Raw genomic sequence first — 72089 nt, forward strand, 5'->3', positions numbered from 1 at the left:
TAGAACTAGAATATCTTAGACAAGTTTTAAAAAAACCTGTCTTGACTCTTAAGGAAAACAAGAATGTTAATCGTCTCTCTAGATTTTAAATTCCCAGCTCTAAGATTTAACTAGAATATTTTAGGCTATAGCACCTTTGACTTGCTCTGTAATAAGGCAGAAACAAGGTTTAAGGCCTCATTCCATTCCCAAACTATATAATCTTTCAAATGTGTCCTAGACTTCTTAATATTAAAAGTATAGGAATTGAAACAATCAGCCTTTTCTGGTGAGGTAAGAAGGGGGTAGAGGTCACTTGACTAGGGAAATTTATGAAAATTTACATATTCTTTGACTTTATGAAAAGATAACACTTGAAGGACACTGCCAATGCCAATACATGACATTTAGTTTAAGTAGGGAATTTGCCTCTCTCTGGCTTTAGCTTTGATCTGAGTTGATACTAACTAAAATTCCTCCTATAAGATAAATGTACTCAACTTGGTGATATAAGTGAATCATCCCAGACAAGTTTTGAGTAGGATGCATGGAATCAACCAACAGTGGCATGTTAGAAGGAATAAAAGGCTGGGCTCTGGAATCATTAATGCTAGATATGAGTACAAACCCTACTGGCACTGGACATGATCACTTCGGTAGATTCAGTTTCTTCACCTGTAAAACATTAAGCATTGAAATATCTACTGCTTAGGATAATTAGAAATATTAAATTAAATATATGCCTGGTCTATAACAAACACAGAAAATGTTAACTATTATTAGCCTAGCATTTGAGGAAGTACATAGTACATGAGAAACTCAATGCAACTACAACACAAAGAAAGTTATCTAACATTTATTGAATACTTACTGTGAGCCAGACACTATTCTAAGCATTTTATATGTAATAACTCATTTAATTGATTAAATGAATTAAATAAAAATATATTAATTTATATTAACAAAGTATTCTTCTTACATGTGAACTGTTCTTAAGGTCTCTATGATGCTCCAGGAATCCATGGATGGTTTTCAAGAAAAATATCAACTCCTTGAAATTTATGTAGTTTTTCAACTATTGGTGCCTGTCCTCATTTTCTAGAAAATAAGGAGGTAATACAGTCAGATTTTCCAAGAGGTTTTTCAAATCTCAAAGTGGGTAAGAATCACTGATACATATTATTGCTTTGATGGCCTCTCCCAACTGTGTGGGACAAGATGCATGAAGTTCAGAAAATGGTTAATAACTCTTAAACATTATTAGTTTCCTGGTTTCTGTAACACCACAGAACACAAAAACTCATCTCTGAAGATTTTTCTCTCATTATAAATGGGTTAGTATTCACCTAAGAGTTTTTTTCACATATCTACCTCAATGTCTGTATAAAGTGGGTGCTGTTGGGAAGAAAAGAAAAAGAAATATTTCATTTTCCTTAGCATTTGCACTAAGAATGGAAAGTTGTATGAAAAGTTATGACATGTCAATTCAATGTTTTCCAATCTAGTTCTTCATTTTTGACCCTTTTTACAAGGGCCATTTGGGGGAAGAACCTAGTGGTTGCCCATACTGTTTTTTATCTCACACAGTTCTTGTCACATAGTAGCTGCTCAATTATTATTATTATTATTTTTAAATTTCTTGATCACACAGAGCAGCATGCAGAATCTTACTTCCCTGACCAGGAATTGAACTCCCATCCCCTGCAGTGGAAGCGTGAAGTCTTAACCACTGGACCACCAGGGAAGTCCCCAAGAATTTTTTATTGAAAAAATGAATGACTAAATAAGCCCTTAAATTTTAGTAACCCCATATAAATCTCAATATAGCATATACCATTCCATATGGGGGCAGATCTAGGATTAAACAACTTTCTACTTTGTTGTTAATAAGAACCAATGCCAACTAAAAAGAATTGAAATAGGGTTTTAAAGTTTTTACTTTTTGAGGCCATGTATGACATTGGTCAGATACGTATATATGAATTTCTAAGTGACCTGGTTTTAGCTGTTATTTTCCATCTTCTAAGGAAACCTGCCTTACCATTCATTTCTGATTTTGTTCATTGTAAAAATAATCTATACAGAAATGTAAAAAGTAAAAATCATTTGAAATTCAATTAAGTAGCCTCCATTAACACTTTAAAAATTGAGATATAATTCACATACTATAAAATTAATCCCTTTAAAGTATGTAATTCATTGGTTTTTAGTATATTTATAAGGCTGTACAACAATCACCACTATATAATTCCAGAATATTTTCATCACCCCCACAAAATTCTATACTCATTAATCTTCACCCCTCCCATCTCCTTACCCCCAGACTCTAGCAAACACTAATTTACTTTCTGTCTCTATGGGTTTACCTATTTTAGACACTTCATATAAGGGAGATCATACTATAATGTGGTCTTTGGGTCTGGCTTCTTTCTCTTAACATAATTTTTTCAAGGTTCATCCGTGTAGTAGCACTTCATTAACATTTAAGTGACGTATTTTAAAGGCATCTCTCTGAGCCTAGATGCATCCTCTGTTTTAATTGGCCTTTGCAATAGACAAAACAAAATAGGACATTGTAAGTGTGAATTAATGAAAAGACCATCACTGACTATTCTACCTGACAGTTCAACAGAACAAAGATCGATAGTGTTAAACATACTGAATGGTGTGTATTGTCTGCTTAAGTGAATTTACCAGTCTTTTTGGCTCAGAAACCTAATATGACCTTCTCATGAAAAGTGTACCCATTTCTCAGGCAAAGGCTCAATTGAACTCATAAAAATTATCTATTGAGACATAATGAAAATGTATTCATTTATAATGAGAAAAAACTGTCAAACGGTCAGAATAATTTTGATTTGTATGATTCACACATTTTCTCACTGTGAACACACCTATATGTAAAACTAAATTATGACCAGAATCCTGATTAAAGAGAATCAGAGTAAAAGGAATTAGATACATTGATTGTTTAGTAGCTTAATACAACCATCTCACTAAAAAGATGGTCTTGTAAAATTTGCTAGCTAACTTTTTGTCTTCTCCTGGATGGATTTGGGGTAGACACTGAGATCTTAATTTATCTGTGGATTTCTTTGAGGTAAGCTAGCCTCCTCTTCTGACTGACACATTTGAAGAACAAATGATTAAAGTCATCATACTATTGAGGAGTCTCTGACTTGTGATTCCTTTTGTCTCTTTAAGCTGTTTTTTGCATATCTTTATCTTTGCTCACTGCCCATTTCTTGACAGAGTGCAATCTGAGTTTTAAGTACTTAAGAGGGCATCTCCCTGTCCCTTCAAAGTGTCATGTCTACAACAGATATCTGTCACAGAGGTGAACAACTCAAACCTGTAATTGCAAAGCATTTTTCTTCCAATTATAGCATCTCTGTGGCTGCTGGGGGAAAATATTGTACATGTCTAAGAAGTATTGTAAAAGATCTGAAATAAACATCTCTGGTGGTGCTGGCGTCATTGTTGTAGTTAGACATTCTAAAAAAACTCATTTTGATTCTAAAATGTGTTAAATTACACTAAAGTTATGTCAAAAGTTAGTTGATACAAAGTAGACTTTTTAAATTGAATTTTTTAAAGTAATAAATGATATTTTTTTTTACTAGGGCCATCTTTAACTCCACTAGCTTCCACTAACAATTCTCTGATCTTATGTGATTTGTTAGCTGTCTGCCAGCAAGGATTAGGTCTCAGTCAAATCTATATCTGCAGCACTAAACCCAGTGCCTGAAATACTATACATTCATATATGAATAAATTAAACTATAAACAGTCTTACATGCTTGAGATGTCATCAAGTAAAGGAACCCCATTGATTCTTTTTTTTATGAAGAAATGTTGTTTATCTGTTTATGAATCTAGATTTTTGTAAAGAAACTCTTTTACCCACTCTGATGTAGGAAAGAGTAGTTCCCCAGTACTTAGGTAAAAGAAGAATTAGTATATATTCTACAATAAATTTGCTAATTTTCAAAATAAGAATAAGAAAGAATTTAATGTAGAAGTTATACAAAATAATCATGCTTTGATCTCCAAGAGGACATTTTATGATTTTGCAGTCATTAATATCAGCACCTATTATGATTATATTATGGACACCCCTATTCAATGGTAGTTCTAAAAACTAGAATGCTGATCAAAAGAACATTAAAAGCATAACCAATAAAATAAACAAATGATTCCCCAATGTGGATTACATCAGAATCTCTTAAAGAAAATTTATCTGTCTTGTTCTTCTGAAATGGAATGTTCAGGATGGAGAGCACATTCACTTTTTGAAATGTTCATCAAGTGGACTTATGAAGCATGTCAGTTAACAAATATTTCCAAAAGAAAAGACAGACCCAATTTATAGCATTTATATCTCTCTTATTCAATGATAAATGGTGAATCATTTGATTTTCAGAAGAATACCACAAACTAGTATGATCAAAGATTCATATAGAATGTTTCTGTAACTGTGGGGAGTAATAACAAGTGATGAGGAGGATGGCCTTGTAGGAAAAGAAGAGATTGTCACTTCTATGGAACTAGAAAAATCCAACTGGGGAAAAGAAAACAACCACAAAACAAACATTACTCCCTTCATGCCCACTGAGGGCTGAAATTCATTTTCTAAAGAACATTAAGTTGCATTCTACAATTAGAAATAACCCTTAAATTCCTCTTCAAGCTATGATAGTGTAGGAAAACACATTTACATTTCCTGATCTAACAATTAAAAAACTAGAAAAAATATATGAAATTGTTTTCAGACATTGAGCCACAGGCATTGCAGGATACAGATCCTTGAAAGAAGGGATACAAAGGTGAGCCCTGTTATCATCCCAACTTACTACCTGGAGTTTTCCAAGGCACAGCACAGGGAAGAGGGAAGCTGAATAAAGCCTGGTGGTCTGGCTGAGTTAAGAAAACAGAATTTGGACTTTTGGCAGGCCAAGGCTTCTAGAATTTGTAGACAAAATCACCAGAGAAGAAAGCTCTGGAGAGCTTCACAGAGAGAAATAGAGAGTGCTGGAGATATGCAGAGGTTTGCCCTTGAGTCTCTGAGAACCAATGTGCACATGCAAGTGGAACAACTGCCAGAGCTCACACTGGGCTCAGAAGAGTTCCTAATTTCATCGTCCAGAATAGAAAGAACTCCTTTTACACTGGGCATTCGACTCCTCAGAAGAGTGTTGCTTAGTAAAGGACCAAATTAACCGTGGACTAAAATCTGCTCTGGACCAGTTCTAGCAGAGCTGAAAAACAAGCCTTAACATGATCCAAATGATATGAAACATATGTCCCTCCCACCATAAAACGGCCAATAATATTTTTAAAAATCCAACACCCAAACATGTAAAATTAATAATGTGTGTATCCAATCAAATTTACCAGGCTTTCAGAGAAGCAGAAAATATGATCCATAACCAGAAAAAAAAAGTTAGAAACTGATCCAGAAGGTACAGAGATGATAGAATTAACAGACAAGAGCATTAAAATAGCTGCCATCTCAGGCATCTAATTATACTTGGCCTTAATGAATTGTAGAGATAACAAATCATAGATGAGACCAACTATAGACTTAAGAGAAGTTGCCAGCATCAGCAGGGCAAGCAGTACCAAGGTAGATAAGAGCAATTATTTCTAGACCAGAAGATATAGAAGATATCAAACCTGAGGATTTTGACTCTTCTTTACTACTGTACATTATTCAAGAAAACATATCCTTCTTTCCACTTCCTGGGAATATTTATATTCCAGAGACTGAACACTACCTGAAAGGGACTATTACAATTTGAGGTCTTAATGGAGTGTTTTATTTTTTTAATAGCAATTTATTTCTACTTTTTATTTTATATTGGAGTATAGTTGATTAACAGTGTTGTGACAGTTTCAGGTGTACAGCAAAGTGATTCAGTTATACATATACATGTATCTATTATTTTTCAAATTCTTTTCCCATTTAGGTTGTTGCATAATATTGAACAGAGTTCCCTGTGCTATACAATAGGTCCTTGTTGGTTATATAGCAGTATGTACATGTCAATCCCAAACTCCCTAACTATCCCTTCCCTCCACACTTCCCCTTTGGTTTCTGTTTTGCAAATAAGTTCATTTGTATCATTTCTTTTTAGATTCCTCATATAAGTGGTATCATTTATTTCTTTTCTCTGTTTGACTTATTTCACTCAGTAAGGCAATCTCTAGGTCCATCCATTTTTGCTGCAAATGGCATTATTTAATTGTTTTTAAAGAGTGAGTAATATTCCATTGTATATATGTACCACACCTTCTTTATCCATTCCTCTGCTGATGGACATTTAGGTTGCTTCCATGTCTTGGCTATTGCAAACAGTGCTGCAATTAACATTGTGATACAGGTATCCTTTCAGACAGTGTTTTTCTCCAGATATGTGCCCAGGAGCGGGATTGCAGGATAATATGTTAACTCTATTTTTAGTTTTTTAAGGAACCTCCACACTGTTCTCCAGAGTGGCTGTAGCAATTTACATTCCTACCATCACCATAGGAGGGTTCCCTTCTCTCCACACCCTCTCCAGAGTTTATTGTTTGTGGATATTTTGATGATAGACATTTTGACTGGTGTGAGGTGATATCTCATTGTAGTTTTGATTTGCATTTCTCTAATAATTAGCAATGTTGAGCATCTTTTCCTGTGCCCCTTCGCCATCTGTATATCTTCCTTAGAGAAATGTCTATTTAGGTTTTCTGCCCATTTTTTATTGGATTTTTTTTTTAATGATATTAAGCCACATGAGCTGTTTCTAAATTTTGAGGACTAATCCCTTGTTGGTCACATCATTTGCAAATATTTCTACCATTCTGTGGGTTGACTTTTCATTTTGTTTGTGGTTTCTTTTGCTATGCAAAAGCTTTTGTTTTTAATCAGGTCCCATTTTTAAATTTTTTTTTTTATTACCATTACTCTGGGAGATGGATTGAAAAAGATATTGCTGTGATTTGTGTCTATGTTTTCATCTAAGAGTTTTATAGTGTCTGGTCTCACATTTAGGTCTTTAATCCATTTTGAGCTTATTTTTGTGTATGGTGTTAAAGAATGTTCTAACTTCATTTTTTTGCATGTATCTGTCCAGTTTTCCCAGCACTATTTATTGAATACTGTTTTTCCTCCATTGTATAGTCTTGACCATAGGCACGTGGGTTTATCTCTGGGCTTTCTATCCTTTTCCATTGATGTATATTTTGACTTTTGTGCCAGTACCATACTGTTTTGATGACTATAGTTTTGTCGTATACTGTAGTCTGAAGTCAGGGAGCTTGATTCCTTCAGCTCCGTTTTTTCCTTCTCAAGATTGCTTTGGTTATTTGGGGTCTTTGGTCTCCATGCAAATTAAAAAATTTTTTGTTCTAGTTCTGTGAAAAATGTCATTGGTAATTTGTTAGGGATTTCATTGAATCTGTAGATTGCCTTGGGTAGTATATTCATTTTGACAATATTGATTCTTCCAATCCAAGAACATGTTGTATCTTTCTATCTGTTTGTGTTATCTTTGGTTTCTTTCATCAGCATCTTATAGATTTTGGAATACAGGTCTTTTGTTTTTTAGGTAGGTTTATTCCTAGATATTTTATTCTTTTTGATGTGATAGTAAATGGCACGGTTTCTTGAATTTCTCTTTCTGATCTTTCATTGTTAGTGTAGAGAAATGCAACAGATATATGTGTACAAATTTCATAACCTGTAATATTACCAAGTTCATTGATGATCTCTAGTAGTTTTCTGATAACATCTTTAGGATTTTCTGTGTATAGTATCATGCCATCTGCAAACAGTGATTGTTTAACTTCTTCTTTTCCAATTTTTATTCCTTTTATTTCTTTTTCTTCTCTGATTGCTGTAGCTGGGATTTCCAAAACAATGTTGAATAAAAATGATGAGAGTGGACAATCTTGTCTTGTTCCTGATCTTGGAGGAAATGCTTTTAGATTTTCACCACTGAGTATGATGTTAGCTGTATGTTTGTCATGTATGACTTTTATTATGTTGAGTTATGTTCCCTCCATGCTCACTTTCTGGAGAGTTTTATCATAAATCGTTGCTGAATTTTGTCAAAATCTTTTTCTGCATCTATTGAGATGATCATATAGATTTTATTCTTCAATTCATTGATGTGATATATCACACTGACTGATTTGGGGATAATGAAAAATCCTTGTATCCCTGAGGTAAATCCTACTTGATCATGGTGTATGATTCTTTTAATGTATTGTTGGATTCTGATTGCTAGTATTTTGTTGAGGATTTTTGCATCTATGTTCAGTGCATCTATGTTCATCAGTTTTCTTTCTTTGTGACATCTTTGTCTGGTTTTGGTATCAGGGTGATGGTGGCCTCGTAAAATGAGTTTGGGAGTGTTCCTCCCTCTGCTATATTTTGGAAGACTTTGAGAAGGACAGGTGTTAGCTCTTCTCTAAATGTTTGATAGAATTTGCCCGTGAAGCCATCTGGTCCTGGGCTTTTGTTTGTTGGAAGATTTTTAATCACAGTTTCAATTTCAGTGCTCATGACTGGTCTGTTTATATTTTCTATTTTTTCCTGGTTCAGTCTTGGAAGGTTTTGCTTTTCAAAGAATTTGCCCATTTCTTCCAGGTTGTCCATTTTATTGGCATATAGTTGCTTGTAGTAATCTTTCATGGTCCTTTGTATTTCTGCAGTGTCAGCTGTTACTTCTTTTACATTTCTAATTCTGTTGATTTGCATCTTCTCCCTTTTTTTCTTGATAAGTCTGGCTAAAGTTTTATCAATTTTGTTTACCTTTTCAAAGAACCAGCTCTTAATTTCACTTATCTTTGCTACTGTTTTCTTTGTCTCTATTTCACTTATTTCTGCTCTGATCTTTATAATTTCTTTCCTTCTACTGACTTTGGGTTTTGTTTGTTCTTCTTTCCCTAGTTGCTTTAGGTGTAAGGTTATGTTGTTTATTTGAAAATTTTGTTTCCTGAGGTAAGATTTTATTGCTATAACATTCCCTCTTAGAACAGCTTTTGCTGCATCCCATAGGTGTTGGATCATTGTGCTTTCATTTCATTTGTCTTTAGATTTTTTTTGATTTCCTCTTTGATTTCCTCAGTGATCCATTGATTGTTTAGTAGCATAATATTTAACATCCACATTTGTGTTTTTTATATTTTTTCTTGTAGTTTATTTCTAATCTCATAATGCTGTGGTCATAAAAGTTGCTTGAAATGATTTTAATTTTCTTAAATTCACTGATGCTCACTTTGTGGCTCAGATGCTCACTTTGTGGCCCAGCACATGTTCCATCCTGAAGAATGGCCCATGTGCACATGAGAAGAATGTGTATTCTGCTGCTTTGGGGTGGAATGCTATATAAATATCAATTAAGTCCATCTGGTCAAATGTGGCACTTAAGGCCTGTGTTTCCTTATTGATTTTCTGTCTGGATGATCTGTTCATTGATGAAATTGTGGTGTTAATGTCCCTGACTATTACTGTGTTACTAAGTTTTGTCCTTTATGGTTGTTAATATTTGACTTGTACACTGAGGTGATCCTATGTTGGGTTCATATATATTTACAGTTGTTATATGTTTTTATTCGATTGTTCCTTGACCATCATGTAGTGGCCCTTGTCTCTTATATCAGTCTTTATTTCAAAGTCTATTTTGTCTGATATGAGTATTGCTACTCCAGCTTTCTTTTGATTTCCATTTGCATGGAGCACCTTTATCCATGTCCTCACTTTCAGTCTGTATGTGTCCCTAGGTTTGAAGTGGGTCTCTTGCAGGTAGCATAAATATGGGTCTTGTTTTTGTATCCATTCAGCCAGTCTATGTCTTTTGGTTGGAGCATTTAATCCATTTACATTTAAGGTTATTATTGATATGTATGTTACTATTGCCATTTTCTTGATTGTTTTAGATTTGTTTTCGTAGGTCTTTTTTCTTCCCTTTGTCTTTTGTTCTCTTCTCATGTGGTTTGATGACCATCTTTAGTGTTTTGTTTGGGTTGCTTTTCTTTTTTGTGTGTGTATCTATTGTAGCTTTTGGGTTTGCTGTTCCCATGAGGTTTTGATATAGTAGTGTATATATGTACAAGTTTGTTTTAAGTTGCTGGTCTCTTTCCCACCTAGAGGGGTTCCTTTAGCATTTGTTGCAAAGCTTGTCTGGTGGCGCTGAATTCTCTTAGCTTTTGCTTGTCTGTAAAGCTTTTAGTTTCTCTGTCAAATATAAATGAAAGCCTTGCTGGGTAGAGTATTCTTGGTTGTAGCTTCTTCCCTTTCATCACTTTGAATGTATTATGCCACTCCCTTCTGGCCTGCAGAGTTTCTGCTGAGAAATCAGCTGATAACCTTATGGGAATTCCCTTGTATGTTATTTGTCTTTTTCTCTTATTGCTTTTAATATTTTAGCTTTGTCTTTATTTTTTTCCATTTTCATTACTATGTGTCTCAGCATGTTCCTCCTTGGGTTTATCCTTCCTGGGACTCTGTGCTTCCTGGACTTGGGTTACTCTTTCCCACATTAGAGAAGTTTTCAGCTATTATCTCTTCAAATACTTTCTCATGTCATTTCTCTCTCTCATCTCCTTCTGGAACCCCTATAATGTGAATGTTTGTGTATTTAATGTTGTCCCAGAGGTCTCTGAGACTGTGCTCATTTCTTTTCATTATCCTTTTCTTTATTCTATTCCACAGCAGTGATTTCCACCATTCTGTCTTCCAGGTCACTTATCTGTTCTTCTATCTCAGTTAGTCTGCTATTGATTCCTTCTAGTGTATTTTAAATTTCAGTTATTGTATTGTTCATCTCTGTTTGTATGTTCTTTAGTTCTTCTAGTTCTTTGTTAAACATTTCTTGCATCTTCTTGATCTTTGCCTCCATTCTTTTTCCATGATCCTGGATCATCTTCACTATCACTATTCTGAATTATTTTTCCTGAAGCTTGCCTGTCTCTGCTTCACTTAATTGTTGTTCTGGGGTTTTATCTTGTTCTGTCATCTGGGAAATAATCCTCCACCATTTCTTTTTGTCTAACTTTCTGTAATTGTGTTTTTTGTTCCACAGGCTACAGGATTGTAGGTCTTCTTGTTTCTACCTTCTGTCTCTTGTGGATGAAGCTATATAAGAGACTTGTGCAAGCTTCTTGATGGGAGGGACTGGTGCTGGGTAGAGCTGAGTTTTTTCCCTCTCGTGGTGGGGTTCTGTTTTTTTTTTTTTTTAATTGAAGTATAATCAACATACAACATCATAGTAGCTTCAAATGTACAAAACAGTGATTCGATATTTGCATATATTGCAAAATGATCACCACAATAAGTCTAATTAACGTCCATCACCATACTTATTCACATTTATTTTCTTGTGATGAGAATTCAAAATCTACTCTCATTGATGGAGCTTTAAATAGTTTAGGATACTTATTGCATCCCCTTCCCCTGGGATAATCTTTGCAAGAGTATTTGTGAGAATGGCCAGCTTAGTTGCAGGAGAGAAGTAAAAGAGCTGTACTTTATCATCATTTCCATTCAGAATGATTCTCTGCTTTGATGTTTTGTTGGTGGATCTTCCTTGAATTTTTTTGACTTTATCTCAGTTGTTTATGTTCCCCTCTGATCTACCATTATTAAGTTGAATATTGCTCTTTGTCCACTTTGCTATAACTTAAGTGTCCTATGGTTTGTGGTGTTGTGAAGGGGAAGAAAGAATAGGAGCTAGACCTAATAGTTTTTGAAATATCCTATACCACATTTCACCCCACCTCCTTCCTCAGCAGTGGGTTTATCTTACTCCAGGAGGCAGGGATATTTGTGTTTGCTATAGTTCACCAGTTCAAAGCAGTTTCCTGGAAAATTCTGAGCATTTTTTTTCATACTACTTAGTGGATTCTATAGTTAGTACCTGTTTCCCTTGAAATCAAGGCCTGTAGTATGAATTTTCATGATTTTTGCCTCAAATTTTATTTTCCTATATTTCTTTTGGACTGTGATATTAAGATTAAGAAACTTTTCAGAATCTTCTGTTTCTTTCCTTGGCCACCATTTTTGAATTTATGGCAGAGACTGAGTCCTTTTTCTTGTTTCACAGCCACTAATAAATAACTTTTTGTGTTTCATTATTTTTTATTTACTTTATTAGAGAATTATTAACTTTCATTCTTCTATCTTTAGCTAGAATCTCTATTCTGCTATCTTTGGTTAAATGGAAGGGAACTAGAGTTCTTCAGGTATAACTTTTTTTAATATATTCCAAAAATCATTTCCATAAAAGCTATGATAGATGTTCATCCAACGTCTGCTTTAACACATGAAACACATACATGCTCTTTGCTGTATAAAACAAAACAGAAAATGCTTCTGCAGTAGTTGTGTTCTATGTAAAATTGCCTTGAACACTGAATTACCCAATACTGAATCATTGTTTCTAGGTGAAATATAGGGTTAGGTTTCCACGAGCTTCTGGTCACACTTTTATTGATTGATTAATACATACGTAACCTTATTTTATGTGTGTTTTTGTTTAAAGACACCTTCTTTAATATACATTCTTGATTCATTAACATTGAACTCATGGTCCAAAACACTATTACTCAGGCCTGAACAAAACTCATCTGGCACACATATTTTCTCCTAATAGGAACCAAGAAGACAAATCACAGCCTTCTTAGGCTTAGGAAGCATTTTAAACAGTGAAATCACCAATTAAAAGCAAAAAAAAGAGAGAGGGAAAAAGTTGACACAAAAGAGACTTAATAGGCAAAAAAGGTACTCATTTTATTCTGTGAGGACTGAAGCAAGAAAGCAGAGCTTTGCCTTGTTTATGTCATCTGGGAGGGAACTTGCACCTCAGGTGGCTCAAATTTTCACTATTTTGTGGAATGTGCATGCATGTCTAGGAATGGCTGCAAAAAACAGTTAATATTGATTTTGAGATTACAAATAAATTTTCTCAAGTAAACCTATCTGCAAATACAGAATCTGCAAATCAGCATTGATTGTATTTATATATGCAACTAGATGAATACTGAATGCTAGAATTGAGAACAACTTTAGTTTTTTAAAATATTTATGATTTGATAAATTTTAAAAAGATTGTGCTTACTTATTTAATATATTGATGTTTATTGTTTGTTCTATAATATAATTAATATATAAAATATATCTCTAATTATATAATTTTGACTTTTAATTTTAATACATTGACTAGTTAGTTAAAATAACTTCTTAGAAGATGTATATGAAAATAAATTTAATTTTGTACATTTGTTATATTTGAATAACTTGTTAAATTTTGTACACTTTTAATACAATTCCATTTAACTTTTTTTAATTTCTTATCTAACATTGTGAATAAGTTGAAATCATGTGTAAAATGAAAACACAAAAGAAGCCTTCAAAAAAGAATTTTTAAAGAACAAAAGATAAGTACATTCTTACTGTTGTCATTGTAGGCATATAGAACATATTTGATTTAATATTAGTTTGTTAGCATGTTTTATAACTTTTAAATAGACATAAATATGAAGTCTCCATTTGTACTCTTATTCTGGGCCCCACACAAGTTAGTGGTTGATCTGCAGCTAGGAGAAAGGTGATGGTAATAAAGAGAATAGCAACATCCAGAATATCCTCCAGCAACTATCCTCCCTGTATATTGGAACTACTGTGCCTGACACTTGTGTGGGGGCCATGGGCATAGGGAGGGATGTAAATCAGGAAAACTAACATATATGGAGGAAGGCTTCTAGAAAGAGGGGAGATTTGGAAGAAACAAAGGAAAGGGGCTTGAGAGAAGCTCATATAATTATGCAAATGAGTTATAAATTTAAATGCCTCATTATTGGGATTCAAAAAGAAACACCTAGAGAAATTCTACTCCAATTGTAGGGGCATGTTATTTATGATGCACTGTTTAGAGTAGGAGAGCCATAGCACAGAGCTTGTTTTCATCGAATGCTAATGAGTGATAATTGCTATCATAAGTAATACTACTCTTCATAATGACACAATAGAATTCCTCTTTATCACATCTATTTATGATATCAGTGGACAGAATATAATGGGAAAAAATTTATGGGGAGGCAAGAACACATAAACCTTTCAAGTGAACTGTCACAGTAGTGATAGAAATAAAACCATATGAGGGACTTCCCTGGTGGCACAGTGGTTGAGAATCTGCTTGCAAATGTAGGGAACGCGGGTTCAAGCCCTGGTCTGGGAAGATCCCACATGTCACTGAGCAACTAAGCTTGTGTGCCACACTACTGCATCCCACGTGCCTAGAGCCTGTGCTCCACAACAAAGAGAAGCCACCACATTGAAAAGCCTGCACACTGCAACAAAGACCAAACGTGACCAAAAAATAAATAAATATATTTATTTAAAAAAAAAAAGAAAGAAAACCATATGAATAGCAATGAAGATTTTGCCCACAGATATACCTGAGATTGGCTCCTAAGAATGACATTTATTAGTGAGGAAATTTATTCAACCTTTGTGAGACTTAAGTTTCTTCATTTGTAAAAAATGAGGATAATAGGGGGAGCGAGAAGATGGCGGAAGAGTAAGACGTGGGGATCACCTTCCTCCTCACAGATACATCAGAAATACATCTACACGTGGAACTTCTCCTATAGAACACCCACCAAACGCTGGCAGAAGACCTCAGACCTCCCAAAAGGCAAGAAACTCCCCACGTACCTGTGTAGAGCAAAAGAAAAAAGAATAAACAGAGACAAAAGAATAGGGACGGGACCTGCACCAGTGGGAGGGAGCCGTGAAGCAGGAAAGGTTCCCACACACTAGGAGCCCCTTCGCGGGCAAAGACTGCGGGTGGCAGAAGGGGGGGGAGCTTTGGAGCCGCAGAGGAGAGCGCAGCAACAGGGTGCGGAGGGCAAAGTGGAGAGATTGCCGCAGAAGATCGGTGCCGACCAGCACTCACCAGCCCGAGAGGCTTGTCTGCTCACGCGCCAGGGCGGGCAGGGCTGGAAACTGAGCCTCTGGCTTCAGTTGGATCCCAGGGAAAGGTCTGGAGTTGGCAGAGTGAAAACAGACTGAAGGGGTTAGTGCACCACAGCTAGCCGGGAGGGAGGCCAGTTGAAGTCTGGAGCTGCCAAAGAGGCAAGAGACCTTTTCTTCCCTCTTTGCTTCCTGGTGCGCTAGGAGAGGGGTTTAGGCGCGCCACTTAAAGGAGCTCCAGAAACGGGTGCAGAGCTACCGAAGAGACAAGAGACTTTTTCTTGCCTCTTCGCTTCCTGGGGATCGAGGAGAGGGGATTAAGGGCACCGTGTAAAGGAGCTCCAGAAACGGGCGCAAGCCGCGGCAGTCAGCACGGACAACAGAGACAGGCGTGGGACGCTAGGGTTGCTACTGCCGCCACCAAGAGGCCTGTGTGCGAGCACAGGTCACTCTCCACACTGCCCCTCCCAGGAGCCTGTGCAGCCCGCCACTGCCGGGGTCCCGGGATCCAGGGACAGCTTCCCCGGGAAAATGCACAATACGCCTCGGGCCAGTGCAGCGTCACGCCGGTCTCTGACGTCGCAGGCTCGCCCCGCATCTGTGCCCCTCCCTCCCCCCAGCCTGAGTGAGCCAGAGACCATGAATCAGCTGCTGCTTTAACCCCGTCCTGTCTGAGCGAAGGGCAGATGCCCTCAGACAACCTACGCGCAGAGGTGGGGCCAAGTCCAAAGCTGAACCCCAGGAGCTGTGCGAACAAAGAGAGGGGGAGGTCTCTCCCAGCAGCCTCAGAAGCAGCAGATTAAAGATCCACAGTCAACTTGAAGTGCCCTGCATCTGTGGAAAACCTGACTAGACAGCGAAATATCCCAAGTTGAGGAGGTGGACTTTGGGAGCAAGATGTACTATTATTTTCCCCTTTTTTTCCTTTTGTGAGTGTGTATGTGTGTGCTGCTGTGTGAGATTTTGTCTGTATAGCTCTGTTTTCACCATTTGTCCTAGGGTTAGACCAACCCATTTTTTTGTTGTTTTTTTTTTTTCTGTAATAGAAATTTTTCTTCTTAATAATTATCTTTTATTTTAATAACTATATTTTATCCTACTTCATTTTATCTTCTCCCTTTCTTCCTTTCTTCCCTCCTTTCTTTCCTACTTCCTTCCTTCCTTCCTCCCTTCCTTCCTTTCTTCCTTCCTTCCTTTCTTCCTTTCTCCCTTCCTTTCCTCCTCCCTCCCTTCCTTTCTTCCTTCCTTCCTTCCTTCCCTTCCTCCTTCCTTCCTTCCTTCCTTTCTTTCCTTTCTATTTTTTTCTCCCTTTTATTTAGAGCCATGTGGATTAAAGGCTCTTGGCACTCCAGCCAGGTGTCAAGGCTGTGTCTCTTAGGTGGGGGAACCAACCTCAGGGCACTGGTCCACAAGAGACCTCTCAGCTCCACATAATATCAAATGGCGAAAATCTCCCAGAGATCTCCATCTCAACACCAAGACCCAGCTTCACTCAAGGACAAGCAAGGAACAGTGCTGGACACCCTATGCCCAACAAAGAGCAAGACAGGTCTACAGCCCCATCCATTAGCAGAGAGGCTGCCTAAAATCATAATAAGGCTACCAACATCCCCATACACACCACCAGACATGGACCTGCCCACCAGAAAGACAAGATATAGCCTCATCCATCAGAACAGAGGCACTAGTGCCCCCAACCAGGAAACCTGCTCAACCCACTGAACCACCTCAGCCACTGGGGACATCCACCAAAAACAGAGGGAACTACGAAATTGCAGCCTGCAAAAAGGAGACCCCAAACACAGTAAGATAAGCAAAATGAGAAGACAGAAAAACACACAGCAGATGAAGGACCAAGATAAAAACACACCAGGGCTTCCCTGGTGGCGCAGTGGTTGAGAGTCCGCCTGCCGATGCAGGGGACGCGAGTTCGTGCCCCGGTGCGGGAGGATCCCACATGCCGCGGAGTGGCTGGGCCCATGAGCCGTGGCCGCTGAGCCTGTGCGTCCGGAGCCTGTGCTCCGCAACGGGAGAGGCCACAACAGTGAGAGGCCCACGTACTGCAAAAAAAAAAAAAACCACACCAGACCTAACAAATGAAGAGGTAATAGCCAGTCTACCTGAAAGAGAATTCAGAATAATGATAGTAAAGATGATTCAAAATCTTGGAAATAGAATAGACAAATTGCAAGAAACAGTTAACAAGGACCTAGAAGAAATAAAGAGGAAGCAAGTAATGATGAGCAACACAATAAATGAAATGAAAAATACTCTAGATGGGATCAATAGCAGAATAACTGAGGCAGAAGGACGGATAAGTGACCTGGAAGATAAAATAGTGGAAATAACTACTGCAGAGCAGAAGAAAGAAAAAAGAATGAAAAGAACTGAGGACAGTCTCAGAGACCTCTGGGACAACATTAAATGCACCAACATTCGAATTATAGGGGTCCCAAAAGAAGAGAAAAAGAAAGGGATTGAGAAAATATTTGAGGAGATTATAGTTGAAAACTTCCCTAATATAGGAAAGGAAACAGTCAATCAAGTCCAGGAAACACAGGGAGTCCCATACAGGATAAACCCAAGGATAAACACGCCGAGACACATAATAATCAAACTGTCAAAAACTAAATACAAAGAAAACATATTAAAAGCAGCAAGGGAAAAACAACAAATAACACACAAAGGAATCCCCAAAAGGTTAACAGCTGATCTTTCAGCAGAAACTCTGTAAGTCAGAAGGGAGTAGCAGGACATATCTAAAGTGATGAAGGAGTAAAACCTGCAACCAAGAATACTCTACCCAGCAAGGATCTCATTCAGATTTGATGGAGAAATTAAAACCTTTACAGACAAGCAAAAGCTGAGAGAGTTCAGCACCACCAAACCAGCTTTACAACAAATGCTAAAGGAACTTCTCTAAGCAAGAAACACAAGAGAAGGAAAAGACCTACAAGAACAACCCGAAACAATTAAGTAAATGGTAATAGGAACACACATATCAATAATTACCTTAAATGTAAATGGATTAAATGCTCCCACCAAAAGACACAGACTGGCTGACTGGATACAAAAATAGGACCCATATATATGCTGTCTACATGAGACCCACTTCAGACCTAGGGCCACTTACAGACTGAAAGTGAGGGGATGGAAAAAGATATTCCATGCAAATGGAAATCAGAAGAAAGCTGGAGTAGCAATTCTCATATCAGACAAAATAGACTTTAAAATAAAGACTATTACAAGAGACAAAGAAGGAAACTACATAATGATCAAGGGATCGATCCATGAAGAACATAAAACAATTGTAAATATTTATGCACCCAACATAGGAACACACCAATACATAAGGCAAATACTAACAGCCATAAAAGGGGAAATCGACAGTAACACAATCATAGTAGGGGACTTTAACACCCCACTGTCACCAATGGACAGATCATCCAAAATGAAAATAAATAAGAAAACACAAGCTTTAAATGATACATTACACCAGATGGATTTACTTGATATTTATAGGACATTTCACTCCAAAACAACAGAATACACATTTTTCTCAAGTGCTCATGGAACATTCTCCAGGATAGATCATATCTTGGGTCACAAATCTAGCCTTGGCAAATTTAAGAAAATTGAAATCATATCAAGTATCTTTTCTGACTACAACGCTATGAAACTAGATATCAATTACAGGAAAAGATCTGTAAAAATACAAACACATGGAGGCTAAACAATACACTACTTAATAACGAAGTGATCACTGAAGAAATCAAAGAGGAAATCAAAAAATACTTAGAAACAAATGACAATGGAGACATGATGACCCAAAACCTATGGGATACAGCAAAAGCAGTTTTAAGAGGGAATTTTATAGCAATAGAATCCTACCTTAAGAAACAGGAAACATCTTGAATAAACAACCTAACTTTGCACCTAAAGCAGTTAGAGAAGGAAGAACAAAAAAGCCCCAAATTTAGCAGAAGGAAAGAAATCATAAAGATCAGATCAGAAATAAATGAAAAAGAAATGAAGGAAACAATAGCAAAGATCAATAAAAGTAAAAGCTTGTTCTTTGAGAAGATAAATAAAATTGATAAACCATTATCCAGACTCATCAAGAATACAGGAAGAAGACTCAAGTCAATAGAATTAGAAATGAAAAAGGAGATGTAACAACTGACTCTGCAGAAATACAAAAGATTATTAGAGATTACTACAAGCAACTCTATGCCAATAAAATGGACAACCTGGAAGAAAAGGACAAATTATTAGAAATACACAGCCTGCTGAGACTGAACCAGGAAGAAATAGAAAATATGAACAGACCAATCACAAGCACTTAACTTGAAACTGTGATTCAAAATCTTCCAACAAACAAAAGCCCAGGACCAGATGGCTTCACAGGCGAATTCTATCAAACATTTAGAGAAGAGCTAACACCTATCCTTCTCAAACTCTTCCAAAAGAGAGCAGAGGGAGGAACACTCACAAACTCATTCTATGAGGCCACCATCACCCTGATACCAATACAAGACAAAGACGTCACAAAGAAAGAAAACTACAGGCCAATATCACTGATGAACATAGATGCAAAAATCCTCAACAAAATATTAGCAAACAGAATCCAACAGCATATTAAAAGGATCATACACCATGATCAAGTGGGGTTTATTCCAGGAATGCAAGGATTCTTCAATATACGCAAATCAATCAACACGATACACCATATCAACAAACTGAAGGAGAAAAACCATATGATCACCTCAATAGATGCAGAGAAAGCTTTTGACAAAATTCAACACTCATTTATGATAAAAACCCTGCATAAAGTAGGCATAGAGGGAACTTTCCTCAACATAATAAAAGCCATATATGACAAACCCACAGCCAGCATTGTTCTCAATGGTGAAAAACTGAAACCATTTCCACTAAGATCAGGAACAAGACAAGGTTGCCCACTCTCACCACTCTTATTCAACATAGTTTTGGAAGTTCTAGCCACAGCAATCACAGAAGAAAAAGAAATAAAAGGAATCCAAATAGGAAAAGAAGAAGTAAAGCTGTCACTGTTTGCAGATGACATGATACTATACATAGATCCTAAGGATGCTACCAGAAAACTACTAGAACTAATCAATGAATCTGGTAAAGTAGCAGGATACAAAATTAATGCACAGAAATCTCTGGCATTCTTATACACTAATGATGAAAAATCTGAGAGTGAAATTAAGAAAACACTCCCATTTACCATTGCAAGAAAAAGAATAAAATATCTAGGAATAAACCCACCTAAGGAGACGAAAGACTTGTATGCAGAAAACTATAAGACACTGATGAAAGAATTTAAAGATGATACAAATAGGTGGAGAGATATACCATGTTCTTGGATTGGAATAATCAACATTGTGAAAATGACTCTATTACCCAAAGCAATCTAGAAATTCAATGCAATCCCTATCAAACAACCACTGGCATTTTGCACAGAACTAGAACAAAAAATTTCACAATTTGTATGGAAACACAAAAGACCCCGAATAGCCAAAGCAATATTGAGAACGAAAAATGGAGCTGGAGTAATCAGGCTCCCTGACTTCAGACGATACTACAAGGCTACAGTAATCAAAACCGTATCGTACTGGCACAAAAACAGAAATATAGATCAATGGAACAGGATAGAAAGCCCAGAGATAAACCCACACACATATGGTCACCTTATCTTTGATAAAGGAGGGAAGGATATACAGTGGAGAAAAGACAGCCTCTTCAATAAGTGGTGCTGGGAAAACTGGACAGCTACTTGTAAAAGTATGAAATTAGAACACTCTCTAACACCACACAGAAAAATAAACTCAAAATGGGTTAAAGACCTAAATGTAAGGCCAGACACTATCAAACTCTTAGAGGAAAACATAGGCAGAACACTCTATGACATAAATCACAGCAAGATCCTTTTAGACCCATCTCCTAGAGAAATGGAAATAAAAACAAAGATAAACAAATGGGACCTAATGAAACTTAAAAGCTTTTGCACAGCAAAGGATACCATAAAGAAGACCAAAAGACAACCCTCAGAATGGGAGAAAATATTTGCAAATGAAGCAACTGACAAAGGATTAATATCCAAAATTTATAAGCTACTCAGGCAGCTCAATAACAGAAAAACAAACAACCCAATCCAAAAATGGGCAGAAGAACTAAATAGACATTTCTCCAAAGAAGATATACAGATTGCCAACAAACACATGAAAGAATGCTCAACATCATTAATCATTAGAGAAATGCAAATCAAAACTACAATGAGATATCATTTCACACCGGTCAGATTGGCCATCCTCAAAAACTCTAGAAACAATAAATGCTGGAGAGAGTGTGGAGAAAAGGGAGCACTCTTGCACTGCTGGTGGGAATGTAAATTGATACAGCCACTATGGAGAACAGTATGGAGGTTCATTAAAAATCTACAAATAGGGCTTCCCTGGTGGCGCAGTGGTTGAGAGTCTGCCTGCCGATGCTGTGGGACGCAGGTTCGTGCCCCGGTCCAGGAAGATCCCACGTGCCGCGGAGCGGCTGGGCCCGTGAGCCACAACTACTGAGCCTGTGCATCGGGAGCCTGTGCTCCACAATGGGAACGGCCACAGCAGTGAGAGGCCCGCGTACCGCAAAAAAAAAAAAAAAAAAAAAAAAAAAATCTACAAATAGAACTACCATATGACCCCGCAATCCCACTACTGGGCCAATACCCTGAGAAAACCATAATTCAAAAAGAGTCATGTACCAAAATGTTTATTGCAGCTCTATTTACGATAGCCAGGACATGGAATCAACCTAAGTGTCCATCAACAGATGAATGGATAAAGAAGATGTGGCACATATATACAATGGAATATTACTCAGCCATAAAGAGAAATTAAACTGAATTATTTGTAATGAGTGGATAGACCTGGAGTCTGTCATACAGAGTGAAGTAAGTCAGAAGGAGAAAAACAAATACCATATGCTAACACATATATATGGAATCTAAGAAAAAAAATGTCATGAAGAGATTAGTGGTAGGATGGGAATAAAACACAGACCTACTAGAACATGGACTTGAGGATATGGGGAGGGGGAAGGGTAAGCGGTGACAATGTAAGAGAGTGGCAGGGACATATAGACACTACCAAATATAAATTAGATAGCTAGTGGGAAGCTGCCGCATAGCACAGGGAGTTCATCTCTGTGCTTTGTGACCACCTAGAGGGGTGGGATAGGGAGGGTGCGAGGGAGGGTGATGCAAGAGGGAAGAGATATGGGAACATATGTATATGTATAACTGATTCACTTCGTTGTAAAGGAGAAACTAACACACTATTGTAAAACAGTTATACTCAAATAAAGATATTTTTTAAAATGAGGATAATAAAAGCTATTTTGGGTGCTATGAGAATGAAATGACGTACATAAAACACTTGTTATAATGTCAAGAACAGATTACCAGTAAATTGAGTTAAATTTTGTGTTATTAATCTGTTTAAATAAAAACCAGACCATGTCACTCCTTTGCTCAAAAGCCTCTAAGGATGCAAGTGCCCCATGTCAATTAAAGGAAAGGCCAAAATTCGTACAATGCTAAGAGATCTCTTACAGTTTGCTCACCCTGATCTCTGCCCCACTCCCTTTTCTTTCTGAAATCATCTCCCATTCACTTCTGTGGTCACACAGGTCTCCTCACTGTTCCTCAGCAAGGCCAGGACAACTGCATTTGCCCTCTCTCTCTTGGATCATGCTTCCCCTGCATGTCCTCTCAATGAGGTCTTCCAAGATCACTTTATTTAAAATTGCAACCCTCCTCCTGAGAAGTGTCTATCCCTTTTGTCTGCTTTATCTTTCTCAGTGCTGTTCATTGTGCCATTTACCATGACACATTTCCTATTACATTCATTTTTTGTCTCTCCTCAATGGAAAATAAGCTCCATGTAGTGGAAGATTTGGGTTTGTTTTTGAAAGCTGTCATATTCATAGTTCCTAGAATGCAGTCTGGCCCATACTTGGCACTCATTAAATATTTATTGGATGAAGATGATATGTTTGATGATAAAGATGAAAACAAATATATGGCCACAGCATCTACCGCATTTTTAGTTGCATCTTTTGGGGGGGGGGTGAAAGGGAGAAACTATTGTTCTTGAATATTTGTTAACGCAAAATGGAAAGCAAAAAGAGGCAGATAGCCTGAACTTCAGCCTCGGTGATACTATTAGGTAATTATGTACCTTGCACATCCATCACCACTTCTGGATTTCGAGTGCCACATTGGTGAGTAAGATTGGAGACCATAAGCCTTAGAGTCCTTTGATTCACCAACATAATGTGAGCCTATTGTTTCACTGTCTTGCCTTTTTATTTCCAAAAATATATATTTTAGTATTCAAATTTTTTAAATAACATTTTTTATACTCATCCTTCTTCTTAAATTCCTCACCTCAATCTTTGTTTTTTTTCTTTTCTTTTATGTTCCTGTGGGAAATTATTTTAGCTTAAATCCTTAGAAATCAGGTGTGTAGAAAACTACTCTCTGTCCCTTCAGTATTCATTCTCTTTTTTCTTTCTACAGTAATAGAATTTTTATCTTGGCACATGGCTGCCCAGGGAAAGAATACATTTCCCCCTGTTCTTTGCTGGTAGCCATGGCCATGGAACTAGGTCTAAATTCTGGGCAGAGGAATGTTAATGAAATCGATATGTGCCACTTCTGGGTCCTGGCCTTAGAAGGGAAGTGCTCATGTAAGTGGGATTATGGATGAGAGCGATTTACTTTGTAAACAGCATTCCATGTTTACAGCAAGTGCAAGGCCCCATTGCAGAAAGGAGTATGGTGAGAATGAGTGATTAAAAGAAGGTTTTTGTGGCTAGACCACTGTGAGCAAGACTGTGGTGGGAGATGAAACTGGAGAAATAAAGACCTATCTTTACAGAGCTATAAATGAGATAGTAAATAAATGTATCTTTGAGTAATTGAAATGTTTTAAGAAAGGATTGTTCTGGTATAAGGGTGAACGTGAGATAATAGAATATAGTTGACCCTTGAACTGCACAGGTTTGAGCTGCATGAGTCCACTTATATGCAGATTTTTTCAATAAGTATATACTATGGTACTATGCGATCCAAGGTTGGTTGAATTTGTGGGTACAGATCATGGATATGGAGGGCCGACTCTAAAGTTACATGGGGACTGTTGGCTGTGTGGAAATTGGTGCTCCTAACCCTGGCATTGTTCAAGGGTTAACTGCATATGTTGGTCTGTGTCCCAGGTTCTTGACAGAGAGCTCCTAAAACTCTTGTAATTTCCTAAGTGGTAAGAACACAAAGAGGATATCTTGTTCCAATGTTTGGTCCTTTGACCTTGTCACTAACACAGGGCTACTTAAACTTTGTACAGTCCTAAGTGATGAAATCAATAGGAGCATCTTTTTTCTATGTGGGCTCCTGGATGCGGGCTGATCACAGAGAAGTTCAAGCCATGATTAGAAGCTTGGGGTTTTCAGCTCCAACCCTCATCCTCAAGAAAGGGGAGAGGGGCTAGAAATAGAGTCAGTTATTGATCATGCTTATGTGATGAAGTTTCTATAAAATCCCAACAGCACAGGGTATGGACAACTTCCAGTCTGGTGAACATATCCACACTAGAAAGTGACACACCCCAACGCTATTGTGACAGAAGATCCTGTGCTTGGGACCCTCCCAGACCTAACCCCATATATTTCTTCACATGGCTGATCACCTCTATCCTTCCTTTATCATATCCTTTGATAAACTGGTAATCATAAGTAAGTGTTTCCCTGAGCTCTGTGAGCTACTCCAGCAAATTAATCAAACCTGAGGAGGGAATCATGGGAACCTCTGATTTTAGCCAAATTGGACAGTTGTGAGTAACCTGGGAACCTACCACTTGCATTTGGCTTCTGAAGTAGGATGGAAGCAATCTTGGGGACTGATCCCTTACCTGTGGAATCTGACACTATCTCCAAGTAAATAGTGTGAGAATTGAGTTAAAATTTAGAACATCCAGTTGGTGTCACAGAACATTGCTTAGTGTAAGGAAAAAAAAACCCCACACATTTGGTGACCAGAAGAAAAGTGTGTGTTTTATATGAATAAGGAAGGAAATACATGTTAGGGAAATTATATTTTTTCTTATATGGGAAGGAAAAACTAAGTTTTTCCTTCACAGGTGAGATAATGGATTTTAGGGGTAAATAGCGTGTTAGGAGACTTATTGAAATAAGAAAACATATGATGGTAACTTGGATTAACATATTCTCAGTGGATATGAAGAAAAGAGGACAGATAAAAGATAATCAGGAAGCAAATTGAGACAACTTGATGAAGGCTTGAGAACTTTGCTTTTGGAGCATCTTACATTATTTACAACATAAATAATAAACCATAATAAACAACACAAGTTGGTGATATATAGAGTCATAAAAATGTGATAGGCATATTCACTGCTTACCATTAATTCTGAATAGGGATAAAGAAAAAATCATAAGAATTATTTGCATTTGAACTGAATTTTGAAGGATGTAGAATTTTGTTACTTGTCAGGACAAGAAAGATACTTGCCCACTAAATGCCCTTCTTTGAGAAATCCATAGTAGCTGCCATATTGCTTTCTTCCTCCCTCGCCTGTAGGTTACCATGGTTAGTATACTATAAACCTCCTATCTTGACAAAAGCTGACTACATCCAAGAGCCTGATGCAAAGACCACCTGTAATGGCTTTCTTCTAGTGTCTGGCCAACAACATATAAATCGATCTGATGCCATGCTCTGTCTAGTTCTGCATGAAAACTGGTTTAACCAATCAAAATATCTCAGTCAATTAGTCACTAGTGGCTGGAACATAGAGGTAGGTTGGAAAATACCTCAACCATTTTAATGGTGGAGTTTCAGGGTAAGGGATGCCTATTATTATTATTAGTGACAGACTAGATAGCCAGGACATGAGAACAAACCTGGGTCCTCCATAACATTTCACCTCTTCATGAAAACTAATTCTGTAGTGCTTCAGAATTTTTCCCACCTCGCTTGATTTCCTGACCTAAGCAGTATATTCCTTGGAGCAAAGTGATTGAGTCAACTCTGAATATCTAGTTTTTCAACATTTTAATAATGTCACTTATTTTCCAGAAAATGCAAGATATTAGAAGCTTTAAAAATGTCAAAAATACTAATTTCGTGCTTTTATTAGACACATTTCAATATTTTAAAATTCAATAATATATAAATGGATTTTAGCATCAGCATTATCATAAAGTTTCAGAAATGTTTTGCACATGTGAGAATGCTGATATTTTATTTTTTTTCCTAAGAATCTCTCGGTTACTTATGTTCAATAGCTTGAACGATGATAGAAGGAATCTGTATCCTCTAATCTTTTCAGTGCTTTGATGTTATACATTTCAGTGAGACTACCTAGCTTTCAAATGTAAATTCAAATATTTTATTAAATATTTTAAGAAGATAACTTTTTAAAAATAAATCTTTGTTCACATATAATTAATCCTCTATGAAGTATAATGTTTTCTTTAAAGATAGTGCTAAATACTTCTAATTTTACCAGAAGTTAGCATTATATATTTTCAGATAGGGGAAAATCTGAAAATTATAGGAGTAAAAAATTTCTAGTTGCTAATAATAACCAAAAGTTATTTTCTATATTAGATTTCTTAATTGACCAGCATTTTCACTAAGATATAGTGAGATAATAATTGATATTCTGTTGATCTTCTGAGGGCTGCAAATTATCGAGGCTTATTGTGAATGAGCACAAGGAGTAAATCTCAGAATCTTACCATGGTCTCACGCAGTCTACATCAATTCAAGATGTTAGGATCTGAGTTTAACAAACTAAGTCCTTTATTTGTCAGTCAATTTTGTTACTAGTGGGTTATTATTTTGTTTGTATTTTATCTATCTAGATTTTCTTCCATTTATAGAAAAATATGTAAAGAATCTCCTTTATTACCAAGTATTTCTGTTAGGAAATTTTTTGAAAATTTCTAATTGATAAGAAGTCCTTTTTTACACATTATTTATATTTCCTCATACGTTTTCTTTAATTTTTTCCCTGTACTAAATTCATCCATGTACATGGCTTAAAAGTTCAGATAGATATTTAAATAATGGCACTTTCCTGCCCAACCCCTTCCAAGCCCCAATTTCTGCCCATCCCCTAGCAGCCACTTTCTTTTTTAAATTATTATTTTGACTATTTAAGTCTATAATTTCTAGATAATATATTCATATTATTACTCCTAGATTTTCTTTTCAATTATAAATAGTATCTCTTGCCAGTCTTCCACAGAAGGAAGGATTTTGCATTCACATACAAACATTACACACTCTTGCCTATATGCAGGCATTTCCTTTCCTTCACTTCCCCAGTATAGTTCTATGACAGTTTATGGTTTAATCAATAGTTCCCTAAGAAGATATTACATACAGTTGTATCACATAGTGTACCAAGATTATATAATTCTTCCAAACAAAAATATTTTTGTTTTTCTTAGAGTTAATAATTACTTTTTTTGTGGCTTAGTTTTCTATGGCCCTATCATTAATTCTTCTCTTAAATTCTTTACCAAAAATGTAAAGTTTATCTCAACATAGTCAAGTACATCAGATATTCTATTACTTTATTTTCCTCTTGGAGATACCAGTCCTGGAGCCCTGCACACCCTTGCTCCAAACTAGGTAGATTAGCTTCTTTGTAGCTATCCTGGGACCTGCTTTCACTTTCTTCATAGAATTGTGTTCACTGTCTTTTATGCAAGCTGCAAACGTTGACCTTACTTCATACTACATACACAAATTAACTTTAAATGGATCATAGACTTACATGTAAGTGTTAAAACTGTAACTTTTCTGGAAGACAACATAAAAAAAGTAATAGTGACTTTGAGTATGGCAAAGCATTTCTTATTTGTAACCTGTTACAAATAAGAAAATAAAATTCATCAAAAATTTTTAAAAAGTTCTTCAAAAGATAGAGTTGAGAGAATTAAAAGGCAAACCACAAACTGGGACAAAGTCTTTGCAAAATATGTATTCCATATGTATTTGCAATATGTATTGCAAAATATGTTTTCCAAAAATATAAGGAATTCTTGCTACTAAGTAATAAGAAGACAAATCAATTAAAAACAGAGGGCACAGAAGATTTGAAGAGACACTTCACCAAAGAAGATACAGAGTTGACAAAAGAAAAATTGTTCGACATCATTAGTCATTAGAAAAATGCAAATTAAAACCACAATAAATGCCACTACTGTGCCAGTTATTATTCATTACCTCTCAGATCCAGATTTATCCTTCAATACCTGCTCTTCAATATTGGGTTGGATTCCTATAGTATTCCTGCTCTTCAATGAGCAGGATGTTAGACTTTTTCAGTAGAGAGATCTAGAGGTAACCACAAGAGAAGGAAGCTTGTTTTGCTGGTTCTAGCTGCTGCACTGTTGTTCAGTGGTGCAATGTGTGGACATTCTGTGGTACTGTGCCCCAGCCCTGTGCCCAGAATTTGTGGTCCCTAAACAGACCTGGAAATGTGTATCAAAGTTAGTTACAAACACAAGGGAGACCAAGATAAATATTGGGGTCTGGACCAAGAGGAGCAAGAACTAGGATAAAAACAAGTACCTTCTACAGGAGTGCAAAATCTCAGAAATTACCAGATGTAAGAGATTTTTGTCCCTAATAGATTCTTGCATGTTTCTGACTGTATGTTAAATGTGCCAAAACCATTTAAAGATCTTGGGTCAAATAAGACAGCTTAAGTAACTCACTTAGATTCCTGAAGCTACTATGTGGTAGAAATTCGATTGGAGCCTGCGTCTAGTAGTCTATGAAATCTGCCAACATCACACAGCATTTGCCAAACAATATTTTACCAGACACATTTTTTACTCAATGACAACAATTATTATATGGCAGAGAAGGAGATATCATGAACAATTAAGTTTAGGAAATGCTGATAAGATAGCTTTCTTTACTGTAGAACTTTTTCAGGAATATACTAGTTTTAAAGAGGACATGTGTGCAACATATATTTCAACTCCTAACTGCTTTCATTAAAGGAGCATCTCGGGACTGGTATTCTGAAGAACATAATATGGAAACATTGTTGCCTCACAACTTGCAACCCACAATGATGTCATAATAATTTAATTCTCCGTTCATGCACTATGTTCTCAAAACAATTTCTATAAGAAAACCACGATTTACTTATTTTGAGTATAGCAGATGTAATTAGTTTTTACTTCTGTGTGGTTTTATAATACTCCAGCCTCCCATAAACAGGCAGGTGAATCAGAGTAATAGTCACTTAAAAAAGAATATCTACACTGCTGATGGTTACTTGAGCATTTGCTAATTACTATCCCTTGTGTAGCTTTCCAGGATAAGATATATACCAAATGCCGTAGATCCTTCTATCATTATTGGTGCTTTATAACTGACAATTTCAGATAATTCTGAGGATTTATAGGTTCCCTCCACTTCCAGTAAACATTTTTTTTTTAAAACAGCTACCTTCTAAAGGTTCTCCACAGTAGTTACTTAAGCTGGCTTTTCTATTTTCCTCTCAGTAATTTCCAAGTAGTTAGAAATGAAATCTTTAACTCATAAAAATCCTTTCAAAAAGTAATAGGTTTCAAGAGAGCTGGTAGCCCAATGAAAGTGTTAAGAAACAGCTCCAGAGAACATAAACTATATCTGATGGAGAAGGTAGTGATAATACTTCAGCAATTTTTAAGCTATTTTTCATTATATAAAAATAATATAAACACATTGGAAGCAATTCAGGAAATAGAGGAAAAACATATAATTTCATTATTTTTAGCCAATAATGATTAGCTTCTTGGAGTAATTCTTTTTTTCCCTGTGCAGTTTTACCCTCGTTCTTGCCTAAGAACAGTATTGCATTCTGCTGTTTCACTTATGAGAACATAAACATTTTTCTGTGATGTTTCATGCTCTTCATAACCAGAACTTTAATGAGTCAAAACTATTTCATTAATTTATTTAATTAGTCCCTTTTGGAAGCATATTCAGATTATTTTCTATTTTTCTCTGTAAATACTTCTGCAATAAACTTATGGGGCATAAAGCTTTCCCCTTCTATTTTGAACTCTTTATGATAGTTTCTCTTAAGTGAAAGTACTGGGTCAATGGACATGAACATTTTTATAGTCTTATGCTTATTATCAAGTTACTTTCTAAGAGATTATGCCAATTTACAGTGCTACTAAGTATGTGTAGAGCTCAGTTATTTAAGGATAATCACTATTAAGGCAACAGTCAAGGATGCTAGTTTATGCATCTTTGTATTTCCACATTTTATTCATATTATGTGTAATACGGTATAGTTAATAGATCTCATAATTTACTTTTTTTCCTTCCAAGTCTGTAAAATAAATACATTTAAGAGGATAGCATTTAATTGCCACCTCTTACACACTCTTCCAAATGTGGGGTAAGTGTATGTTATATAGTATAATAGACATGCTTTGGAGGTACCTGCCCAGCCTTTATTGATTCTCTGAGAGCTGCCACACTCAAGCCTTAGGTAAACAGGTAGGTTCTTCAAGTCATGTTTTGTTACACTAGCTATCTCCTCCCCAGCCAAAGGTAATGGAAGCAGAGATTCCTACCTGACCCAGTCAGATTCCCTCTTTCAAGACCTTGAACTAAGAAACCCAGAAACCTTCAGTCAGTCAGCATTTTCATTGAAGTGACAGTTCATGAAGACTTAAGAAGGAGACTAGTTGTTTGGAGGTCCAAATAGCAGATGAGCAGCAAGAAGAGTTTCTTTAGGAAGAGACAGAGACGCTGGGGAAAGAGACAGAAGATGAAAGTTTGCTTTGGTTTATTTTGGCTTTCTAGTTTCTATTTTCAGTCCCTCGTATGACCAGGCTATTATGCCTATCTAGTGTTCCATGACACAGTCACATAGTAGTTTAATAAAATGTTTTTGGTTAAAAAAGTTTGTTTATTTATTTTGGTTAAACAAGTTTATTACTTGTGACCAAATAAGTGATCCTTGACTCAGGCAGGCAGATAATAAACTCTGAAAGAAAGAGGATTCTTCTGCCAAATCAAGTTGCCTCCCACAGAGTTGAAACAGGAAGGAAAGGGACAGGGCACAGCTGTTAAAAGAATGAAGAGGGGGACACAGCCCTCCAGATCCACTGACTGGAATCAGCTAAAACCAAGACTGCATCGAGATGACCATTATACCTTCATTATAATACTAAAAGTCACTCGCCCTTGTGCCAGTGCGATGACAGTTCCAAGGATGACCATAAAGGACAAAAATGAGTCCTGCCTCAATTCCTGAAAATCCTCCCCTTCCCCCAAATAATAAAATATTCCTCCCACTCACTAGAATATGAAATTACCGAGCTCATAACAACTAACCACCCCCATACCTTGGGGGCATTCTCACTCTTCAAGAAGGCCTGCACTCTGCTTTTGGAAAGTGTATTTGCCTTTCAGTAAACCCATTTTCACTTTAGTTGGCTTGCTTTTGAATTCTTTCTTGAGCTAAGTGAAGGACCCTCACTCGACAGTCAGTCCCTGGGATTCACCCACACCTGGGGTGTGACCATCCTCTAGATCCTCCTTCTCCTGCCACAGAGTCAGTCTCCCATCCACACCCCAGCACTGCAGCCTGCAGCCAATGACTGCCCTGTGTTCCTTTGCCTCTGGGGGACACACATTCTGGGATATAGCTCCCTGTGAGATGGAGCTGAGGATGAAACTTCCTCTGACATTGCACGCTTCCTTGGCTTACTCCCCGTTTGTAACCTGCTTCTCTCCCACCCTTACCATCCTTATCCTTCTTCTAGGAGCATTTACTTTATAAATCACTAGCACTCAAATCCTTGGCTCAAGGTCTGCATCTGGGATAATTCATCCTAAAACAATGGCCTGTCTTGCAAAGGCTAGGGACAGAGTAGATAATTATACACAGTAAAGTGAATGAACTGATAACCATCTTTATGTACCATTTGAAGTTTTCAAGGATGAATTACCTCATTCTAAAGCTCACCTTGGAAGAAAAACAATTAAAGCTTTATTACACCTTTTAATCTGAAAACCAGATTAAATCTGATGTATTAACTGTAAACCAGCTTTCTTACTAATAAGTAAATTCTGTGCTATGTGTTTGCATTGAAACGTGTATCTCCTTTGGGACCAGAATAATGTTTGATAAATGACACACCCTAGGCTCTGGTTTAACCTGTTATACAATAATTGTAATGTTATCCATACTCTGGTTAGAGATAATACAAATAATCAAGTAACAAAGGGCTAGCTAAGTTATTGAACTATATATTAGACTATTCATAGCAAAATATTATATATTGGTGTATACTTTTTAAAGTACTCTCTCTTATGTCATCACAACTCTGTATTGTAAATTACTTTTCAGAAATCATAGATTACTGAATAACTGCCAGAAAGCAGAACCTAAATATTTTGAATTTAAACTCTTGGATCATTTCTCTAAGTAATGATACTAATTAATAAACTTATTCTTTCCTGTTGTACGTGTTGTATCACAAATAATGGGTTCATCAGGGAAGAACATTGTTGAAGGTCTCAAGGTAAGTGGATGATACACAAAAAAGGAGGCATGCCCCTTGCCTTGAGCAACTTAAAGTATAATGAAGATAGAAATTTTATTCATCTTAGTTGTATTTATTTATATGTTCACTTACACCTTAAGGGATCTCAAATCTTCCTTTAGGTAGCTTTTTCTCAAGAAATGAGAATCTGCAGTAGTAAGATTTAGAAGACATATTCCTGTCTTAATACAACTGTTAGGCACTGGCATTTGATTACTCTGGGTTTATACTTGCCTCCTTAGAAAAATAGCCATAGTTATATTCAAGATTTTTATACTGCCTTAATCTTATAAGTAACTATTGTAACATTCCCTCCAGAGTCAGAATAGTGAGTAAACCTAAACTAAATAAGTATTTAACAAAATCTTAAATGTACACTCCATCTAGAAAAAGCTGAGCTTCTAGAGAAGTCTGACTTTCAATAAGTTTTCACACTTTCTAGCTGAGTTTTTACTTTCAAAGCTTTAAAGACCTGTGAATAAATACTGCAGGGTTTCATGAAAATACAACTCTGGTGAAAAGTACCAACCCTCACCCGTATTAAGAGAAGATGACACTTAAAGCCAAGAGCCTATTTCCTCTTCAAATCTCTCTCTGCTTTATTCTTTAACTGCAGTTGCATCCTCTCTCTTAATGCATCTTCCTCCACTTAATCTCTATTCCACCTCTGGGCTATCACTCTGAAATATACAACACCTGGAAAAAAACAGCCTCAAGAAAAGATATGATTCCTCAACATACTTTATGGGTGAATCTACAGTAGGAAGAATAAAAATTTTTTAAAGCCCAAGATTTAATGAAAATGGGAACAAATCATCGTGGAATGCAGTTCCAGTTATGAGCTACAAGCACATTAAGGGACACTGAAATTGACTGTGCTCTATATTCCTAATGTCTTAAGCACACTATGATTTAAAGTGGTCATTAGAGATTATGCAAAATGTGCAAAATTAGGGTACATTGGATTTCCTTTTGGTGGATCTCCTTTTTTTATTTTGCTATCCTCTGCCTTCTTGCCTTAATTTACCTGCCCTGTCAGTTATCTTGAGTTCAGAAATAACAAAGTCAACTTATTTGACCGTATGATGGTCTAGCATAACTCATTAAGAGAAACCACATGGCAGAGTGAAAAGCAAGAGAGTCTTTGGAATTATAAAGAAAGGGGTTCAATATGTGTGGTTGCCAAAAAGGAAGGGGATGGGAGAGGGATGGATTGGAAGTTTGGGATTAGCAGATGCAAACTATTATATATAGAATGGATAAAAAACAAGATCTTACTGTATAGCACAGGGAACTATATTCAATATCCTATAATAAACCATAATGGAAAAGAATATGAAAAAGAATATATGTATATCTGAATTACTTTGCTGTACAGCAAAAATTAATACCTCATTGTAAATCTACTATACTTCAATAAAATAAATTTTAAAAAAGTAAAGAAAGGGTTTTAAATTCTAGCCCTATTACATACTGGTTTTGCTTATACAAGTCATTCAATTCTTTGGTTCCTCAGGTTTTCATAGATAAGTAGAAATAATATCCACTTGTTTGTTACCAGTTATTCTGAGTTGTGAGATAATGCATGCAAATCACGTGAAATGCCTTGCACAGTGCCTGGAATGTGAAGTATGAATGTCCTTTAACATTAAAACATAGTTTTTAATAATCTTTATAATTCAATTACTTATAATTCCAAGTAAAGTATTTGTTTTCAAAAATATATATAATTTACAAAATATGCATTTCATGTAAATTAAGAGAAAAGACTGCATTTTCCTTTGCACATATCTCTTCTCAATTCCTCAGAGTGGCTTAGTCATATTTTAGGTGCCTGATAAATAAGTATTGAACAGATTTTGAATGATGAAAAGCAATCATAAACTGGATATGGTTGGATTTTTTGTATTTTAACATTTAGCTTTGGAAAAATGATACATAAGATTAACAATTTGAGTCATAGCAAAAAAGTATAAAGTAAAAATGTAATCTCATAGTAAAAGAACATTAGTGAAAAAAACTAGTGAGATCTGAGTAAAATGGAGTTTAGTTTTTTTTGTTTGTTTGTTTGTTTGTTTGTTTTTTGTGGTATGCGGGCCTCTCACTGTTGTGGCCTCTCCCGTTGCGGAGCACAGGCTCCGGATGCACAGGCTCAGCGGCCATGGCTAACGGGCCCAGCTGCTCTGCGGTATGTGGGATCTTCCCGGACCGGGGCACGAACCCGTGTTCCCTGCATCAGCAGGCGGATTCTCAACCACTGCGCCACCAAGGAAGCCCAAGTTTAGTTAATAGTAATGTACTGATGTTGGTTTCTTTGTTGTGACAAATGTACCATAGTGATGAAAGATGTTAAAAATAAGGGCTTATCAAAAAACAGAAAGTAAAAAGTGTTGGCAAGGAAGTGGAGAATTAGAATCCTTTGCATTGCTGGTGGGAACATAAAATTGTTCAACCGCTGTGGAAAACAGTTGTGGTAATTCCTCAAAAATTTTAAAATAAAATTACCATATGATCTAACAATTCAACTTCTTGATAAATAAAACCAAAAGAATAGAAAGCGGGAACACTATGAATAGAAAGCAGGAACCCTAAGAGTTATTAGTATGCCCATGTTCATAGCAGCATTATTCATAATAACTAAAACATGGATGCAACCCGTGTCCATCAAAGGAAGAATGGATAAGCAAAATGAGGCATATAAATATAATGGAATATTATTCAGCCTTAAAAAGGAAGGACATTCTGACATATGTTATAATATGTTACAATACTGTATGAGTCTACTTATATGAGATACCTAGAGCAGTGACATTCACAGAGACAGAAAGTAGAATGGTGGTTTCCAGGTACTGGGGAGATGAGGGAATGGGGGTTTCAATTTTACAAGATGAAGAGAGTTATGGAGATGGATGGTAGTGATGGCTGCACAACACATGAGTGCATATAATTCCACTAATCTGTATACTTAAAAATTATTTAAATGGTAATTTTGCATTATGTACAGTTTGCCATAATAAAAAAATATTGGAAAAAAAGGGGAAACTGGATGATGGGTATATGAAAACTGTATTATCTCTGCTACTTTTCCATAAATCTGACACTATTGCAAAATAAAAAGCTGACTGTAAAAAAATAGTCTCCTTCCCAAACAAAACCTTAAATCCTTAGGCCCACTCCACAGAAGCAACTACTGGAAACATTCCCACAAACAACACACACACACATGCACACACACACACACACACATACAGAGTGAAAATTCTCAAGAAAATTCCAGAGTGGGGCTGAGAAACCAGCCCTTCCATACTGCCAAACAGCCACACAATGGTGTTTCCTTCTGTAGACAGTGGTGAAAGAGAGATAGAGTATGATCACTGCTCCTAAGCAAGATATGCCAAACAAGTTTGCTGGACACTTTCTTCTGAGTCATCTGCATAATGACATGAAAACAATTGATTGAAGTGCATCTTCAAACCCTAGGGTTTATTTTTGTTTGTTTGTTTTAAGAATCCTGCTTCCTTGTTCTTTTTTTGATCTTTATGTCTTAGTAAATAGGACCAAACTCACCCTTCTGAAGACAAAATTAAACCCGGGCAAGTTGTAATGGAATTCAGCATAGAGGGGTGTGATTGAATTTTGCCTGAGATCACCTACTTTAATCTGCAGAAAGTCCAGGATATTGACTGGACAACCACCTGCATCACCTATCCACATTGTGCTGGGACCAGACCCAGTCAAGCCCTCTGGTGACTTGATTTAGTTATAAGCTATGGGTACCAGTTCTGTCATGTGTCATCAGGGATGAATACCAAATTAAAAGCCCAAGAACAATGAAATGATTGATCTTCCCATCAATAGGAAGAAGCCAAGAAATAGAGTTGGTAATATCTATTTTTTTGTTCTACACATTTGAGAGAAAATAAAGTTTTCATGAAATCCTTTGAAAGTATTCTATCTCTTTCTGTCCTGAAATTTTCATCTCATTGTGATTTAAGCATCAAAATAAAGTTTACCCCAGAAAGAGGAGCACTCCCCCCAACTTTGACCAACCTAAAACAAACAGAAAAAACCCACACCCACACACATATACATAAGCACACCCACACACCCACACACATTCAATATCACAGACAGATGATTATAAAAATTGTTATTTAACTTAGTTCTCCTTTTCACTAAACACAGTGTTCAGACCACCAGCACAGAAAGACAAATGCTCTTTAACAGATACATCGTGTGCCATTATATGGATGTACCACCATTTATAGAATGTCAGCTCTTTTCATTGATATATCTCCAGAGCCCAAAATAGTGCTTGGCACATAGTAATGCATGAGAAATATGGTTTCAACCATTCCCTACTGGTGAATCTTTACATTGTTTTTTTGTCTTTGGTTATTTAAACAACACTTTGATGAATATCCCTCTATATATCTTTAAATATATGTGTAATTTTTAAAAAATGAACTCCTAGAAGAATTAATGTATGTAAGGAGATGTGCATTTCTGTTTTGATAAGTTTTGATAAATAGATAGTTTAATAACTTAATTGCCTCTGAAAAACTTGATGAATTTTAAGAGTAAGATTTTTAGACCTGGCTCTAAAAACTCCACTAGTAAGTTGAATTTGGAATTGGATAACAGAAAAGGTGGATAACCCCTACACAATTTGTTTGGATTTGAGATCTTTTTGTTCACAGATATGGATGGATTTTTTTTTAAGAACCAGTAGCAGTTCAATCAAATATAAATATTACCTAAGTAAGACCTAACTCTAGGTAACCTGGTAAATGGCTCAACTACCTACTCAAAAATTTTTCCCGCAAGCCACATGATATCATGACTGAATATCATTCAATCTGTTCATGATATTCATCATGATATCATGATAGTAAGCTTTGTTTCCTACCTTAATATAAAGCACCAGATTCATCAGAGGTAGGATGTTTTATTTACTTAGTTTTTTATTTGAGTAAATGTTGTTTAGCCTAATAGCTAAGGTCATGGGATTTGAATAGGTCAAACTTGAGATGGAATCTCATCTTTGTCACATAACTAGCTATATGATCTTGAAATTTACTAATTTCTTTAAGCCTAAATTTCTTCATCTTCAAAATACTTTTTACCTCATAGTTTTAAGGTGAGGAGTAAATGAGACTGTATATATTTTCAGTATCCATAAGGTCTTTTATATACAAGAGTATACTTTTTTGTTTCTCCAACAAAACACCTCAAAGTTTGGGATAACCTTTAGTGTCTTGAGGCTATCATCATAAATATTCAATAAATCTTTTCCACCAACTAAAAAGCTTAAGTTTCCTTGAATTATTCTCTTCTGGACTAAGCAAGTGTTTTTTGTTTGTTTGTTTAGAAAACACAAAGGCAGGAATCACAGAAAGAACCTATCTTCCAGATAGGCCCACCATTTGAACAAAGAAGTTTGAACATTGGTGTTGAATTTTCCTACTGAGATAAAAAAAAAAAATACAAACAGAAAATATAGTTAGAAAATTTGAGGAAATGCTGAGGGTCATTTCACAAGTTAGTACCATGTGTATACGACTCTCTTTGGGATAAGTACAACAAGTGCAAACCCCAAAAGAACAATCTGGGAAAAGTGGAGAGCTTAGTAGCTTAGTAGATAATGAAGGGCTGGAGTATCCTCCCCACTCACCTTGATCTGTTTCAGGCCTAATACCTGTGTGATGCTGAAAAAGAAACTGTGAGGTATACCTCAAAATTAGGACTCTATCTGATATCCAGACCATTCTTCTAGACCAGGACTCTTTCCAACCTGTGCTTAATTTAGAGCCTCAGCCTAGAAGCTCTTTTCTTGGGTTTTGCTTGTTTGTTTGTCTCTTTTTAATATATAGTCCCATAAGAGGCCATCTTCTCTTGCTTGTAATAGAAAATAGATGCCTCTGTCCGACCCTGAGAATTCTCTAAAAGTTAAAAGTCCTCTGAAATATATAGATAAACATTTACTTATACCAGATGTATTTATCCTTTCCTAAGACAGATAACAATACCATATATGTGCAAAACAGTATAGATTTGTCAAAGCATTTTTAATGCTTAAATATCTAATTTCTTCCTTGGTAGTCTTAAGACACTAAAAAGTTAAAGTTATTATTTTTTGTATTTGACAAAAAAAGTAAAACTGAAGATTTTAAAGAATGGATTAACTTGCCCTAATTAATACAGTGCATAATAATAATAATAATAATACTCTTACATTCTGTTTCTTTTTCAAGTGCTTTCATCTATTATTTATTTTATTTTTGTGTTAATCCTTTTTTGGTAGTTACTTATGCAATATAATCTCTATTATATGATTCTGTGTTTAGGTTCTTGACTCATCATTTTTCATCTGTCCTACATCCCCACCACCAGAACTCTCTGCTAATCCATACTGAACTATTGACACAGGTAGAAATATGCAATAATCAGAAGTCTTCATACCTATGCTTTTGCACATGTGTTTTCCTAGCTTGGGGAATCCTTTTGTTTTTTAACATCTTTATTGGAGCATAATTGCTTCACAATTGTATGTTACTTTCTGCTTTACAACAAAGTGATTCAGCTATATATATACATATATCGCCATATCTCCTCCCTCTGGCTTCTCCCTCCTGCCCTCCCTAACCAAACACTCTAGGTGGACACAAAGCACCGAGCTGATCTCCCTGTGCTATGTGATTGCTTCCCACTAGCTATCTATTTTACATTTGATAGTGTATATATGTGCATGCCACTCTCTCACTTCATCCCAGCTTACCCTTCCCACTCCCCATGTCCTCAAATCCATTTTCTACGTCTGAATCTTTATTCCTGGGCTGACCTTAGGTTCTTCAGAAAAAAAAAAAAAAATTCTTTTTGATTCCATATATATCTGTTAGCATACGGTATTTGTTTTTCTGTTTCTGACTTACTTCACTCTGTATGACGGTCTCTAGGTCTATCCACCTCACTACAAATAACTCAATTTCGTTTCTTTTTATAGCTGAGTAATATTCCATTGTATATAAGTACCACATCTTATTTATCCATTCAATTGTCAATGGACACTTAGGTTGCTTCCATGTCCTGGCTATTGTAAACAGAGCTGCAATAAACATTGTGGTACATGACTCTTTTTGAATTATAGTTTTCTCAGGGTATATGCCCAGTAGTGGGATTGATGGGTCGTATGGTAGTTCTATTTTTAGTTTTTTAAGGCATCTCCATTCTGTTCTCCAGAGTGCCTGTATCAATTTACATTCCCACCAACAGTGCAAGAGGGTTCTCTTTCTCCACACCCTATCCAGCATTTATTGTTTATAGATTTTTGATGATGGCCATTCTGATTGGTGTGAGGTGATATCTCATTGTAGATTTGATTTGCATTTCTCTAATGATTAGTGATGTTGAACTTCCTTTCATGAGTTTGTTAGCAATCTGTATATCTTCTTTGGAGAAATGTCTATTTAGGTCTGCAACTATGTTGAATAGTAGTTGTGAGAGTGGACAACCTTGTCTTTTCCTGATATAAGAGGAAGGGTTTCAGTTTTTCACCATTGAGAATGATGTTGTCTGTGAGCTTGTCATATATGGCTTTTATTATGTTGAGGTAGGTTCTCTCATGCCTACTTTCTGGAGAGTTTTTATCATAAGTGGGTGTTGAACTTTGTCAAAAGCTTTTTCTGAATCAATTAAGATGATCATATGGTTTTCTCCTTCAATTTGCTAATATGGTGTATCACACTGTTTGATTTGTGTGTATTGAAGAATCCTTACATTTCTCAAATAAACCCCACTTGATCATGGCGTATGATCCTTTTAATGTGCTGTTAATGATTTTTGCATCTATGTTCATCAGTGATATTCATCTGTAGTTTTCTTTTTTTGTGAAATCTTTGTCTGGTTTTGGTATCAAGGTGATGGTGTCCTCGTAGAATGAATTTGGGAGTGTTCCTCCCTCTGCTATATTTTGGAAGAGTTTGAGAATGAAAGTTGTTAGCTCTTCTCTAAATGTTTGATAGAATTCGCCTGTGAAGCCATCTGGTCCTGGGCTCTTGTTTGTTGGAAGATTTTTTATCACAGTCTAAATTTCAATACTTGTGATTGGTCTGTTTATATTTTCTATTTCTTCCTGGTTCATTATTGGCAGGTTGTGCTTTTCTAAGAATTTATCCATTTCTTCTAAGTTGTCCATTTTATTGGCATAGAGTTGCTTGTAGTAATCTCTCTTGATCCTTTGTATTTCTGCAGTGTCAGTCATTACTTCTCGTTTTGCATTTCTAATTCTGTTGATTTGAGTCTTCTCCCTTTTTTTCTTGATGAGTCTGTGAATGATTTATCAATTTTGTTTATCTTCTCAAAGAACCTGCTTTTAGTTTCATTGATCTTTGCTATTGTTTCCTTCATTGCTTTTTCATTTATTTCTGATCTTATATTTATGATTACTTTCCTTCTGCTAACTTTGGGGTCTTTTGTTCTTCTTTCTCTAATTGCTTTAGGTGTAAGTTTAGGTGTTATGTTAGATTGTTTATTTGAGATTTTTCATGTTTCTGGAGGTAGGATTGTATTGCTATAAACTTCCTTCTTAGAACTGCTTTGGCTGCATCCCATAGGTTTTGGGTTGCAGCATTTTCATTGTCATTTGTTTCTAGGTATTTTTTTATTTCCTCTTTGATTCCATCAGTGATCTCTTGGTTATCTGGTAACGTATTGTTTAGCCTCTGTGAGTTTGTATTTTTACAGTTTTTCTCCTGTAATTGATATCTAGTCTCATAGTGTTGTGGTCAGAAAAGACACTTAATGTGATTTCAATTTTCTTAAATTTACCAAGGCTTGATTTGTGACCCAATATATGATCTATCCTGGAGAATGTTCCATGAACACTTTAGAAGAAAGTGTATTCTGTTTTTGGATGGAATGTCCTACAAAGATCAATTAAATCCATCTTTTTTAATGTGTCATTTAAAGCTTGTGTTTCCTTATTTATTTTCATTTTGGATGATCTGTCCATTGGTGAAAGTGGGGGGTTAAAGACCCCTACTATTATTGTGTTTACTGTTGATTTTGCTTTTTATGGTTGTTAGTGTTTGCCTTATGTATTGAGGTGCTCCTATGTTGGGTGCATAAATATTTACATTTGTTATACCTTCTTCTTGGACTGGTCCCTTGATCATTATGCAGTGTCCTTCTTTTTCTCATGTAATAGTGTTTATTTTAAAGTCTCTTTTTTTCTGATATGAGAACTGCTACTCCAGCTTTCTTTTGATTTCCATTTGCATGGAATATCTTTTTCCATCCCCTCACTTTCAGTCTGTATGTGTCACTAGGTCTAAGTGGAACTCTTGTAGACAGCATATATACAGGTTTTGTTTTTGTATCCGTTCAGCCAGTGTGAGTCTTTTGGTTGGAGCATTAATCCAATTACTTTTAAGGTGATTATCAATATGTATTTTCCTATTACCATTTTCTTAATTGTTTGGGTTTTGTTTTTTTTTTTTATTATTATTATTTTATTTTTTTATTTTTTTATTTTTTTTTTATTTTTTTTTTTATTTATTATTATTTTTTTTTAACATCTTTATTTGAGTATAACTGTTTTACAATAGTGGGTTAGTTTCTCCTTTACAACAAAGTGAATCAGTTATACATATACATATGTTCCCATAACTCTTCCCTCTTTTGTCACCCTCCCTCCCACCCTCCCTATCCCACCCCTCTAGGTGGTCACTAAGTACAGAGGTGAACTCCCTGTGCTATGCTGTAGCTTCCCACTAGCTATCTAATTTACATTTGGTAGTGTGTATATGTCCCTGCCACTCTCTCACATCGTCACAGCTTACCCTTCCCCCTCCCCATATCCTCAAGTCCATGCTCTAGTAGGTCTGTGTTTTATTCCCTCCTACCACTAATCTCTTCATGACATTTTTTTTTTTTTAAGATTCCATATTTATATGTTAGCATACGGTATTTGTTTTTGTCCTTCTGACTTACTTCACTCTGTATGACAGATTCCAGGTCTATCCACCTCATTACAAATAACTCAGTTTCATTTCTTTTTATGGCTGAGTAATATTCCATTGTATATATGTGCCACATCTTCCTTATCCATTCATCTGTTGATGGACACTTAGGTTGCTTCCATGTCCTGGCTATCGTAAATAGAGCTGCAATAAACATTTTGGTACATGACTCTTTTTGAATTATGGTTTTCTCAGGGTATATGCCCAGTAGTGGGATTGCTGGGTCATATGGTAGTTCTATTTGTAGTTTTTTAAGGAACCTCCATACTGTTCTCCATAGTGGCTGTATCATTTTACATTCCCACCAGCAGTGCAAGAGTGTTCCCTTCTCTCCACACCCTCTCCAGCATTTATTGTTTCTAGAGTTTTTGATGATGGCCAATCTGGCCGGTGTGAGATGGTATCTCATTGTAGTTTTGATTTGCATTTCTCTAATGATTAATGATGTTGAGCATTCTTTCATGTGTTTGTTGGCTATCTGTATATCTTCTTTGGAGAAATGTCTATTTAGTTCTTCTGCCCATTTTTGGATTGGGCTGTTTGTTTTTTTGTTATTGAGCTGCATGAGTTGCTTATAAATTTTGGATATTAATCCTTTGTCAGTTGCTTCATTTGCAAATATTTTCTCCCATTCTGAGGGTTGTCTTTTGGTCTTGTTTATGGTATCCTTTGCTGTGCAAAAGCTTTTAAGTTTCATTAGATCCCATTTGTTTATTTTTGTTTTTATTTCCATTTCTCTAGGAGATGGGTCAAAAAGGATCTTGCTGTGATTGATGTCATAGAGTGTTCTGCCTATGTTTTCCTCTAAGAGTTTGATAGTGTCTGGCCTTACATTGAGGTCTTTAACCCATTTTGAGTTTATTTTTGTGTATGGTGTTAGGGAGTGTTCTAATTTCATACTTCTACAGGTAGCTGTCCAGTTTTCCCAACACCACTTATTGAAGAGGCTGTCTTTTCTCCAATGTATATTCTTGCCTCCTTTATCAAAGATAAGGTGACCATATGTGTGTGGGTTTATCTCTGGGCTTTCTGTCCTGTTCCATTGATCTATATTTCTGTTTTTGTGCCAGTACCATACTGTCTTGATTACTGTGGCCTTGTAGTATAGTCTGAAGTCAGGGAGCCTGATTCCTCCAGCTCCATTTTTCGTTCTCAAGATTGCTTTGGCTATTCGGGGTCTTTTGTGTTTCCATACAAATTGTGAAATTCTTTTCTCTAGTTCTGTAAAAAATGCCAGTGGCAATTTGATAGGGATTGCATTGAATCTGTATATTGCTTTGGGTAATACAGTCATTTTCACTATGTTGATTCTTCCAATCCAAGAACATGGTATATTTCTCCACCTATTTGTATCATCTTTAATTTCTTTCATCAGTGTCTTATAGTTTTCTGCATACAAGTCTTTTGTCTCCTTAGGTAGGTTTATTCCTAGATATTTTATTCTTTTTGTTGCAATGGTAAATGAGAGTGTTTTCTTAATTTCATTCTCAGATTTTTCATCATTAGTGTATAAGAATGCCAGAGATTTCTGTGCATTAACTTTGTATCCTGCTACTTTACCAAATTCATTGATTAGTTCTAGTAGTTTTCTGGTAGCATCCTTAGTATTTTCTATATATAGTATCATGTCATCTGCAAACAGTGACAGCTTTACTTCTTCTTTTCCTATTTGGATTCCTTTTATTTCTTTATTTTCTCTAATTGCTGTGGCTAGAACTTCCAAAACTATGTTGAATAAGAGTGGTGAGAGTGGGCAACCTTGTCTTGTTCCTGATCTTAGTGGAAATGGTTTCAGTTTTTCACCATTGAGAACAATGCTGGCTGTGGGTTTGTCATATATTGCCTTTATTATATTGAGGAAAGTTCCCTCTATGCCTACTTTCTGCAGGGTTTTTATCATAAATGGGTGTTGAATTTTGTCAAAAGCTTTCTCTGCATCTATTGAGATGATCATATGGTTTTTCTCCTTCAGTTTGTTGATATGGTGTATCACGTTGATTGATTTGCGTATATTGAAGAATCCTTGCATTCCTGGAATAAACCCCACTTGATCATGGTGTATGATCCTTTTAATGTGCTGTTGGATTCTGTTTGCTAGTATTTTGTTGAGGATTTTTGCATCTATGTTCATCAGTGATATTGGCCTATAGTTTTCTTTCTTTGTGACGTCTTTGTCTGGTTTTGGTATCAGGGTGATGGTGGCCTCGTAGAATGAGTTTGGGAGTGTTCCTACCTCTGCTATCTTTTGGAAGAGTTTCAGAAGGATAGGTGTTAGCTCTTCTCTAAATGTTTGATAGAATTCGCCTGTGAAGCCATCTGGTCCTGGGCTTTTGTTTGTTGGAAGATTTTTAATCACAGTTTCAATTTCAGTGCTTGTGATTGGTCTGTTCATGTTTTCTATTTCTTCCTGGTTCAGTCTTGGCAGGTTGTGCATTTCTAAGAATTTGTCCATTTCTTCCAGGTTGTCCATTTTATTGCCATAGAGTTGCTTGTAGTAATCTCTAATAATCTTTTGTATTTCTGCAGAGTCAGTTGTTACATCTCCTTTTTCATTTCTAATTCTATTGATTTGAGTCTTCTCCCTTTTTTTCTTGATGAGTCTGGCTAATGGTTTATCAATTTTATTTATCTTCTCAAAGAACCAGCTTTTACTTTTATTGATCTTTGCTATTGTTTCCTTCATTTCTTTTTCATTAATTTCTGATCTGATCTTTATGATTTCTTTCCTTCTGCTAAATTTGGGGTTTTTTTGTTCTTCCTTCTCTAATTGCTTTAGGTGCAAAGTTAAGTTGTTTATTCGAGTTGCTTCCTGTTTCTTAAGGTATGATTGTATTGCTATAAACTTCCCTCTTAGAACTGCTTTTGCTGTATCCCATAGGTTTTGGGTCGTCGTGTCTCCATTGTCATTTGTTTCTAAGTACTTTTTGATTTCCTCTTTGATTTCTTCAGTGATCACTTCGTTATTAAGTAGTGTATTGTTTAGCCTCCATGTGCTTGTATTTTTTACAGATCTTTTCCTGTAATTGATATCTAGTCTCATAGTGTTGTGGTCAGAAAAGATACTTGATACGATTTCAATTTTCTTAAATTTGCCAAGGCTAGATTTGTGACCCAAGATATGATCTATCCTGGAGAATGTTCCATGGGCACTTGAGAAAAATGTGTATTCTGTTGTTTTTGGATGGAATGTCCTATAAATATCAAGTAAATCCATCTTGTATAATGTATCATTTAAAGCTTGTGTTTCTTTATTTATTTTCATTTTGGATGATCTGTCCATTGGTGAAAGTGGGGTGTTAAAGTCCCCTACTATGATTGTGTTACTGTCGATTTCCCCTTTTATGGCTGTTAGTATTTGCCTTATGTATTGAGGTGCGCCTATGTTGGGTGCATAAATATTTACAATTGTTATATCTTCTTCATGGATCGATCCCTTGATCATTATATAGTGTCCTTCTTTGTCTCTTGTAATAGTTTTTATTTTAAAGTCTATTTTGTCTGATATGAGAATTGCTACTCCAGCTTTCTTCTGATTTCCATTTGCATGGAATATCTTTTTCCATCCCCTCACTTTCAGCCTGTAAGTGTCCCTAGGTCTGAAGTGGGTCTCTTGTAGACAGCATATATATGGGTCCTGTTTTTGTATCCATTCAGCCAGTCTGTGTCTTTTGGTGGGAGCATTTAATCCATTTACATTTAAGGTAATTATTGATATGTGCGTTCCTATTACCATTTACTTAATTGTTTCAGGTTGTTCTTGTAGGTCTTTTCCTTCTCTTGTGTTTCTTGCTTAGAGAAGTTCCTTTAGCATTTGTTGTAAAGCTGGTTTGGTGGTGCTGTACTCTCTCAGCTTTTGCTTGTCTGTAAAGGTTTTAATTTCTCCATCAAATCTGAATGAGATCCTTGCTGGGTAGAGTAGTCTTGGTTGTAGGTTTTTTTCCTTCATCACTTTAAATATGTCCTGCCACTCCCTTCTGGCTTGTAGAGTTTCTGCTGAAAGATCAGATGTTAGCCTTATGGGGATTCCCTTGTGTGTTATTTGTTGTTTTTCCCTTGCTGCTTTTAATATGTTTTCTTTGTATTTAATTTTTGACAGTTTAATTATTATGTGTCTCGGCGTGTTTATCCTTGGGTTTATCCTGTATGGGACTCTCTGTGCTTCCTGGACTTGGTTGACTATTTCCTTTCCTATATTAGGGAAGTTTTCAACTATAATCTCTTCAAATATTTTCTCAGTCCCTTTCTTTTTCTCTTCTTCTTCTGGGACCCCTATGATTCGAATGTTGGTGCGTTTAATGTTGTCCCAGAGATCTCTGAGACTGTCCTCAGTTCTTTTCATTCTTTTTTCTTTCTTCTGCTCTGCAGTAGTTATTTCCACTATTTTATCTTCCAGGTCACTTATCCGTCCTTCTGCCTCCGTTATTCTGCTACTGATCCCGTCTAGAGTATTTTTCATTTCATTTATTGTGTTGCTCATCGTTACTTGCTTCCTCTTTATTTCTTCTAGGTCCTTGTTAACTGATTCTTGCAATTTGTCTATTCTATTTCCAAGATTTTGCATCATCTTCACCATCATTATTCTAAATTCTCTTTCAGGTAGATTGGCTATTACCTCTTCATCTGTTAGGTCTGGTGTGTTTTTATCTTGTTCCTTCATCTGCTGTGTGTTTTTCTGTCTTCTCATTTTGTTTATCTTACTATGTTTGGGGTCTCCCTTTTGTAGGCTGCAGGTTCGAATTTCTATCTATTTTTGGTGGCTGTCCCCAGTGGCTGAGGTTGGTTCAGTGGGTTGAGTAGGTTTCCTGGTTGGGGGGACCAGTTCCCCTGTTCTGGTGGATGAGGCTGGATCCCGTCTCCCTGGTGGGTAGGTCCACGTCTGGGGGCGTGTATGGGGATGTCGGTAGCCTTACTGTGATTCTAGGCCGCCTCTCTGCTAATGGATGGGGCTGTAGACCTGTCTTGCTCTTTGTTGGGGATAGGGTGTCCAGCACTGTTTGTTGCTGGTCCTTGAGTGAATCTGGGTCTTGGTGTTGAGATGGAGATCTTTGGGAGATTTTCGCCGTTTGATATTACGTGGAGCTGAGAGGTCTCTTGTGGACCAGTGTCCTGAGGTTAGTTCTCCCACCTCAGAGACACAGCCTTGACACCTGGCTGGAGTGCCAAGAGCCTTTAATCCACACGGCTCAAAACAAAAGGGAGAAAAAAGTAGAAAGTCAAGAAAGGAAGGAAGAAAGGAGGAAGGGAGGGAAGGAAGGAAGAAAGGAAGGGAGGGAGGAGGAAAGGGAGGAAGGAAGGAGGGAATAAAGAAAGGAAGGGAGGGAGGAAGAAAGGAAGGGAGGAAGGAAGGAGGGAATAAAAGGAAGGGAGGGAGGAAGAAAGGAAGGGAGGAAGGAAGGAGGGAATAAAGAAAGGAAGGGAGGGAGGAAGAAAGGAAGGAAGGAGGGAATAAAGAAAGGAAGGGAGGGAGGAAGAAAGGAAGAGAGGGAGGAAGAAAGGAAGGGAGGGAGGAAGAAAGGAAGGGAGGAAGGAAGGAGGGAATAAAGAAAGGAAGGGAGGGAAGAAGGAAGGAGGGAATAAATAAAGGAAGGGAGGGAGGAAGAAAGGAAGGGAGGGAGGAAGGAAGGAGGGAATAAAGGAAGGAAGGGAGGGAGGAAGAAAGGAAGGGAGGAAGGAAGGAGGGAATAAAGGAAGGAAGGGAGGGAGGAAGAAAGGAAGGGAGGAAGGAAGGAGGGAATAAAGAAAGGAAGGGAGGAAGGAAGGAGGGAATAAAGGAAGGAAGGGAGGAAGCAAGGAAGGGAGGAAGGAAGGAAGGAAGGAGGGAAATAGGAAAAGGAGGGAAGAAAGGAAGAAAGAAAGGGGAGAAGACAAAATAAAGTAGGGTAAAATACAGTTATTAAAATAACAAAATAATTATTAAGAAGAAAAATTTCTATTAAAGAAAAAAAAAAAAAGGTCGGTCTAACCCCAGGACAAATGGTGAAAACAAAGCTATACAGACAAAATCTCACACAGCAGCACCCACATACACACTCACAAAAAGAAAAAAGGGGAAAATAATAGTATATCTTGCTCCCAAAGTCCACTTCCTCAACCTGGGATATTTCGCTGTCTATTCAGGTTTTCCACAGATGCAGGGCACTTCAAGCTGACTGTGGAGCTTTAACCTGCTGTTTCTGAGGCTGCTGGGAGGGACCACCCCCTCTCTTTGTTCGCACAGCTCCTGGGGCTCAGCCCTGGACCTGGCCCCGCCTCTGTGCGCAGGTCGTCCGAGGGCGTCTGCCCTTCGCTCAGAGAGGGCGGGGTCAAAGGAGCAGCGTTAACGGAGCAGTTGATTCGGGGGCTCTGGCTCACTCAGGCGGTGGGTGGGGGGGCACGGATGTGGGGCGAGTCCGCGGCGGCAGAGGCCGGCGTGACGCTGCACCGGCCCGAGGCACGCCGCGCGTTTTCCCGGGGAAGCTGTCCCAGGATCCCGGGACCCCGGCGCTGGCGGGCTGCACAGGCTCCCGGGAGGGGCGGTGTGGAGAGTGACCTGCGCTCGCACACAGGCCTCTTGGTGGCGGCAGCAGCAACCGTAGCGCCCCACACCCGCCTCTGTTGTCTGCGCCGACAGCCGCAGCTCGCGCCCGTTTCTGGGGCTCCTTTATGTGGTGCCCTTAATTCCCTTTCCTCGCGCCCCAGGAAGCGAAGAGGCAAGAAAAAGTCTCTTGTCTCTTCGGCAGCTCCGCGCCCGTTTCTGGAGCTCCTTTAAGCGGCGCGCTTAAACCCCTCTCCTCGCGCAGCAGGAGGTAAAGAGGGAAGAAAAGGTCTCTTGCCTCTTCGGCAGCTCCAGACTTCTCCCGAACTCCCTCCCGGCCCGCCGTGGTGCGCTAACCCCTTCAGGCTGTTTTCGCTCTGCCAACTCCAGACCTTTCCCTGGGATCCGCCCGAGGCTCAGTTCCCAGCCCCGCCCGCCGCGGCGGATGAGCAGACAAGCCTCTCGGGCTGGTGAGTGCTGATCGGCACCGATCCTCCGTGCGGGAATCTCTCCGCTTTGCCCTCCGCACCCTGTTGGCTGTGGTCTCCTCCGCGGCTCTGAAGCTTCCCCCTCCGCCACCCGCAGTCTCCGCCCGCGAAGGGGCTTCTAGTGTGCGGGAACCTTTCCTCCCTCTCGGCTCCCTCCCACTGGTGCAGGTCCCGTCCCTATTCTTTTGTCTCTGTTTATTCTTTTTTCTTTTGCCCTAACAAGGTACGTGGGGGGGTTTCTTGCCTGAGGTCTGAGGTCTGAGGTCTTCTGCCAGCGTTCGGTGGGTGTTCTATAGGAGAAGTTCCACGTGTAGATGTATTTCTGATGTATCTGTGAGGAGGAAGAGTGATCCCCGCGTCTTACTCTTCCGCCATCTTCTTGCTCCCCCCAGAAATGATGTTCTTATCCTCAGAGATTTTTGAAGTCTGGCAGTCCTGGGCCCCAGTCCTAGCTGTGTCATGAAGCGTGGCCTTCTTCCTCAACCTCTGTGTGTCTGTCTCCTTGTCTTCTCCGGATTTGAAACTCTTCCCTCCTCGTAGCCTTCAGGTCGGGTTTTGTTTTTGTAGGTCTTTTCCTCTTCTTGGGTTTTCTGCCTAGAGAAGTTCCTTTAGCATTTGGTGTAAAGCTGGTTTGGTGGTGCTGAATTCTCTCACTTTTTGCTTGTCTGTAAGGTTTTTAATATCTCTGTTGAATCTCAATGAGATACTTGCTGGGTAGTGTAATCTTGGTTGTAGGTTTTTCTCTTTCATCACTTTAAATATGTCCTAACACTCCCTTCTGGATTGCAGAGTTTCTGCTGAAAGATCAGATGTTAACCTTATGGGGATTACCTTTTATATTATTTGTTCCTTTTTCCTTGCTGCTTTCAATATTTTTCTTTGTATTTAATTTTTGATAGTTTAATTAATATGTGTCTTGACATGTTTCTCCTCGGATTTATCCTGTATGGGACTCTCTGTGCTTCCTGGACTTGAGTGACTCTTTCCTTTCCCATGTTAGGGAAGTTTTCAACTATAATCTCTTCAAATCTTTTGTCAGACCCTTTCTTTTTCTCTTCTTCTTCTTGGAGCCCTATAATTCAAATGTTCATGCATTTAATATTGTCCCAGAGGTCTCTGAGACTGCCCTCAATTATTTTCATTCTTTTTTCTTTATTCTGCTATGCAATAGTTATTTCCACTATGTTATCTTCCAGGACACTTATCCATCTTCTGCATCAGTTATTCTGCTACTGATTCCTTCTAGAGAATTTTTAAGTTCATTTATTGTGTTGTTCATCATTCTTTATTTGCTCTTTAATTCTTCTAGGTCCTTGTTAAATGTTTCTTTTGTTTTCTCCATTCTATTTTCAAAATTTTAGATCATCTTTACTTTCATTATTCTGAATTATTTTCCAGGTAGACTTCCTATTTCCTTTTCATTTTTTGGTCTGGTGGATTTTTACCTTGCTCCTTCATGTGCTGCCTAGTTCTCTGTCTTCTCATTTTGCTTAGCTTACTGTGTTTGAGGTCTCCTTTTCACAGGTTATACGTTCATATTTCCAGTTGTTTTTTGTGTCTGCCTCACTGGGTAAGGTTTGTTCAGTGCGTTTTATAGGCATCCTTGTGGAGGGGACTGGTGCTTTGTTCTGGTGTATGATGCTGGATCTTGTCTTTCTGGTGGGCAAGACTGTGTCTGGCAGTGTGTTTTGTGGTGTCTGTGAACTTAGTATCCTTTTAGGCAGCTTTTCTGCAAATGGGTGGGGTTGTGTTCCTGTCTTGCTAGTTGTTTGCATGTGGTGTCCAGCACTGGAACTTGCTGTCCATTGTCTGGAGCTGGGTCTTAGTGTTGAGACAGAGATCCTTGGGAGAGTTCTCTCTGATTGATATAAGGTAGGGTTGGGAGGTCTCTCATGGACCAATGTCCTGAACTCAACTTTCCTACCTCTGAGGGTCAGGCCTGACACCAGGCTGGGGCACAATGACCCTGTTAGCCACACGGCTCAGAAGAAAAGGGAGAAAAAAGAAAGAAGGAAAATAAATAAATAACAATCAAATTATTAAAATAAAAATATTTTTATTGTATTAAAATAAAAAAGTAATAATAAAAAAGAAGAGAGCAACCAAACCAATAAACAATCATAACAAGCACTAAAAACTATACTAAGATAAACATAAAAATCAGAAACAAGTCAGTCACAGACAGCAAACCCCAAGTCTACAGTTGCTCCCAAAGTTCACCACCTCAATTTAGGGATGATTCATTGTCTCTTCAGGTATTCCACAGATGCAGGGTACATCAAGTTGATTGTGGGGATTTACTCTACTGCTCCTGAGGCTGCACAGAGAAGTTTCCCTTTCTCTTCTTTGTTCACACAGTTCCTGGGGTTCAGCTTTGGTTTTGGCCCCACCTCTGCATGTAGGTCACCCTCAGGCATCTTTTCCCCACCCAGACAGGAGGGGGTTAAAGTAGCAGCTGATTGGGTGGCTCTGGCACCCTCTTGCCAGGGGAGGGAGGGGTACAATAGTTATAATTGGAATGCAGGGCAAGAGTGTGGCAGTAGAAGCCAGCATGATGTTGCAACAGCCTGAGTCATGCTATGACTGCAGAAGCAACATTAGCATTTCATGCCCATCTCTGGGTTCTGAGCTGATAACCACAGCTTGCATCCCTCTCTGGAGCTCGTTTAGTTGGTACTCTGCCTTCTGTGGGCAGAAAGGGAAGGAATCCTGTCTCCTTGTGCACCCAAAACAATGGTCTCTTACCTCTTATGTAGGCCCAGACATTTTCCCGGACTCCCTCCCAGCTAGCTGTGGCACACTAGCCCCCTTCAGGCTGTATTCACACAGCCAAATCCAGTTCTATCCCTGGGATCTCATCTCCAAAGCCCGAGCCTCAGCTCCCAGCTCCCAGCTGCCCTGGTGGGTGAGTAAAAAAGTGTCTTAGGCTGATGAGTGCTGGTCGGCATCCATCCTCTGTGCGGGAATCTCTCTGCTTTGCCCTCTGAACCCCTGTTGCTGTGCTGTCCTCCGTGACTCCGAACACTCCCCCTTACAAACCCCCTGTCTCTGCCAGTGAAGGGGCATCCTAGTGTGTGGAAACTTTTCCTCCTTCACAACTCCCCCCCCCCCCAGAGGTGCAGGTCCTATCCCTATTATTCTGTGTCTGTTTTTCCTTTTTTCTTTTGCCCTACCCAGGTATGTAGGGAGTTTCTTGCTTTCTTGGAAGTCGGAGGTCTTCTGCCAGCATTCTGTAGGTGTTCTGCAGGAGTTGTTCCACATGTAGATGTATTTTTGATGTATTTGTGGGGAGGAAGGTGATTTCTATGTCTTACACCTCTGCCATCTTGAAGGTCCCCCAATATTTTCTTTTTAATTTATTGTATCCTGTCTCCCTCCTGTTAGAAGGTTTGCTTTATGATAGCATGAACCATGTCTGTCTTGGTCTCATAAATTCTCAGACCTTCCAGTGCTGTCTGACATATTGTAATCTCTCAATATATATTTACTGAATGAATAATTGAATAAATTAATAAATTAATGAATTCTCAGAGCCAAAAGAACTAGGCACTAACTACTAGCTGCTAAATTACTATTACACAGGGAATCTATTTTTTTTCCACTGCTGAGGCAAAACCCAATTTTTGTAATGTATATTATTGGTCTTCTTATGTGTTGTACAGTTTGCATTTTTTAAAATATATCTTTATTGGAGTAAAATTGCTTTACAATGCTGTGTTAGTTTCTGCTGTACAACAAAGTGAATCAGTTACATGTATACATATATCCCCATATCCCCTCCCTCTTGAGCCTCCCTCCCACCTTCTCTATCCCACCCCTCTAGGTAGTCACAAAGCAACAAGCTGATCTCCCTGTGCTATGCAGCAGCTTCCCAGTAGCCATTCATTTTACATTTAGTAGTATATATATGTCAATACTACTCTTTAACTTCATTCCAGCTTCCCCTTCCCACCCTGTGTCCTCAAATCCATTCTCTATGTCTGCATCTTTATTTCTGCCCTGCCCCTAAGTTCATCAGTACCATTTTTTTAGATTTCTTATGTGTGCATTAGCATCCAGTATTTGTTTTTCTCTTTCTGACTTCCATCACTCTGGACAGACTCTATGTCCATCCACCTCAATACAAATAACTCAGTTTCAGTCCTTTTTAAGTTTGTATGTTTTTTAAAATTTTATTTCCAGGCTTTGGAGCAAAACAAAAAAATTATTTTCCTATATAAGGTAGAGATCTGAGCCTACCCACCTAAAGCTCATTTCATTATAGAGTTGATAAATTATGTTGACATTTTCCTGGGGGATCTAAAGAAAATTAACTTAGTTTTATATCACACACAAACACACAATGGACAACACAAAATTTTGTACTTGCATGTTTCATATGAATGAAATCAAATCTCTAATATGATAAAATGGTAACCTGTTATAGATCAAACAAAAACACTTTACCAAATTTAGTTTATCTATATTCTTTTGAACTTAGAGATTTCTTTTTTCTTAAAGTTTTAAGAATAGTTGTATTCTAAGTAATTTTCAAATCTGTTTCTTATTTGGCAAACAAACTGAGGTGTGGTTAGAGATGCTCTTCTGTAAAACAACGAGGAATTTCTATAATTCCATTTATTGGCTTCAAGAATGCAAAAAAAGTCCCTATTATTTCTCTTCCTTCACAGATGCTCTTTTCACAGCACCTCATACCTATCTTCAAGAAATATGTGACTCCAGATACCCATGTGTTATGTGTCCTTAAGCCCCCTTGTAATGGTTGGGGCATGGTAGGTTATACTGCAGAAAGTTCACTACCATGTCAAAGCTTAACATAACAAAATGTGTTCCTTTTCCATACAGAGTTCACTGCATATCAGGGTGAGTGTCCAGGAAAACCTCTGTCCATGTAGCAACTCAACAGTACAGGCTACTTCAAACCTGTGGTTCTACCATCTCATCAATAGTTCTCTTAGGTTGCTCAGACAGGAAAGAGGTCATCACAGAGTTAATCCCTGGCTATTCTGTAACTTGGCTTGGAAGTCACACATACAGTTTCTCCCTACAGCCCACTGACCTTAACCAAGCACATCTCTCTGCCTAGTTGTAAGGAGATCGGGGAAAGTGATCTTGCCCTGTGCCCAAGAAAAGAGGAAAACTAAATAGGGTTCAGAACAAGAATTTCCTACTGCGTCTTCCCAATTCCTCTTCTCTTCCTGCCACTAACCTCTTATACTTGGCTGTTCTGGTTCAGATCTAGGTGGGCCTTAAACTTTCACTCTGCTTCCTCTCTTCCCTGCTCCCAAGACCTGTGTACATACTGGCTACTAGGCTGCAAGACCTACAAGGGCAGGAATATTGTCTGTTCTATTCACCAGTGTGTTCCCAGCACATAACACCATGTCTGAAGTTTGAGTCTCTCAATAAAATTTGCTTAAATTAAGAAATATGCTTTCTTTTATGATATTGTCTAATAATATAACAGCATAAACATCTGTTAAATTGTTCAACACTTCCAACTTCTGCTGAAGCATTCACCTGATGCTCCAGTATAGGAGAAAGAAGCACAAATTGTAATAAAAAGAGCCTATTTTTGTGTGTAGTGTTAAGGAGTGTTCTAATTTCATTCTTTTACATGTAACTGTCCAGATTTCCCAGCACCATTTATTGAAGAGACTGTCTGTTTTCCATTTTATATTCTTGCCTCCTTTGTCATAGCTTTGTAGAGATGTGGATGGACCTAGAGACTGTCATAAAGAGTGAAGTAAGTCAGAAAGAGGAAAAAAAATCATATATTAACATATATCTATGTAGAAAAATGGTACAGATGAACCTATTTGCAGGGCAGGAATAGAGACGCAGACATAGAGAATGAATGAGTGGACACAGGGGAGGGAAGGGGGAGTGGGATGAATTGGGAGATTGGGATTGACATATATACATTACCATGTGTAAAACAGGTAGCTAGTGGGAACCTGCTATATAGCACAGGGAGCTCTGTTTGGTGCCCTGTGGTAACCTACATGGGTGGGATGGTGGGGGGGTTCCAAGAGGGAGGGGATATATGTATACATAAAGCTGATTCACTTCATTGTGCAGCAGAAATTAACACTACATTGTAAAACATCTATACCCCAATTTAAAAAAAAAATAGAAAGAGCCATGATCTAATATTTGCTTCTTACGTGATTTTTCTTTGAGTGAAGGATGGTATACATAGTGGCCTGCATCTATGATGCTACTTATCAAGCTACTTTGCAAGCTCTACTTTTATTATTCCCAAAGGGTCTGAATAGTTTATCTATTTGATGTGCAGAAGCCCCAGTTTTGTCCACCTCAGGAAGGAATTTGTATACTTGAGAAAGAAGTCTAATGCTGTGCATTCCACTCCTGGTTTTGAACTTACCTTCTCCTTGCCTGTTTTCTACCTCCCACCTCTGGCCCCTTTGTCATAGCTTTGTAGAGCATCTCCAGTTACCTCAAGGTGTTTTGAATTTCCAAAACAATTTTCAACATAAAATTAAATTTTAATTCCTTTTAACTAGCCAAAAATAAATAAAACACCAGCAGTGTTGCAAAATTGAACAAGAGGCTATCACACAACTCAAAGGGCAAAGGGGGAAGATTCTAAGTCTTGATGGTATTTCTCCAGTTGATTACACTGTCCCTGTATTTGGAAGGCAGTCTTCTTATTAAGCATCTTGATATTCCTGGGTCACCATTTGTAGACATTCAGAGGCAAAACTTTACATGAAGTTTTTAATAAGAAAGAAAACAGATAGGAAATACAAAGGGAAACATGAAAAATAAATTTTTGTTGAGAATATTCCATTATCTATACAAGATATCTTTTCAAAATTTTCTTACACAGATGTATATATACATATGTGTGTGTGGATATGTGTGTGTAAAACGTCAACAGAAATCTGTCTTCTTAGCTTCAACTTACACTTAAAGAATGTTTAATTTTAAATTCGATTTTAAAAACTTCATATTCTCCATTGTCTTAGCAAGTCTCCCTGACATAACATAAACAAAGTAAGCAGAAAACAATTTAATACAGCCTCCTAATGCAAATTTCATCACTTATTTCCATTTTTGCTTTGGCCTACTTCAACCTCCCTGTGCCTTAATATAAGTATGAAAAGCTATGTCAGAGCAAGCCTTCAGTAACCAGCCATTTATTACCCTTAAGTTAAAGTCACTAAAGTGTCTCTGAAGCAGAAAGTTCACTACACTGGAAAAAAATCAATAAGACTCTCCCACTTTGTATGGAAAACTCATATCCTTTTGCTTCAAGTGAGAACTTCTTAAAGTCTGAGACCCTAGCCTGTCACCCCAACTCTGTAAGGGCTGAATAAATTTACCATCCCCATTACTACATACACTTTTTTTGGAGGAGGGAAAGGGTGAGTGCCCAAGATTGACTGATTCTGAGTTTCTATTCCACTCTTAACTCAAGAATCAATATTTAAATAAAGATGTGGGGTTTTTTTTTTCTTTTTTTTTTCCTTTCTTTTTCCTTTCTCAATTGGAATATTAAATTTCTGAGATGTCAGTAATGCCTTGATGGGCTAAGGACTTGAATCACCTGGAAAGTTTAAATTGTAACTTAGCTCCAGGCTCTCAGTGGGAAAAGTGGCCCAAGATAGTGAGCTATGCTGAGATAGGTGGAAATATTGACCCCAGAGAAGCAGAGAAGTTAGGAAAAGGCTAAAGAATGAGACAAAGGGCTGTAAGAAAGAAGACTGGGAAGGGGCTGATTGTTATCAAATGGGAGTGAAAAAAATGTGAAGGGCCTGATGTTTGTACCTTACTTGCAAACTAAGAAGGAGTAAGCTCTGCTCTGAAGGGAGACATTATCTTGATTACACTGGACAGTATAGAAAATGCTCTCTGCTCCAGAGGGAGACACGATCTCCATCTTCCAAGATATTTTTCTATACAACCGTCCTTGGAAAGAGAGTTCAGAAACAAAGAAGGAGAAGAGCCTCTGCTCCCAAGACTTGATGGAACATGAGAGACCAGTGAAGAATTGTCTCCCAAAGGTGTGTGTGCAGCATCTGAGAGAGATCACACTGGACACAGTCTTATTTCAGCATTTCTCCCATATTTTCATTACATTTTCAGAAATGTAGATGTTTAATATGTCTGCATATGGTAGATGTTTCCATTCTGTGTTAATGATATCATAAGAATATAAGAATATACACTCATGTACACACACTTGTATACACATGCACAGATTTCTTTCTTTATGATATCCCTGCATTCAACTCACTATAGTTCAAAATCAGGATTGATTAAGAAAACTTATCCCCTCTTTCAATAATTGTTAAAGTTCATCACAGGCTCTCCTAGTCCAATTAAAGTACCCTATTCAGTTCCCTCTGATAAAGTGGGTTTTTTTGTTTGTTTGTTTTCCCAAAACCGTTTATTAAGGCATGGTTCACTTAAAAAAGCTGTACATATTTAATGAATATAACTTGATGAATCTAGAGATACATATACATTCATGAAATCATCACCACCATCAGGGCTATAAACATATTTGTCACCTCCTAAAGTTTCCTTTTGGCTCTTTATTTTTATTATAATTATTTGTGTGTGTGTGTGTGTGGTAAAAACACTTAGCATAAGATCTACCCTCTAATGAATCTTAAATATGTAATATATTATTGTTAGTTATAAAGACTATGTTGTGTAGCAGATCTCTGGAATTTACTTATCTTGCATAACTGAAACTCTGAACCCTTTGACCATCACCTCCCCATCCCACCCTGCAATCAGTCCCTGGTAACCACTATTCTAGTCTCTGCTTCTATGAATTTGACTATTTTAGATTCCACACCTAATATCATATAGTATGTGTTTTTCTGTGTCTGACTTATTTAGCTTAGCATAACATCCTCCAGGTTCATCCATTGTTGTCACAAATGGCAGTATTTCCTTATTTTTTAAGGCTGAATAATATTTCACTATATGCATATACAATATTTTCTTTATTCTTTCATCTGTTAATAGACATTTAGATTTTGTTCATATTTTGACTACTGTGAATATTGCTTCGATAAACATGAGAGTGCAGGTATCATTATGAGTTTCTGATTAAAATTCCTTTGGGTGGATACCCAGAAGTGGGATTGCTGGATCTCATGGTAGTTTTATTTTAATTTTTTGAGGAACCACCATACTGTTTCCCATAATGGCTGCACTAAATCACATTCCCATCAGTAATATAAAAGGATTACTTTTTCTCTACATCCTTGTCAACACATTATCTTTTGTTTGTTTGTTCTTTGATTATAACCATCCTAAAAGTTGTGAGGTGATATCTCATTGTGGTTTTGATTTGCACTTCTCTGATTATTAGTGATGTTGAGCAACTTTGCATATTAACTTTTGGTGTCACCAACCTATATATGAATTTATGTAAAGCTAAGGAGACTCTTTTTGGACCAAGGCAAACACAAAGCTAATGTTACATACAGTGTCAGAGATTACAGACTCCAAGTGTCATATTCACAGGTGCCTTCATCTCAACATCATTGGTTTTGTAAGAAGAAAAAATACATGTTAACTGTAGGAAAAATTAGATTAATTGGCATTTGCTGAGAGTGTCATATTCAAATTTAGGAATTTTCTATATAATAGGAAGAGAGCAACATTTGTTTCACCCTTATATGCAGAATATTTTTTTAAATAATAATAATTCACTTTTCTGCCTTTGGTCATAACATTTTATTGGAGCTTCAGATTCTGTCCTTGGTGTTATAACTAGGAAATTGATTCACTTTGTATTAATATCAAGTTAGCTATGCATATTTTAGGACAGGGATCACAGACTATCTATACAATGATCAGGCAGATAAAGTAAATAATAAAGCAGAGTACCTGGCATACAAAGAATACTGTGGTATAAGAAGAGAATAGTGTGTGACAATAAAGATAAGTGATACTCAGCTTCAGTGTGAGATGGTAATAAGGAGTAATGGGGACTGTGGCAAACCAGAGAGTGAATGAAAGTAGGTACTGCTATCAGCTGTGGCAAATCACTGGCCACATTAAATGCTGTCTCTGTATTATAAGATATTCCTTTTATTTTTCAAGATAAGATGCAAATACATGTTTTTGCATGAAATTTCCAATTTTAAACATGTTTTTAAAACATTTTAAACATATTTTTAAAGCAGTATATGGATTAAATTATGTCCATACATTCATCATATTTGGCCCATACCATGAGACATTTCTGTTTAGGAGATTAAGATGAACATGTTTTGTCCCAGAATTTACTTTAATGATGTTTTTAAAATGAAATATATATAGACTACATTTTAAAATTTCAGTTATTCAAGAATAATGGTTAAAATAAGGTTTTACTGACACTTTACATTTATTGTTTTCTAATTTGAAAAGTGTTTTCCTACACCTTAGCTCACTTGTACCTTTGAACATTCAGTAAAATATTCAGAGCATTAAAAGAATACCCCTGTTTGTACATAAGAAATTTGAAGTTCAAAGGAAAGTTGGAGTTCAAACATCGCATAGCTAGGGAAGCAAGGAGAGAGAATAAGAAATGGAGTCTTAAGACTTCTTCTCAAGCATCATTTCTTCTGTTTCACTCTGTCTCATATAGTAGATGTTTCCACCCTCTGTTCACTATTCAAGGGGATATAACATTTAATGAATACCTACTGCACGTTAGACACTGTGCTAGGCATAACAAGTCTATGTGCTAGTTGATATGTTCCCATTTAACATGCAAAGAAACTAAGGCATAGATATAAGAAATTCAACCAAAGCACACATAGAAGAAGTGGCAGAGTCATTCTTGGAACACAGATGTCTGAATTTAGAGTCTCTTCTCTGGCTGGAGAGTTCAGCAAGCTCATAGTAATGGTTGATGGCAGAAACTCCAGAAGAGGGAATGTATACAGGAGTGATGTAACTTACCACCTCCTCCGTCTCTGTTAAGTTTTGGTAAATGGAGCCATGTGCTTGACTAGAGCTGTAAGCTATAACTTGATTATGACAGTCATGGGGCTTTTGATCCCATCCTATGTACTAGGAGCATAAAAGGAGAAGGTGGCAGTCTGAGCTCAGGATTTACATTTGACTCTTTCTAGCCTTCATCTTTTCCCTCTACACCAGAAACAGCAATATTCCCACCCTGTCCACATCCCCAGAGTTAGACAGTCTGCATGTCCCAAACTCCAATGGGGCAGTGTTAGTACTTCCTGATGCTGATCCCTGGCCAAGGATGATTGTCCTGGGGGAGGGAATCTAAAAAAGTGGGCCAACTGGGTTCTTTTTTTGATTGGGAGAAGAAAAGCAAAACAAAACATTACAGAAACAGAGTTGATCAGTGTAGGGTGTGCTTGAGCTAAGAGGTCATGTGGACTCTGGGCTTGAGACCACCAGTTAGATCAGTCTTAATACACCTGTGAAAATGGGAGTGAGAAAGAGTTTGCAAAAGGACAAAAGAGATGGTGAACGTGTTTATATTGTTTACTACTTTCCAGGTGTTGTTCAAATTATTTTACATGTCTACTCCCAACAACAATTTGAGTTTATGAATAAGATAATAAAGGACGAGAGAGGGTAAGTGACTTGCCTGAGATCACACAGCTAGTAAGTAGTAGAGCAAGGGTACAGACACAAAATACGTACACATAATCCCTATGCTCTCTTCTCTGTCTAATCAGACACTCTAGTCCTTTCTAAGTCCTCATCCTCTTTGACCCTTGCATCATCAGGGATGATGACCTCTTCTCCTTTGACTTTCTTAATTATTCATTAACCTGGCTGTCCTCTTGTTTTCCTCCTCCAGCTTCCAAAGACTGTGTGTACCCAAGGTCTTGACTTATTTCTCTTCTCACAGCTCTCTACATTATCTATGTCTACTTTTTCCTAAAGCATTATTACTTTATGAGGTCATAAAGCACTGGCTTCCTGTCCTCTCAAAGTGTTAGTTCTTATCTCTGGATTTGAACATTTTGAGTGTATGGCTCCAATATTTATCCTCTAATTTGGTTATTAATTTCCATGTCTGATCTAAAAATTAATATATAATTATATAGAATATTCATCTTTCTAGCCCCAAATCATCTATCATGTGCTGATTTTCCTGTGTTGTTTGTTTTGATTTTACTGCTAATTATATTACCAACCTCTAGTCACTATTCCTTAAAAAAAACATTTAAAAACTCAGTGGTTCATCCCCTGATCCCCCAGTTTCCTTGTTTGTTTATCTACACTATTTCATTTGTCATGAATTTTTATTCTCAGGTTATCTCCATCTGAAAAACCTTATTCATTCTTCCATTCAAGTGCCATTTTTTCTATGTAAATTTCTCTCTGCAAGAAGGGAGTAAGCTTTTTTCCATTTAAGCACCCACAGTGTCCCTTAGTATGCATTGTCATCATTGTTTTGCTGTATACATTTGTTTGCATATGTGCACTGTGAACTTGGGTAAGTTCCTTGAGGATACGGAATAAGGACTTTGTTAAGGCTGTAGCAACATCCCTCGCTGTGCTTAGCATAATGCCTTACACAAGTTGGTAATTTTTAATATCATCATCTACTTGGCTTAAAACACTCACAACCTTTAGGTAAATAAAGTGAAAAAGAAAACAAAAAGGGGGGAAGGAAGGAAGGAAGGAAGGAAGGAAGGAAGGAAGGAAGGAAGGAAGGAAGGAAGCAGGGGGAAGAAAAGGAAGGAGGGAGGAAAGACAGGAGGGAGGGAAGGAAGAAAGAAAAGAAAAAATTGAAAAAGCAAAAAACTAGCAAAGATTTAATACTCATTGAATTTAACTTGTCTTGGTGAATAAATCCCATGTTTTAAAAAGTGAACATTTATGCACTATGGGATTATGATTTTCCTGCTCAGGACCCAAATGACATATCATAAGCAGTGCACCAATGATCGCATGATCATTGTGAGATCCATGGCTTCCATAAATACTGCTTATGAAACATCCACTGGGCATCACTGTACTTTCAGTATATATCAGGATGAAGTAACACTGTGGGCCCTTCACATGAGAATTGTTAAAGTATATCTGGGAGTGGATTGGACAGTGGTATCTTGACTGAAGCCAAAATGCCCATGAGGAGCCAAAGGAGTCTCATGCACACCTAAGTCACTTGCTTGCAGTCCCATGGTCTGACTGTAAAGATCTGTGGCAGAAGTCAACCAGTGTTAACGATGTATAGAAGCAATCCATAGCAGCTTCTTTTGTAGTGCCACCAGGTGATTTTGCCCCAGAAAATTCATCCACAAATAAACACTTTGGCCTTCACTTGAGGTCTGCAAAAAATACATAGACCAAGTCCTCTCTCAGAGGTGTTTCTCTATAAATAAGAGGTGCCATCAAGGGGTAAGAGAGATTAACATTTCAATCAAATGATCCCAGTTACCTGTTTGTTTAACATAGTAACATTGCCTCAACAACAGCCAATGTGACTCATTGAACGTAGTTCCCTGGTGAAGACTTGCACTGGGCCTGGGCATGCTTGCCTTGTAGGGGGAGGCTTCATTACTTCTCAGATAATCACACTCCACTCCCAAGGCCCCAGGAAGAAATTAGAAGAGAAACCAATTCAGGGAATCTCTGTAAACCCTTTTGGGGGTTGATCATGTCCTGTTCTTCTTAATGTTTAAGTTTCTGTTGCCTGAAAAGACTTAACTATGAGAATTTACTGCTCCTTGGTTAAGAATTTTACAATAGTCTCCAATTCTTTAGCCAAGAGGAACTTCACTGATTAGGTTAGATTTTAGCCTCTGATCATTTATCATTTTCCTTCTTTGCCTTAAGCAATGAGAATGAAAATTACATAAAACTCTCTAGTAATTTTTTCTCTTATATCAAATGACCTGAAAATGGGTTGATTTGTTACCCTCTCTGAAGTGTGAATTGTAATTGATACTCAGTAGAAAGTCTCTAAATTGGGGGTTCCCTAGTGGTGGAATGGTTAAGCATCCACCTGCCAATGTAGGGGACACAGGTTCGAGCCCTGGTCTGGGAAGATCCCACATGCCACAGAGCAACTAAGCCCATGAGCCACAATGGCTGAGCCCACGTGCCACAACTACTGAGGTCCTCATGCCTCATGTAGTTGGAGCCCATGCTTCACAACAAGAGAAGCCACTGCAGTGAAAAGGCCACAAACCACAACAGACTGGCCTTCACTTGTTGCAACTAGAGATAGACTGCATGTAACAATGGAGACCCAACACAGCCAATGATAAATAAACAAATTTATTTTAAAAAAATGTTTCTCCTTTAAGAAAAAAAGAAAGTCTCTAAATTGAGAACATGACTGAATGACATTAACTTCACACAATATGCTATCTCAAATTATTTTAGTATTAGCTGTGGCACCTCAGACGTTGTCAGGGTAAAAATGGTTCAGTATTTTCTCCCCACTTATAAAGCTGGAATTAATGGATGCTGTGTTGGTTTACAAAGAGTCTCTTGCACTCAACTATCCCGAGGGGAAACAGAGAATTTTGAAGACAGGTAATATGAATCTCAAGTGCTGACTATAAACACTTGACTGAAGTATCAAAAAACCTTCATGAAACATATATTTAAAAAAGGAAGCCAGTGGCAAGCAGAACTGATGGGAAGTGGTCTAAAGGATGGAATGAAAGAAAAAGCAAGTATTTATTCATCACTTACAGTATACCAGACACTGTGCTTTGTACTAAACACATTATTGCATTAATCTTCTCAACATTAATATACAATAACTATTGTCACATTCCTCTTCAATAAGGAAATATCAGGTCCAGAAAGGTAAAATAAGTTGCTTAAGATCACACAGTAACTCAGTGTAAGGGCAAGAAAACAGAGTTCTGATGGCCTAGGTTCCAAATACCAAGCAGTTTTATTTTCTCCTTCTCCCTCAGTTATCAATAATTATATATTTTCTTAAGATATTTTTATCTCCATAGTTTTACTTTGAAGAAAAGATAGTAAAACAAAATAATAATGTAGGTAAAATAAAGTTATTGATCTGGCAAGTCACTGTCACAATACTCTTCATCACACCTAATAGCGCCCTCCAACACCAGTTTTATTGACATTTGTTGAAGCAGACTTAGCCATTTTTCTTGTCTCCCTCTTCCCCACCCATCTCTGCCCCAGGATAGATTCCCTCTACTTCCCTTTTACGTTAAAATGTACTTGAGCCTTACAAACAATACATTTTCAATCTAGTCCCTCAATAGAGAAATAATTTGACATAGATTGAAAAATAACACAAGAGAGTTTTGTTTTGTTTTGCTTTTATTACATAAAGTAAAATGAGACTGATGTTTAATAGACTATTTGGGCAAAAATTAGTTTGTCTGATGTTTTTTCACGAGCATGCCTTGACTCTCTTCAATTGCTAACATATCTAGTCACTTTACGGGTTACTTTACATTTATTTTTCACCTGAAACAGGGATAACTTGTGTCCATCTATCACAGCCTTCTATGCCTCCTTGGTCTCAGACACAGGAATTGGCTTGAAAAGCACAGTTCTGAAATAAAGCAGGCCTATCCATAATGCCCATTAATGCAGTGTCCTCAGCCAGACAGCATCATTTATAACCCTGAGAGTGAGGCTGGAACAACTCCATACCTGCAGCTTCAGCTCACCAATTTATGCAGCCAGAGCCAATGACTCAGGCAGTCAGAAATCTCACAAGGAGCAGTAAACACACACTCACACACACAGAAAAAAGAGATGTAGATAGAGATGTTCATATAATGAGAATCAGATCAATGAGGATATAATCAACTTGAGAAATAAAAATCCAGGAAAACAATCAGGTCAGGTCATGATTAGTGTCTGAAGGACAAGAGGGAAACAAAATGTTTCATAAGATTTTGGTGACAAATTCTTTTTTTTTTCTAAATTATTTATTTATTTTGGCTGTGTTGGGTCTTTGTTGCTATGCATGGGCTTTCTCTAGTTGCGGCAATCAGGGGCTACTCTTCATTGCAGTGTGTGGGCTTCTCATTGCAGTGGCTGCTCTTGCTGTGGAGCATGGGCTGTAGGTGTATGGGCTTCAATAGTTGTGGTGTGTGGGCTCAGTAGTTGTGGACTTCCCAGACCAGGGATCGAACCCATGTCCCCTGCATTGGCAGGCAGATTCTTAACCACTGTGCCACCACGGAAGTCTGGTGGAAAATTCTTAAAGAGGCCTTTACTTCCTCATACCATTTGGACACAGCATGTACATTTACACCAAATTCTTACCCAACTAGGGGTTTGTACAAAATGAATCTTTGATAAAATTGGGTCAAATTAATAAAGGGGAGTTATATGGCACTGGGTGTTCATTGGCTAGTTAGCCTTTGAGAGATTTAACACAGAGATGGAGTGTTGAGTGAGAGAAGCCTTAATTTATCCCTTAAGGAAAGTATTTGATGGAAATTAATGGCTATAAATAATTATGCACAATGAACAATTAATAAGGATTTGTTAAGGCATAAAAGTAGGAACAAAACTGTGGAAGTTTTAATTACAACTGACTAGACTTCTGCCACCATCTTCAGAGAAGACTCTTTCTCAACAGACTCTACTGACTCTTGACGTTCTGATTTATTGGTAAAGACTTAAGCCTTCAGATGAAAGGGGTCTGGCAGAAGCTGAGCAAAAGAAAAAGAGACACTCACATCTAAATTTATTCTGGTGAAACATTTGAATTTCAACTATGATGCAAATAAAATCTTTAAAGTTTCCAGTAAGAAAAGATAAAACCTACAGCAAAAACTACTAACTTACAATGGACTGAGACTCAGACCATCTTAGATTTGCAACAGAATGAAGAAAAACAGCAATGCAGTGTCTGCAAAGATAGGAAGAGAAATGAGATTGAAACCTAAATATAATAGCATTCAATTAGGGGGAGGAAATGAATGCCTTTTTCAGATATTTAATGGCCAACAAAATGTATCTGGGGAAAAAATGGAGCATGCACTCCAAAAAAACAAAAAGTAAATTCCAAAAAAAAGAGAAGGAAATGACATATAGGGAATAGTGAGACTCAAATTTAAGAATCATGGAAGGAAAAGGTGGAGATAGAAAGTGAAAAGGTCTAAGGGTTTTGTTTTGTTTCAGGGTTGAGAGTAGATAGAAAAACATACCAGTTAATAGATGTTTATTAAAAATTTAAGGGAGGAGCTTCAAAGATGGCAGAAGAGTAAGACGTGGAGATCACCTTCCTTCCCACAAATACATCAGAAATACATCTACACATGGAACAACTCCTACAGAACACCCACTGAATGCTGGCAGAAGACCTCAGACCTCCCAAAAGGCAAGAAACACCCCACGTACCTGGGTAGGGCAAAAGAAAAAAGAATAAACAGAGACAAAAGAATAGAGATGGGACCTGCACCAGTGGGAGGGAGCTGTGAAGGAGGAAAGGTTCCCACACACTAGAAGTCCCTTCATGGGCAGAGACTGAGGGTGGCAGACAAGGGGAACTTCGGAGCTGCGGAGGAGAGTGCAGTAACAAGGTGCGGAGGGCAAAGCGGATGGATTCCTGCAGAGGACCGGTACCAACCAGCACTCACCAGCCCGAGAGGCTTGTCTGCTCACCCACTGAGAAGGGCGGGGGCTGGGAACTGAGACTTGGGCTTCTGTCTGAAGCCGGGAGAGGACTGGAGTTGGAGGTGTGAACACAAACTGAAGGGGTTAGTGCACCACGGCTAGCCGGGAGGGAGTCCAGAAGAAGTCTGGAGCTGCCAAAGAGGCAAGAGACCTTTTATTCCCTCTTTGCTTCCTGGTGCACGAGGAGAGGGGTTTAAGCATGATGCTTAAAGGAGCTCCAGAAACGAGTGCAGAGCTACCGAAGAGACAAGAGACTTTTTCTTGCCTCTTTGTTTCCTGGTGTGCGAGGAGAGGGGATTAAATGTGCCAAGTAAAGGAGTTCCAGAAACGGGCGTGAGCCGTGGCTATCAGTGCGGACACCAGAAACAGGCGTGGGATGCTAAGACAGCTGCTGCCACCTCCAAGAAGTCTGTGTGCAAGCACAGGTCACTTTCCACACCTCCCCTCCCAGGAGCCTGTGCAGCCCACCACTGTCGGGCTCCCAGGATCCAGGGACAGCTTCCCTGGGAGAACACATGGCACGCCGCAGGCTAGTGCAGCATCACACCAGCCTCTAACCGCGGGCTTGCCCCTCATCCGTGCCCCTACGTCCTCCCGGCCTTAGCGAGCCAGAATCCCCGAATCAGCTGCTCCTTTAACCCCATCCTGTCTGAGCGAAGAGCAGACGCCCTCCGATGACCTACGCACAGAGGTGGGGCCAAGTCCAAAGCTGAACCCCAGGAGCTGTGTGAACAAAGAAGAGAAAGGGAAATTTCTCCCACCAGCCTCAGGAGCAGCAGATTAAATCTCCACAATCAACTTGTTGTACTCTGCTTCTCTGGAATACCTGAATAGACAGTGAATCATTCCAAGTTGAGGAGGTGGACTTAAGGAGCAAGATATATTATTATTTTCCCCTTTTTCTCTTTTTGTGACTGTGTATGTGTGTGCTGCTGTGAGAGATTTTGTCTGAATAGTTTTGTTTTCACCATTTGTCCTAGGGTTCTGACTGAACTGTTTTTTTGTTTGTTTGTGTTTGTTTTATAAAATGTTTCTTCTTAATAATTATTTTTTATTTTAATAACTTTAATTTATTCTACTTTATTTTATCTTCTTTCTTTCTTTCTTCTTTTCTTTCTTCCTTTCTTCTCTCCTTTCTTCCTGTCTTCCTTCCTTTCTTGCTTCCTTCCTTCCTTCCTTCATTTCTTCCTTCTTTCCTTCCCTTCTTCCTTCCTTCCATCCTTGCTTTCTTTCCTTTCTATTTTTTCTCCCTTTTATTCTGAGCCATGTGGATTAAAGGCTCTTGGTGCCCCAGCTAGACGTCAGGGCTGTGTCTCTGAGGTGGGAGAACCAACTTCAGAACACCAGTCCATAAGAGACCTCCCAGCTCAATGTAACATCAAATGCTGAAAATCTCCCAGACATCTCAATCTCAACACCAAGACCCAGCTTCACTCAACGACCAGCAAGCTACAGTGCTGGACACTCTATGGCCAACAACTAGCAAGAAAGGACTACAGCCCATCCATTAGGAGAGAGGCTGCCGAAAATCATAATAAGGCTACCGACATCCCAAAACACACCACCAGAAGTGAACCTGCCCACCAGAAAGACAAGATCCAGCCTCATCCACCAGAACATAGGCACTAGTCACCACAAACAGGAAACCTAGTCAACCCACTGAACCAACCTTAGCCACTGGGGACAGACACCAAAACAATGGGAACTATGAACCTGCAGCCTGCAAAACAGAGACCCCAAACACAGTAATCAAAATGAAAAGACAGAAAAACACACAGCAAATGAAGGGGCAAGGTAAAAACCCAACAGACCTAACAAATGAAGAGGAAATAGGCAGTCTACCTAAAAAGAATTCAGAATAATGATAGTAAAGATGATCCAAAATCTTGGAAATAGGATAGATAAAATGCAAGAAACATTTAACAAGGACCTAGAAGAATAAAGAGGAAGCAAGCAATGATGAGCAACACAATAAATGAAATTATAAATACTCTAGATGGGATCAATAGCAGAATAACTGAGGCAGAAGAACGGATAAGTGACCTGGTAGATAAAATAGTGGAAATAACTACTGCAGAGCAGAATAAAGAAAAAAGAATGAAAAGAACTGAGGACAGTCTCAGAGACCTCTGGGACAACATTAAATGCACCAACATTCAAATTGTATGGGTCTCAGAAGAAAAAGAGAAAAAGAAAGGGACTGAGAAAATATTTGAAGAGATTATAGTTGAAAACTTCCCTAATATGGGAAAGGAAATAGTCAGCTAAGTCCAGGAAGGACAGAAAGTCCCATACTGGATAAATCCAAGGAAAAACACGCCAACATACATTTTAATTAAACTATCAAAAATTAAATACAAAGAAAACATATTAAAAGCAGCAAGGGAAAAATAACACACAAGGGAATTCCCATAAGGTTAACAGCTGATCTTTCAGCAGACTCTGCAAGCCAGAAGGGAGTGGCAGGACATATTTAAAGTGATGAAGGAGAAAAACCTACAACCAAGATTACTCAACCCAACAAGGATCTCACTCAGATTTGATGGAGAAATTAAAAGCTTTACAGACAAGCAAAAGCTGAGAGAGTTCAGAACCACCAAACCAGCTTTATAACAAATGCTAAAGGAACTTTTGTAGACAAGAAACACAAGAGAAGGAAAAATCCTACAAGAACAAACCCAACCCAATTAAGTAAATGATAATAGGATCATACATATCGATAATTACCTTAAATTTAAAGGGATTAAATGCTCCCACCAAAAGACACAGACTGGCTGAATGGATACAAAAACAAGACCCATATATATGCTGTCTACAAAAGACCCACTTCAGACCTAGGGACACATAAAGACTGAAAGTGAGGGGATGGAAAAAGATATTCCATGCAAATGGAAATCAGAAGAAAGCTGGAGTAGCAATTCTCATATCAGACAAAATAGACTTTAAAATAAAGACTATTACAAGAGACAAAGAAGGAAACTACATAATGATCAAGGGATCGATCCATGAAGAACATAAAAAAATTGTAAATATTTATGCACCCAACATAGGAGCACCTCAATACATAAGGCAAATACTAACAGCCTTAAAAGGGGAAATCGACAGTAACACAATTATAATGGGGGACTTTAACACCCCACTTTCACCAATGGACAGATCATCCAAAATGAAAATAAATAAGGAAACACAAGCTTTAAATGATACATTACACAAGATGGACTTAATTGATATTTATAGGACATTCCATACAAAAAAAACAGAATACACATTTTTCTCAAGTGCTCATGGAACATTCTCCAGGATTGATCATATATTGGGTCACAAATCTAGCCTTGGCAAATTTAAGAAAATTGAAATCGTATCATGTATCTTTTCCGACCACAATGCTATGAGACTAGATATCAATTACAGGAAAAGATCTGTAAAAAATACAAACACATGGAGGCTAAACAATACACTACTTAATAACGAAGTGATCACTGAAGAAATCAAAGAGGAAATCAAAAAATACTTAGAAACAAATGACAATGGAGACACGATGACCCAAAACCTATGGGACACAGCAAAAGCAGTTCTCAGAGGGAAGTTTATAGCAATACAATCCTACCTTAAAAAACAGGAAATGGGGAGTGAGAAGATGGTGGAAGAGTAAGACGCGGGGATCACCTTCCTCCTCACAGATACATCAGAAATACATCTACACGTGGAACTTCTCCTATAGAACACCTACCGAACGCTGGCAGAAGACCTCAGACCTCCCAAATGGCAAGAAACTCCCCACGTACCTGGGAAGGGCAAAAGAAAAAAGAATAAACAGAGACAAAAGAATAGGGACGGGACCTGCACCAGTGGGAGGGAGCCGTGAAGGAGGAAAGGTTCCCACACGCTAGAAGCCCCTTCGTGGGCAGAGACTGTGGGTGGCGGAGGGGGAAGCTTCGGAGCCGTGGAGGAGAGCGCAGCAACAGGGTGCGGAGGGTAAAGCAGAGAGGTTCCTCAGAGGATAGGTGCCTATCAGCACTCACCAACCTGAGAGCCTTGTCTGCTCACCCGCTGGGTCGGGCAAGGCTGGGAACTGAGCCTTGGGCGGATCCCAGGGAAAGGTCTGGAGTTGGCAGAGTGAAAGCAGCCTGACGGGGTTAGTGCACCATAGCTGGCCGGGAGGGAGTCCGGGAGAAGTCTGGAGCTGCCGAAGAGGCAAGAGACCTTTTCTTCCCTCTTTGCCTCCTGCTGCGCGAGGAGAGGGGTTTAAGCGCGCCACTTAAAGGAGCTCCAGAAACGGGCGTGAGCTGCGGCTGTCGGCACAGACAACAGAGACGGGCGTGGGATGCTAGGGTTGCTACTGCCACCACCAAGAGGCCTGTGTGCGAGCACAGGTCACTCTCCACACCGCCCCTCCCGGGAGCCTGTGCAGCCCGCCACCGCCAGGGTCCCGGGATCCAGGGACTGCTTCCCCGGGAAAATGCATGGTGCACCTCGGGCAGGTGCAGCGTCACACTGGCCTCTGCCACCACGGACTCGCCCCACATCCGAGCCCCCACCCCTCTGCCTGAGTGAGCCAGAGACCACGAATCAGCTGCTTGATTAACCCCGCCCTGTCTGAGTGAAGGGCAGACGCCCTTGAATGACCTACATGCAGAGGCGGGGCCAAGTCCAAAGCTGAACGCCAGGAGCTGTGCGAACAAAGAGAGGGGGAGGTCTCTCCCAGCAGCCTCAGAAGCACCAGGTTAAAGCTCCACAGTCAAATTGAAGTGCCCCGCATCTGTGGAAAACCTGAATAGACAGCAAAATATCCCAAGTTGAGGCGGTGGACTTTGGGTGCAAGATATACTATTATTTTCCCCTTTTCTCTTTTT

The sequence above is a fragment of the Kogia breviceps genome, chromosome 19, assembly GCF_026419965.1.
Source record: "Kogia breviceps isolate mKogBre1 chromosome 19, mKogBre1 haplotype 1, whole genome shotgun sequence".
Lineage (NCBI taxonomy): Eukaryota > Metazoa > Chordata > Mammalia > Artiodactyla > Physeteridae > Kogia > Kogia breviceps.